Source organism: Ruditapes philippinarum, unplaced genomic scaffold, assembly GCF_026571515.1.
Source record: "Ruditapes philippinarum isolate M1 unplaced genomic scaffold, ASM2657151v2 ctg2595_1_1_1_1, whole genome shotgun sequence".
In the NCBI taxonomy this organism is placed as follows: Eukaryota; Metazoa; Mollusca; class Bivalvia; order Venerida; family Veneridae; genus Ruditapes; species Ruditapes philippinarum.
The window spans coordinates 1-59028 of record NW_026863909.1 but is presented as its reverse complement, the minus strand read 5'-3'; the positions used below and the strand labels follow the sequence as shown (position 1 = coordinate 59028).

Genomic DNA, 59028 nt, shown 5'->3' with positions numbered 1-59028 from the left:
CGCACATAACATGTAAATGATTAATTAAATATTCTATCTTTTTAACTTTCTTACATCTTAATACATTTTTTAAAGATTGATTTTTTAAAAATTTTGGCTCATCAGGAGGCGTGCAGCATTTAACCGTCTTATACTTATATAAGCAAAAAATTAAAACTAGTTATTGTAATAAATAATACTTTTAATATTCAGGGGCGGAAAAGGGCAAGGTCTACCATCCAAGTGTCTGTGGATGTGTGTCAAGCGTTAAAATAGTTATGAACGCTCTTTTTTTGACAGTGATGGCCCGTGTGGCGTGCCCGAGGGGTGTGCACTAAAATTTTAGGGTTTGGACCATGTTCTCACGATTATTAAACTATTTTACAAAAAACCCCAAGGCCCGAATAAAGAAAAAATGCTCCACCTGCGCCCCGGGGTCAATCTATTTAAGGAGCAGAGCACACCCGCTTGTAGTCCTGCAGCCGGCTTGTGACTCTTGGGTTAAATTATACATAAAAATAATCTTCCCTCGCAAAATCCCCGGGTTTCTAAACCTTAAAATCCCCGGTGAAGCGGTCTACCATATAAAAACAGCAAAACCAAAGAACATTTCAAAAATGCTTTTTCGGAATGGATTCTCAGGCTGGAAAAAGTGTGAAGAGGTTCATGGTGACAATGGAGTGTTTTCCTATATAAATCAATTCATCCCTGTGGCAAGGTCAATTTTTATCTCAGAAAGTCAAAACTGTTCTGCACATCATCCCATTAATTATAACTCAAGTAATATTTGTTTAAACGTCTTTCTGTTGCTTAAACAAGAGCCCGGTTTGAGCCAGGTTTTGGACACAGGAAAATACACCTCTTGTAGTTTTCTGAGTTATGTCCCTGGAAAAAGTTCAAAGTGCAATAATTCCAAAATTAGGAAAGGCAGAGTTGCTGTTCTTTGCACTGCACTTCTAATCACTGTTATCTATCAACTTACAAAGTTTCTTGTTGATATCTCTTATGGTTTCCGAGTTATGTTCCGGACAACTTCAAAAAGTAAAAATAAACAAATGGCAATAACTCCAGAATTAGGCAAGGCAGAGTTATGATTCTCATGCACTGCACATCTACCCATTGAGATACATCTACCTACAAAGTTTCATGTTGATATCTCTTATAGTTTTACAGCTATGTCCAGTACAAGATTTTTCTAAGAGGAGATAATTCAAAAATGAGGCTTAACAGAGTTATCCTTTTTTGCACTGCACTTTTACTCAATGAGATCTATATACCTACAATGTTTCATCTTGATATCTCTTATAATTTTAGAGTTATGTTCCGGACAAAGTTTAGTGTAAAAAATAACAAAGGGCAATAATCCAAAATTGGGACAAAGAGTTATTGTTCTTATGCACTGCACATCTACCCATTGAGATCTATTCACCTACAAAGTTTCATGTTGATATCTCTTATAGTTTTAGAGTTATGCCCCGGACAAGATTTTTCTATAAGGGGAGATAATTAAAAAATGAGGCTCAACAGAGTTATGGTTCTTTTGCACTGCACTTCTACTCAATGAGATCTATCTACCTACAATGTTTCATCTTGATATCTTTTATAGTTTTAGAGTTATGTTCCGGACAACTTCAAAAAGTGTTGAAATTAACAAAGGGCAATAACTCCAAAATTAGGACAAAAAGAGTTATTGTTCTTATGCACTGCACATCTACCCACTGAGATCTATTCACCTACAAAGTTTCATGTTGATATCTCTTATACAAAGTTATAGTTTTATGCCCCGGACAAGATTTTTCTATAAGGGGAGATAACTCAAAAATGAGGCTCAACAGAGTTATGGTTCTTTTGCACTGCACTTCTACTCAATGAGATCTATCTACCTACAATGTTTCATCTTGATATCTCTTATAGTTTTAGAGTTATGTTCCTGACAAAGTTCAAAGTGTTGAAATTAACAAAGGGCAATAACTCCAAAATTAGGACAAAAAGAGTTATTGTTCTTATGCACTGCACATCTACCCATTGAGATCTATTCACCTACAAAGTTTCATGTTGATATCTCTTATAGTTTTAGAGTTATGCCCCGGACAAGATTTTTCTATAAGGGGAGATAATTCAAAAACCGGGCAAAATAGAGTTATGGTTCTTTGACACTGCCCTCTACCACTGTATGAAGTTTAAACAAATTATCTCCAAGGGTTTTCAAGTTATGCTCCGGACAAGAAAACGGACGGGCAGATGGACAAGGCGCCGACTATATGCTCCCCCGAAATTTTTCGGGGAGCATAAAAAATAGAGGGAAAATGATACAAAATTACTGTGCATCGTCTCATTATGGTCAACATTTCTGCCAAGTACTTTCAATTTCTTTCCATCAGTTCAAAAGTTACAGACCAGACACGAAACTGCTAACAGAAAAGATAACCAGGTGCATGATATGTGTGATTTTCATGTCTAATTGAAGATATAGGCATCTCATTTGTCACCCAGAAAATCATGCCTTTTTCTGCAGCACAATTTTACAGAATGATTTGAACAATTCTCCAAAGAAGTCAGGTGTGGATACAACAGACTACAAAGTTTTTCAACAAGAGGCTAAGAATTCTGTCCATAAACAGATATCCAAGTGAATATCCTAGAATACTCGCCCAAATTTTTTTTTTATACGCCCGTTTGAAAAACAGGACGTATTATGGGAACGCCCCTGGCGGGCGGGCGGCGTCCAATTTTGTCCGGAGCATATCTCCTACATGTATGGAGGGATTTTAATGAAACTTCATAGAAATGTTCACCACTATGAGGAGCAGTGTCGCGCACATGAACCAGGTCTCTATGTCAAAGTCACACTTGGAGCTCATTGAAAAATGCTTGTCCGGAGCAAAACTTCCACGTGTATAGAGGGATTTCAATATTACTTGGCACAAATGTTCACCATTGTGAGGCGGAGTGTCAAGATTCAGGTCCTTGCGGCCAAGGTCAAGGTCACTCATAGAGGTCAAAGTTCAGATAAAAATATGAAGATGTGTATATGGACCGTTTAGTCATCATTTATTGAGGGATTGTAACACAAATGGTCATTATCAAGACTATGGCTGCGATACATATAATTTAGGTCAATATATACAAGGTCAAGGTCACTAAAGATGACGAAATATCCAGATTTTGTCCGGAGCATATCTCCTACACGCATGGAGGGATTTTAATGAAATTTCATAGAAATGTTCACCATTATGAATTTATGAGAAGCCATGTCACGCACATGAACTAGGTCTCTAGGTCAAAGTCACACTTAGAGCTCATTGAAAAATGCTTGTCCGGAGCAAAACTTCCACATGCATAGAGGGATTTCAATATAACTTGGCACAAATATTCACCATTGTGAGGCGGAGTGTCGCGCACAAAATTCAGGTCCCTGCAGTCAAGGTCACACATAGAGGTCAAAGTTTAGATAAAAATATGAAGATGTGTATAGGAACGATTTAATCATCATTTATTGAGGGATTGTAACACAAAAATGGTCATTATCATGACTATGGCTGTGACACATGTACTTTAGGTCAATATATGCAAGGTCAAGGTCACTAAAGATGGTGAAATATCCAGATTTTGTCTGGGAGCATATCTCCTACATGTATGGAAGAATTTTTATAATACTTTATGGAAATGTTCACCACCATGATAAGTATTGCTCCATGCATGATCCAGGTCTCCAGGTCAAAGTCACACTTAGAGCTCATTGAAAAACGCTTGTCCGGAGCAAAACTTTCTACATTCATAGGGGATTTCAATATAACTTGGCACAAATGTTCACCATTGTGAGGCCAAGTGTCGCACGCAAAATTCAGATCCCTGCGACCAAAGTCAAGGTACACATAGAGGTCAAAGTTCAGATAAAAATTTGAAGATGTGTATAGGGACCATTTAGTCATCATTTATTGATGGATTGTAGCACAAATGGTAACTATCATGACTACAGGTGTGACACATTTTAATTTAGGTTAATATTTGCAAGGTCAAGGTCACTGGAGATGATTAAATATCCAGATGTTGTCCGGAGCATATTTTCTACATGCATGGAGGAATTTTAATGTTACTTTATAGAATTGTTCACCACCATGAGACGTAGTGCCCTGCACATGAACCAAGTCTCTAGGTCAAAGGTGAAGGTCACAGTTAGAGCTCATAGAATAACGCTTGTCTGGAGCAAAATTTCTACATGCATAGAGGGATTTCAATATAATTTGGCACAAATGTTCATCATTGTGAGGCATAAAATTCAGGTCCCTGCGACCAAGGTCAAGGTCACACATCCTGTGCATATCTTCACTACTGATTTGTTTTAAGGTTCATTTAACAACACAGTGCCAAGAATAAAAACTTGCTTGCTAGATAACACTTATCATAATGCCTCCATCTCCATCTAAAGCTTTCGTAAACCGGCGTATTTTGTGACTATGGCACCCTTGTTTATTCTGGTAAGCAAAAAGTAAAACAACATATTTTTTCAAGAAACAAATTCAGTATTTATTATTGCACATATGTACAAATCACAAACTGAAAACAGCATGGCTGGGTTAAGCAACAAATACTGAATCTGCTCCCATCAGACCTCTGCTTCTCTGTTTAGTCAAGCTGAAATTAACAATTAATTCATTGTAGGTACATTTTGTAAGCAATTAAGTGTTTTATGCATGTTCTGTTCTTTTTAACTATTTATTAAAGATCCTGTAACACAATTTTGTTTGGGTTTATATCATAAATATGATGCTCAAATTAAGACTTATCAATTTTGTAAATTCCAAAAAGCATCATTTATAAAGATATTACTGAATTTAACATTCATGTAGATAAAGGGAGGTAATAAAAAATTTATTTTCTATAATGTCCAAGTCAAATTTTTCAATAAGAAATGAATGCATATATTTTAATGATTACATATGATATGTACAAATATTTGCAGTACATATTTTACATATTCTTGGATGATTGAAAATTGTTTATAAGCATGATTATATACATATATTAAGTTTCACTTAAATGTGGTATATAACCTCAATTACAACATACAGGATCTTTAAATCTTAACTTCTTGTATTGGATTTGGAATATTCACTGTAGTCTAATAATCCTAAAGTCTAAAACATTTCACAATCTAAGAAAAAAAGTTATTAATAACATGTCTACCAAGATTTATCTCTTTAAGAGTTTAAATGCTACCGCACACAAGTTTTTGAAGCTTATTTAGTCTATTTATAATCAAAAGTATTGAAATACTTTAGATGCAGGATTTTCACGCAAATTCATACAATTTTAAAGAAAATTAAAATTGTCATCAAAATATATTTTAAAATCTATAAAGCAAATGTTCAATATACCTTTTTGAAGCCAATATCATCAGCATATTCTCTGAAGCAACGTCTGCACATATTGAGACCATATTTTCTGATCAAACCATGTGTATTCTTACAAACCCGGCTGAAAATATTTGAAAGACATCTTAGAACTCTATAAGCAACAAGAAAATAGCAAAAAAGGAGTAATCATACAATAACATGAATGAGACTTCTTAGTGTTCTTCAGAGGATATTGAATGTTAATATTTCATTGAAAATGAATAAGATTCTTGAAATTAATGACACTGAGAAGTAGTGCAGATGGAATTGTTGTCAAAAGTGAAACTATTTATTTAGTTAATAGACATTAAACTTGAAGTCCAGGATGAGTATCTATGAATCCACCACAAGCTTTATAGATCTTTGTTAACCAGTGTCTATACTAGTACAGGCAATTGTGGATGCTAACAATTTGATGGCACCTTCAAATATCTAAGCACTATTACAGTGAAGAAGCCCTTATTTGCAAAGATTTTAGAATTTTTATTCAATATTTTTATTTCTATTTTTGAAATAGGAATTTTTTCCTGTGGACTGGGAAAATAATTTATATACAATTTTCAATAAAATCAATTGGGAATATGACCCAATAACGGCTATAAAATAAGCCAAAAAAATCCCTGGATATTAAGGGTGTAACGGTTTACCGGTATACTAATATATTGCAATATGAAAAAATAAATTTCGAACCGCGGTACGATTTTTGGAAAAACGGTATTTTATAAAAATCATCATTTTCAATTAATTGCCTTCTAATTTTGTACAAATTCACATAAAATCTTTAATTGGCAAATTTTGTTGGCGCCAACGTAAGATAAAAGTATCCGACAACTAGTACACTTGAAAGTCAATAAGCGGCCGCATAATTTACATAAGCGGCCCAGATGTGAAAGGTCACACGCGACTAGTTTTGTTGATCAAATTGTGTGACACTACTTTCTATTTATTCCTTACATTTTTATTAAGTTTCTACTAAAAATATATACATATAATAATAATATATAAATGTTACTCCATCTTTACATCAAAACATATACACGATAATACGTATTGCAATATATTGCAATACGCTTCAGCAAAATGGCAATATATTGCAATACAGTTTTTGCTGTATTGTTACACCCCTACTGGATATGTGCGTGAAAATTCTGCATCTAAATTTATAAATTTCTCAAAAAGCATAAAATGTCTTGTTGGCCTATTTCAGTTTTTTTTTCTCTACTTTGGGAATGGTGCCGGTACCAGACTGATTGGGAAAAATGTGTTATTTTGACTGAAATTAGGAACCTTTTTATGCATTTTTCAGCTACAAATAAGATTAGTCATCATGAATAAAGATAGCTAACAGCCTCCACTGTCCAGGTAGATCTATTGCGTGGTGATTTATATGAATATGTTGTATTTAAATGATTTCAGAGAAATCATTTGGTCTTGTGGAAATATTGAACAGCCATTTTGGGAATTTAAACATTGGAAATTGGGAATTTTAATGTCTATTTTCTATTGGGAACAGTACCGTTTTAGGGTAGTAGTTATATAAAGAAAAAAGACACTGTATTTGTTTTCATGAACACTGATAACCGAAGGGAGGTAATTGTGAATTATATAAATCAATATTTTCGTTGAAAAGTTAAGGGGGACAACTCTGGTTGTCATTAATAAATATTTTGGTTCAAAGAATATCATTGGTTAAATGTGATGATGGATAAAGTTGATGTCCGAGTGCAGACTGCAGAAAATTCATTTGTAAAAGAGTGATGTATTTCTTTCATAAACCCGGCATTTATAAAGCTTCATTCTTATCGAGTTGGCGGGTGCAGTCTGATAGCACTTATGTTTTATTCTCATTGATTTGTGTCTTCCCATTGATTCGTGACCTAAATAAATGTCTGGTAGAAACACTCCTGCAAGGACATACACCATCCGAAAACTACATAACTTTAACCGACACTAGATTTGACAATTCTAATTATCTACTCAAAATGTGTAATTGAACAGGTGTAAATGTGCTTACTGTTACCTACAGTCCATTTGATGACCTAATCAATATTACAATATAAACAATTAATTCCTGAATGTGAAAATGAAAGTTGCAATCAGCATCCATTGGCTATCATGTGACCAATTTGAAACGGATTATTTCATTGGTTGATTAAAATACAAAGCATTGCTGGGTCACAGAATCGTCCAATCAAACGATGTCTTACAACAGTTGCCGAGTATGTATCATGGCTTCAAAAAAATATTTTGACGGAAGAGAAATAAAAAGAAATGAATAGTTGATTGGTTTTGGAACAATTTCCAGCGGTAAGTTGTTTATTTTGTTTTGTTTTATCGATTTATTGCGGGCTGGTATAATGACATGGTCTGGAATTGCGTTTTTACACATAGAAAATCGAGTGTTGACAGGTTGCACGGTTGTGTCCTACCTAGCAAAAATATGATGTTTCATCCGAAATATCGGTTTGTTGTTCAAAAACGGTTTAAGTGGGGACAGTAATGTTATTATCAACGTCTAGTGATGTCATTTAACTGCAATTTAATATATAGCAGACTTCCCGAAAGTTGAAAAAAACTGTCAGACATTCGGTCTGACAAACCATGAAAATCTGTCGGACCGAAACAAAATCTGTCGGACCAAATAAAATTGATCAAAATCAATGAAAAACTTGTGTTTGTATTTCTAAGACACTTTATTTTTTTGCCGTAAAAATCGGCACAATCCGTACAGGGCATTTTCATCTCCTCCCTGTCATACACCAATGATTCATGGTTCTGCTTCCATTTTTCATTAAATTTTGTCTCAGGTCTATTCTTTTTATCCTTTTATTGCTGTTCTGCGCACTTTTCTGACGTAGATTTTCGTTTTTTCCCAGGTTTGGCACCTTTAGCGACGCCATTTTGTATACATGCGGCTTGGATAAAAGCCGGACAGTCGGATCGATCCGGAATAAAAAATTGTCGGACCTGATCAAAATTTATCGGACATGTCCGTCGGACCGACGTTTTTCGGGAAGTCTGATGTAGCTTTATATAATTTACGCAAGAATGACTTTGCAATTTTGACTTATACTGGACTAGGGGCATTCGGCCGATTTGGCGAGTTCAACCCCTTGTCTATATATTATATATACAATATATTTTTTTTTTAAAAATTACTTTTTTACACTATCCCAACACTGTGCTGGGTCCCTGTGCCTATTACAGGTCAAGTTGGTCTTTTCTAAAAAAAGACTGCCATTTTTTTTTAATGATTGTATATATTTATAGAGTAATGCTGTCCACTTATTCTAAGTTATAGTGTGTATGACTTAAAACATAACATATCTACTTTGTGTGGAGTCGGAACATATTTATTTTATATTTATAAAGAGACTGTTTATCAATTATAAATATTTTCTAATATCAAATTTGAGCATAGTATATCTTTGACAAATGCACCAATTGCATTGTATTTATGTCTGATATCTGTTGCGCATGTGAAATAAGTGTCGTGAATAGACGAGAAAGGCCCCAAAAAGCACCTGAAAATAAGGGTTGCTGGTCTGATTTTTCAAAATAAAAAACAATCTAGCTGAATCTTTTAAAAATTTTAAGAAAAGACAAGCACCGACAAGATATGAACAACATCATATTTTACACAATTCCACTTTATATTGGCATTATTGAGGTGGGAAATTCACACCTATTATTTAATTTCTAGAAGAGAAGCTGGTTCACTACAATCTTTGCAACTTAGCAGTCATCTCGTTTCACTAAAACATCACATTTCAATTAAACTAACGATATAAATTGATTACACTTAATAACACTACCGTTGCCTGTGGTAGCAGACACGCACGATGTGAACATCGCGAAATTCTATTACACTTCACTTAATTTCACTCATCACGCATGTAACACCAGGTCAATTACTTTCATATTAAAACATCAGAACGATGCACATCTGCAAAAGTTATATATTATATTTCTTACCAATATCTAGAGCCTGGGCCGTACTTTTTGGGATGCGAGTTCCAAATGTTGGCGAAACCCATCGTGAATTTTCGGAAAAGGAAGTGCGTGCAATCTTATTCTGTGATATCCGAAAAATACCCATAATGCAAGAAATCACGTTGAGCATCCAATACCAATTCGGTTTAGGTTTACTGAATATCGGTCCATATATAAATTATATATATGTTACAGTGAAAGTATAGAACCATGCATTTCACGGAACACCTGAAACTTGCATGAATTTCCCCAAGTGTGTCCAAATCAAATCAAATCAAATTAAAATTCATTTATTGTCGGTATACATATATAACATTTTACAAAACAGCTATATATGTACAGCTTTTGACCGACATACATGCATATAAACATAAAACTCATAAAAGAAGCACATTATGATAAGCTTTGAAAGACAAATGGTAAAAGACAAGTTGAATTACTATAATGTGGGATGTAGACACTAAATGTTATGATTTAAAGTAAAATAATAATTATTAATAAATAGTAATGATATGCTAAGGATATGCTTAAAAGATCTGTACCGTATCATAAGTGAATAAAATAATATATATCTAGATAAAAATGCGGAACATATTCGCACATACATAAAATAAGATTATATTAAAAGTGGGTGGATTCTGCTGATCTTGACCCAGGCCTAGCCTGGACTGCTATAAAAGAAAGTAAATAAGATATTGAAAATAAAAAGGATCACAAAAATGTGACCACTAATTAGGTTTTATAAATAAAAAATCCCCAATTCAAAATTTGCAAGAAGTGATCAGCAGCCTCCTCAATAAGCAAACTTCGCAATAAGCTGACAATAAGCAACAAAATTCAAGCACACTGGAAAAATAATACATGTACATAAACATTTATGTTGAGAATATTAACAAAATTTAAGCCAAATGTGAAATAAACAGATACATGTAAGTAAGCAGCAAAACAAAAGAAAGCAGGCAAGAAACAAAACTGAAGATGGAGCTAAACTATAATGCAGGTTTATTGACAGAAAGTACATGAGCAACTCTCTCCATTCCATGCACCAATTAAACTTTTAAATTGGTCATAATTCACTTCCATTCTGAGGTGTTGAGGAAGTGAATTCCATAGTTTAGGTGCATAGGAACGAAAAGAGTTGCTGCCATAACTGGTGGTTCTTACCTGAGGGATAATGGCTACTTTTTTATACCTAAAATTAAAAGAATGAGTTTTTATATTAACAAGATCATGTAAGTATGTTGGTCCTTGTTTATGAATAATTTTATGAATTTCGAGGGCTATAGTTCTGATTCGTCTTAATTTTAAATTTGGTAGTTTAGATTTTATTAAAAGTGAGTCATAGTCTGATTGATAGTCATCATAAATGAATCTTAATGCTCTTTCTTGAATTTTCTCTAGTTTTTTGTGTACTTTTCTCCACAGAAGTGCCAGGTGAGAGGGCAGTAATTAAAGTTTGATAGTATAAAAGAGTAATATATGTTTAATTCCCCCAATTTACATAAATTTTTACCTATTCTCTTTAGCACGTTTAGTTGTTTTGAGGCTTTTTTTACAAATGTCAGAAATATGATTATCCAATTTGAGTTTAAAATCAAAAGTTACCCCTAGAAGTTTAACAGATTCATCACATTGGATTGTACTATCATTTAAACTGAAACTTATATTTTGATCCCTAGTTTTTTTTTACCAATAGCAATAGCCTGGAATTTGTCGGGGTTTGCTTTCATATGATTGTCCGAAAACCAATGTATTAATGACGACTATCTGACTCTAAAGATTCAACAACATTGTCAATGTTTGTGTCACTGCATGATAAAGTGTTGTCATCTGCATAATTATAAAGATCACATTTGTGTACAAAATCAAAAATGTCATTTAAAAATATGTTAAATAATACAGGGCCTAGAATAGAACCTTGAGGAACCCCTTTATAAATATCTTTGAAAGAACTTAAATTAGATCCAAGTTTGACGCATTGTTTCCTATTTGTTAAATAATTAGTTAATAAATCTAGGGCATGGTCGGAGACCCCATAACATCTAAGTTTCATGAGAAGGAGGTCATGGGGTAGGCAGTCAAAGGCTTTTGACAAATCCATTAAAATAGCTGCTATGTATTTATTTTCATCCTGTTTTTTTTCAGTCTTCAGTAATTTTAAGTAGAGTGCTTTGACAGCCGTAACCTGGTCTAAAAGCAGATATGTAAGTATTAAAATGGTCATTGAAAAAGTCAGTTAGTTGGGTATTAATAGACCTTTCGAAGATTTTAGATAAAATTGGAAGGATACTAACAGGTCTGTAATTACCTTTATCTAGAGTACTATTTTTCTTATGGACCGGAATTACCTGAGCTATTTTAAGACTATCAGGAAAGATGGATGACTGGAAACTCAGATTAACCATATTAGTAATATGTTCCACACCTGAAGGTTTAGAAAATTTTAAAAGTTTAGCAGATATGCCATCTTGACCGGTTGCTTTTTTAGATGATAATTTATCAATCTGTTTACTAATGAAGGAGTTATTTACAGGTTGAAAATTGAGTTGTTTATCAGATTTAAGATTATTTCTTATAGAATTAAGGCCAGGGTGATTGTTGTTAATTGGTATTGAGTCCGCGCCAATGTCCTTAGCAACATGTACATAAAATTCATTAAAAATATCACACACCTGGGACTGATCACTTACTAGAATATCATTTTCACATAAAATCATGAATATCCTTTTTTACAATAGTACCTTTATTTGTTAAAAATGGTTTAACAGTAGGCCAAAATGATTTATTTTTACATCCACCTACACATCTCTCTAAAAAATATTTATTTATTGATTTTCTTTTAATGCTTGTGACAAGATTTCTTTGTTTACGGTATTTTTCCCAGTTCTTTGATGTTTTGTATTTATAATATGTATTTTGTAACATGCGTTTCTTATAAATAGCTTGTTTTAAGGTTTTATTCATATATGGTACTGTCTGGTCCATTGAACGTTTACGTTTTAAAGGGGCGTGTTTGTCTGTGACTTCCATAAAAGTTTTGCTAAAATTTGTGTATGCCTTGTTTACATTTACAGTGTTCTGGTTTAAGTATGATAAATTAGTCTGTAAATCCTCATTAAATTTTTCAATTTCAAAATTTTTAAAAGATCTATAATTAATCCAGTTTGGTTTTTTACTTTTAGATTCATCTTTTAGCTGAAATGCAATCAGATTGTGTACATCACTCAGTCCACAATTAAAATTACATATTTTCCCAAAAGAAGAATGGCTATTAGTTAAAATCACATCCAGCAGTGATGGTATACCATTTTTAGTAAAGCAGGTAGCCTTCTTAATTAGACTCGTTAAGTTAAAAACATCAATAATATCGTTTAAAGGAGCACATTTGGTTGGATCAAGTAAATCAAAATTTAAATCACCTAGTAAGACATATTCATCATACTTAGAACTACATTTATCTAGAGTTGTCATGCAGTTTTGTTCGAAAGTTTCATTTGACATAGATGGAGGTTTATATGCACCCATTAAAAGCCATTTCTTTTTATTTAAGATTACCTCTATGAATATAGATTCTATATCTGTAAATTCGAGATTTGATTTTCTATCTCCAGCTATATCTGACCTTAAGTACACTGCAATCCCACCACCTGGTGGAGGGTATATAAATGATGGGTAAATACATTTCATATGAAATCCCTGATTCCGAAACGAGCAACATGGTAAGCAACGAGGACCAATTTATCTTAAATTTATGAAATTGAAGGAACGATTGAAAGCATACGGCTGCAAAGAATAAGTATTACAAATATTTCCAGATCAGTCGCGAGAATGATCGCATCTACCTTAATGAAGGCTACTTTTGCGTTTAGCATTTAATGAATGCACCCCAAACAAAAACCAGCAACACAGAAGCACCAGAATGGAGCCGATAAGGGCACCAAACAAAAGTAGGAGAGGACATACACACGGGCAACACACTTGTCAACAGGGGGTTATTATAAATAATTTAACATTTTACCCCATGAGCGTATTGCGCAAAATGGCCGTTTTCATTGAAAAGCCTCCTGTAACAAGTTCAAACAGCTATAAAACTATGAAAATTGCTTCAATACTAATGAAACTTGGCAAAAATGTTGACTAGACCATAGCCTCTACAACAGCATGCTCAATCGTAAATTTCCTGTTACCATAACAACGGGGGAACGTCTCAAAATTGCCAAAAATCACTATCTGGCATTGTTTTTTTCCCCATCAAAACTGATTTCAAAGCGCTGCAACTTCTCAATGAATTGAGATAGAGTAAAAGGCTTTTCAGCGTCGGTTACTAGTTACCCTAAGATCGACCTGAGGCCATTTTTAGCCTGTCACATGTCCAAAATTTTCTTGGCGATGAGGGAGACTACCGCCCCCTTCAAACCCTTCAAATAGAAAGGGGCACATCCCCCTTCTGGCAACCCCCTGTTGTAACATTTGAACGGGGGCGGCGCCGAAAAAGTGGTCACTTTTTTAACAACATTTCAGTGTTTGGGGCCTAAAAAGGACATTTTTTCACTGTTTGAGGCCTCAAAAATGGGGGGGGGGGGGCAAAAAACGTCAAAACACGTATATATCAGGGAAAAGGTTAGTATAGGGCTCATAAAGACACCAAAGAAAACGACCAACCAAAAGGACAAGAAATGAACAAGGATGCATAGGTGCATAGGGATGGAACCAAAATAGTTGATGGTGGGGGGGGGGGGGCAAAATAACAACAAAAACATTAATAGTATTAAAAACAAACGACCAATTCAGCGGTTATTTACACTTGACACTTTACTTTTGAAGCCACTTCATGTGCGGACCAGTTGTGCAAATCCTTGTACTTGTCTTTGGTTTTTCATTTGGTAGACGTCCAAAAACCTCATGACTTGTGGTATCTCTAAAATGTTCTGATATCCGAAATAATATTTTGAAGATTTTGCATTTACTTCAGATCATACATTTGTAGGTGATAACAAGATATTGATACATATTTCACGTATCTATCACAATATTTTAATTATGTAGTTGTAAATTTATCATTATAAATTTCATAGGATTAAATACAATTCTTTAAGTCCCTTCGATTATTACTTTTTTATTTAAATATTTCCCTTACTATAAAAATGCAAGATTAGTTGAGACAACAGTAATTAACTTTAAATCTTTAAAAATAAGGAATTTAAAATAAGCAATGATATGTTTTCATAGAGAAATGTGTTCAATATCTACAACAACATTCAGTTGTTTTGCAGCTTTGTTACATAAACAATGTGTCTGTGACATGTTTGTCAAAACTAAGTTAGAAATCAGATAAACCCCTATTGAATCATACTATTCTCCTAATAAAATTTCTTGGTGATCAATTTGCAAAGTTTTGCTTCAGATAAAAAATCTTAAATTACGGCTACGTATTACGATTTAATAGTAAATCGATACTACATTTTTCAAGTGCCTCTGAGTTATGTGAAAAAAAACATCGACATCATATGATAATGTTACCGAGATTAGTTCACATAGATTTTGTCACTTACCTAGACAAATTATGTAATTATAATGTTGTTCAAAAATGTCTACGCATGGTGCTTCTATAAGAAAACAGAAAAATGCAAAAGGTTTGAAACTCCCGTTTTCAGTACGCGGAGCATTTTCCAAATTAGAGCTGCTTTGAAAGTTACCGTCCACGCCTGTGGCATCTCTACCCTTGTTTTGAGAATAAATAAAATCAAATATTTCAAGAAAGACCATCGTTGTAGGTGAAAATGCAACTGCAAGCTGTCATCACATTTGGAACACCTCGTCGATAATACGTCAATTCCCCAGGCATCACATAAGTTAACCACACTATTTAAATATGTAATGATGTTTAAGCAACGTTACATCCCGCAGATATGTTCATACCGCGGTCATCAGAGAACATTCAAGGTGACATTTCCATCCTATTCTATGAACAGCGACATATATGGTCACATAAGTAATGAATTTAAAGTTTTATACATTATTTTGAAAAATTTAGGCTGTCGGTGGATGTTAAAATATAAATACTTTTTAAATAACTGGTTATTTCAAAGACTTAGATCACAGTTACCGTATATATTAAATCAAATAAAGCTATATGGTGTTATTTTTATTATAAATATCGTGAATCAAAAACACGTTTAGTATAATTTATTCAATAATATGGATTAATTTTTGTTTGGTGTTACAATAGCCACTTCAGTCAGGGGCGGATACAGAACATGATTTCCTGGGGGGGGGGGGTGGCTGACATATGGGTGGAAGAATTTTACAAAAATAATGCAACAGGCGAAAATTGAATATTGGGCCAGCATCTTGTTCTTGTGACAAAAAATTAAGAAAAGTATATGTAATTGGGGTGGGCGTGGGAGGGGTGCCCCCTCCCATGGACTGAGAAAAATTTGAAATATGAGGTTGAAAATGGTGTTATATCCTTGACTTTCTAGTGCTGTTTATGGTACCTTTGGATGGTTTTACAAAACACTGTATTTTGTATAGGTTAGTGTTTGCTGGGTCTTTCAAAAAGAATTCCCCCGGTGTTTAGTAGTGAACATTTACAAAATACCAGCACACTTGCCGATGTATGCATAACTGTTGATAATAATAAATTCAACACTTGATCAGTTCGGAATAATAGACCATTTTCCAAAGTAAAGTGATACTAAAATACTGCTTTCCTAATGTACAAAAAAATAATTTCAAACACTAGTATTCAATAAGATTTTTTTCCATCAATGAATCCATTTTAGATACTAAAGAGGTTAGTACAACTTAAATTCTATTTAAAGAATATAACTGCCATAAAAAGTTATTAAAAGCAAATGACAAATCCTTTCATCTTAATAAAAAAAAATCTTAGTAAAACAAGTTATTCAAACGCGATTCCTATAATAATATGTTTATAAAATTCTCCATCTTTTTAAATTACAAATAATAATTTTTAATATCTTAATTATAGGGCTTACACAAAGGAAATGGAAAAACAAAGATAGTAAAATATGGTGTACAATGTAACTCATCTATTTGCCACTATCTGTGACTATTAATTTCATTAGACCTACAAATCAATTATGCGGTTTAAACATTGAAGTCAGTCAAGCATGTTGATAGATATATAAAGATCTCTGTCAAGCCCCCAGGCAGGAGATTAACAACTGGATGACAGCAATTAATGTTTTGATAAGAGAGTACAATAAAGTTTGAAACTGACAAAAATATATTCCAGCCGAGCTGGTAAATGAATCTTTGGGCCGAGCTGGGGGGAGGGGGGCTGCAGCCCTGAAGCCCGGGCCTGAAACCGCCACTGACTTCTCAGTCTTTTCCGAAAAGAGAAATATATAGTGGTGATTGACCTATAGTTTAGCATTCAATTACTCTACGTGATGTTCCTGATTCTTATAACTGAGGAAAAGGATATGCTTGATTAGTAAAAATGGGTTTCAGAATAAATTAAATTTTTTGAAATAAGAAATTCATGCATTTAGAATAAAAGTGCTAGTTTTATCATCCAACATATTTCAAAGATATTTTTAATAGACAACATCTTAGTTGGAGACGTTATATCATTCTTATGAATCTATATACAGATACACTTTATCTTATTCTATAAATGATATACTACAAAAATAATTTCTGTTAAAATCAAACACTTCCATTTACTTCCGGAGAAATTGTTTTCATCGACAACCATAATTTTACCAGAAAATGATTTCATAGAATCAGAAAGGCAGTATTCATCAAGATGTCGACAATAGATTTAGCTAAACAACAATCACAGGAAAATTTTAAAAGGTGAAACTCTTTGGCGTATTTTTATACCATCTCCTAAATAGTTTTCGTGAAAAAAGATGATCTGACAGCCGTAAATCAGGTGATAGTGCCCCTTACAAGTTACAGTTTATAGTGAGTTACAATGTATTCACAGGTGGCCATAATTTGTAACCCTAAGCAATTTAGAGTGCTAGTTTGATAAACTATATTTTCAAATAATAAAACTTTCTATTTTGAGTTGGCAGATGCATTCAATTTACTTTGATGTTTGGAAGTGGTTAGCCGTATGGGCCCGAACAGCTAGCCAAAATTTCTAGCCGTATGTGAGTCAGGTACGACTAGCCAGGACTCACTGTATTGTCTAGCCGTACGGCACTTTTCGAAATAATATGAAGTCGAACATGCATGTGTTATTTTGTGCCTCATGATTATTATTTGTTGTTTTATTTGTATGAAAGATGTTTTTTGTTAATTATGCGCATGGATCAAATAAATAATGATCGAAGTGGAATAAATAAAAAGAAGATTGAAAAAAAATGGTGAATGTATAATTTTCAAATACAGTACAGTAGATAAAAGCACAATCAATTAATTAGCCTTAATTAAAGCTTACCCAGGGACTGACAAAAGAATTTAGAATGCGTTTCACGGAACATGCAAACTTTCTTTAATGATGGACAAACTTCTATACCGTCGGTAATTGACGCAATTATCAGAGCCCAACAACAATTATTTTCGTTTTTTTTGTTTCATTTTAAAGGTGTCAAAAATTAAACTTAATAAAACAAAAAAGGATTATCATCAAAATTTTGTAAACTATTTCAATTGATGTGATTTAACTGCGACCAAACGCTATTTTTTCTCGACTCTTGAGATGACAAAGATCAATATTCTTACTTTTTACTGTAGCCAACAAGAAGATTAATCTCTAAATAGTAAACATACGAAGACAATTGCTGTTTCTTGGTTAAAATCCTCGCTTAAAGTCATAAAATAACATATGCATTTTCGACTTCCATATAATTTTGAAAATGCTGTACGGCTAGCCAATACAGTGTGTCCTTGCTAGTCGTACGTGACTCACGTACGGCTAGAACTTTTGGCTAGCCGTACGGGCCCACTTCCTTGATGTTTTAAAAATATCCAATTGTTTTCTTTCTTTACAATTCTTAACAAACATTTGTTGAGACTTTGTGTCATACATAGTAATAGTGCTGACTAGGATAATGACAAATTAAGGGTGTAATATTATGTGGTTTTGTATGTGAGTATATCACAAGTAGACAACGTATAACTCTAATGAGAAATAAGAGACACAAGTGTGTTCTATGACTACAAGTTTAATACTGGAGATAAACTCTTATCAAGAACTGCTGTACTACTTTCTAAGCATGCGCAGGTATACATTTATCTAAACAGTCTCATATTACAAAGGACGACCAATGAGACCTAAATTATCTGTTGAAATGGATAACTGTGCAGATCTTGTGAACTTAAGTTTACCAAAAGATTCTTGTATGGAAAAATCAAGTGTAGTGATGGGTCCTACCAAACAGTAGACACTGCTAAGGTTCAAAGCTTGCGCTCCAAATCCTGGCGCAAATTTTACCTTAGAAAAGGTACATCTGATGTTGTATGTAGAGGCGAGATATTGCCCAGTCACGAAAATAGCGCAATATCTTGTTGCGCAGTTCAATTAGTTGGACTAAGTGAAGGTTATGCTGATAAAACTATATATAATCTATTATATTTATGATAAGCCAAATATCAACATATAAAAACAAATTTCTGACATGAACTCCCTAGTAATAATTGATAGGTAAAAACTTTCAGATTTGAAATACAGTAATTGCTTTATTGAACAATTGCACATTTATTGATTGTGCAAAGAGAATTTGCAAATTAAAATAAGGTTAAACAAATGTGTGTAATTCTGGTAAGGTTTCATAAAGGGTCAAATCCAAAACCTTAATGCAGTAACATACATTAATGATCTTTTTACTTAGACACAGTGTGAACTAGTTGTTGCTTTTATTGTAATCAAGGCATTAATCAATCAATCATATTAGTGTTTTCTTGCTCAGCAATTGATTTTTCTCGTTTCAGTGATGCTAAAACATCTAAATGGCTTGATGCATACCATGATCCAGTTGCCTCCCTTTACACATTTACTCAGTGTATAACACTGGCAGATATCCAGGCAGATGGGGATTGGAAACTCATCATTGCAGATCTCGGCTCTGGCTCCTTTAACATGAAACTGAAGGTTTATAAAGGTATGAATAACCAGAGTTTCCTCTAGATCAAATCAAGGTTATGAAATATAAAAAGACTTAATTTTTTTTTTATTTATTTTTGCAGGACCATATTGTATATTTGAGTTTGTAGGTAATTTATTTCTTGCTATTTTATCTACATGTTGTATGCTTCTTAACTTTTTACCTACAAGGGTTACACAAACAATAAAAGAAAGTAATTTCACTAATCATAATACTTATGTTGGTTGTCAATTTTATTTCAGGGACAGATTTAATCAGTGAAAATACAATAATAGATCTGCCCACAGGTGTTGTAACATTCTATATGGACACACACGAACCAAGAACTCCGGGTATTTATACATTTGTTCTACCTTATTGGCAATCTACTATGAAATGACAATTGGCCAGCAATTACCCTGCTGAATTTCTAAAATAGACTTGTCCAGTTTTCAATTATGTAACTGTTCATTATCAATTTTGGTGATATGAAGATGAAAATTAAATGATAGCTAACAATGTCCTGCCTTGTCACAGTTTGCTTGAACACTTTCCGTTTCAATGAATATGTATAGTTACAGGAATAGGGGACCTATGAACAGAAGTTTGTAGGCTAATGTCAAAATACTAAAGTGCTATTTTTTGTGATGTTTATTTCATATTGTATGTTTGTTTCATTCATTTTACGCCTTTTCCCAACAGTATTTCAGTCATATAGGCGGGTAGTTTCCTAACCATCATTACTGGAGAGTTACACCAGTACTAGACTACCTTCCTCCGGGCTAAACTACCAAAGCATCTCCCAGGGATCGAACCCACGACAGAGAGGTAACAGGATTAGAAGTCATCGACTCTAACCCCTCGACCACGGAGGCGGTTGTTTATTTCATAGATGAAATCTTAAAATTTTCTACTTTGTACATAATCTTAACACAAACTTTGTTGCTTATGTCTAAAATAGGTTTATATGAGTAGGAAGCAGTCATAAAAATACTTAAATATGAATGATTTTTTGTTTTATTTCAGCTATAGCCGTAGCATCAGGACCATTTATATATATTTACAAGAATCTCCGTCCATATTTCAAGTTTACATTGCCACCTCTAGAAGTAAACTCTGTGGAAGAAGATTTGTGGAATCAAGTCAGAGATGTATGTTATTTTTAATTTTGTTAAAGGAGTCTAAAAAATAACAATTGAAAACTAGCAAAGATCGACTGGGGCATTTAAAAAGGACAAAATATATCAATGAAGATACCTAGATTGAGCAAATGAACGATTTTTTTTTTCAAAGAAGTTAAAAATTCTTAGTGGAGTCCCTTTAAAATTATTTGAGTTACGAAAATGATTTTTCTGCATATTTGTAGAATTCTTTAAGCATGTTTTATCTTTTTGAAACCATTATACATATGTATATTGCATTGTTAAATGTTTGAAAATTGAAGTTTAGTCTATGGCTAGTTAGAATAGTCTGCCATTTGTAACATTTGATTCTTTACAAGTTTAAGATAATGTAATCAGAGACTGAGCTACTGAATTTTCTTCCTTGTTTATTTGGCTCATGTTTCAAAATATTTAAATTAAAGGAAGATGGGGCAACCTATTGGTTAAGGTTTCTGTCTTTCAACCCAGGGATCATTGGTTTGAGCCCTACACAGTTTACAACCATGTTTTTTCATATGACACCAGTACTGGTTTGTTCAAGGATGGTTTAAATAAGCATACAACCTTTGTCATAATCAATATGTTTAGAGTAAAGCACCTAAATGATGTTTATAGGAAATAGTGATTCATATATTTTCAATAGTTTGATATATCTCTGAAAACTTTTTTTCCAGGGTCGCATAAATGTATACGTATTGAGGGAGATGTTGGAAGGAATGAGGTAATTGAATATATGTGCACTTTATGTTTTATTTTTGTTGATTTTACTATTCCGTTAACTTAATATAGCAAAGACAGTTTGAAGTTTCAGTTTTATAGTGGCAATTACAGGTTTTTCTTGTTTTAGGGTCTTTATTTATTTACTGAAAGATGCATGCATATAAATTATTATTTATACATTACAACTGAAAAAAATAGCATGTAATTATATAATAAAAATAGCATGTAAAAAAATTGGAATTTTGTACAGTTTTCTATAGAAGGAGCAACTTAACACCAGTGATATGAGTAAACTTAAGATACATGTCCACCAAATATATTATGACAAAAGGTTTACCATATATGGTTGAGAGGTTCTAGTAGATAAAAAATGCATCAATGCTAGTATAAATACAACCCAGAGGAAGATCCTATAATTTCAATTTGTTTTTAGAATGAGTAAAGTTGTCATACAATGATAAATCAAAATTGCCATTGTGATTCTGTAATATAAGTTGATTTTACTTATTTTCAGAGCTGACGGTTCAGCACTGACTGTTAGGTCACTGAGGTTCTTGCAGTTGACCGATGCTGGTGACATGGTTCAGTTTTGTGAAGTGTATAAAAACTCTCCTTTGAAAAGACAGACTGTGATAACATGCCTCGGTACCTTGAAGAAATCCATGTCAGAGGAAGATGCTATTAGCTGTTTGGTACTGGGAACTGAGGATAAATCTATATATGTCCTTGATCCAGAAGCTTTCACAGTTCTTGCAACTGTATGTATATGTAAACTTTTTAATTTTATATTAAAAGTAAAAATATTAATCTCATTAAGATTCATTGGTGACAAAGTTGAAAGAAAGTTATTAACATTTTTCCCACATTTTTTAAACTTTTTATGCCCCCACAAAGTGGGAGCATATAGCGTTGCACTTGTCCGTCCATCTGTTCGTCCATCTTTCCGTCCGTCCGTCCCAAAATCTTGTGAACGCAACTCCTCTTACACCGGATGGCAAATTTTGCTTAAACTTCCAGGGATGAACAACCTTAATGTGTAGATGGTAGTAAAGGAAGGCATTTTCGCTGCAACCAAATTTAACAGAATTATGGCCTTTTGTTGATTTTTCACTATATACTATATAGAAATTTTGTGAACGCAACTCCTCTTAAACCAGATGGCAGATTTTGCTTAAACTTCCAGGGATGAACAACCTTAATGTGTAGATGGCAGTTAAGGAAGGAATTTTTGCTGCAACCAAATTTAACAGAATTATGGCCCTTTGTTGATTTTTTCACTATATACCATATAGAAATTTTGTGAACACAACTCCTCTTAAACCGGATGGCAGACTTTGCTTTAACTTCCAGGGATGAACAACCTTAATATGTAGATGGAAGTAAAGAAAGTAAGTTTTGCTGCGACCAAATTTAACAGAATTATGGCCCTTTGTTGATTTTTTCACTATGTAATATATATATATGTTGTCGGTGGGTGCATCTGTGTCCTTTGGACACAGTTCTAGTTTATTGTTAGTGTAGTGGATATTGTTTTGTAAAAAAAACAACGCACAAAACAATAAAACTGAGTTGTCAATGTAGATTCTGGTCAGACCTTGCAGATGTGCAGGCCATTGCTCTCAGATGTGCCGGCCACTGCTCTCAGGGGCACCGGCCTCTGCTCTTAGAGGAATAATCCTCTGCTCTTAGAGGCATTGGCACTGTTAAATGGCCCAGCCTCTGCTCTCAGAGGCACCAATCTCTGCTCCCAGATGCGCCTGCCTCTGCTCTTAGTTATGCAAGTCATGCTTGCTTTATATTCTCACACATGACTGTCATCATTGTCAGACCTGATAGTGTAGGATTTAAATGCAAATTGAGTTTAAGCTGTCTAGCTTAGGATGTTTACTGTTCAACTTGAAACACCAACATGTTAACATGGTTAGTTGTTATTTCATTTCAACAATTTTGTCTTCTGGACATGAAATACAAGAAAGAATATCTTCTTTGTTGTACTATACATGTATGTTACACCACCATATTCTAATGTCTACCTCGACCTATTTGTATTTAAGGGTATTGTTCAATATGAAATAATATTTATGTATTTACACATACATGTTAGATACATCTTTTATTACCTTGAGTAGATACTGAACATTAAATGTTGTGATAATCTCTTCAAATCATTGATAAGCAGTTGAAATACACATGTATTTTCAGATGAATTTACCGAGTGTTCCAGTTTTCCTAAGTGTGACAGGAATGTATGATGTAGAATATAGAATTGTTGTAGCTTGTAGAAATGGATGTATCTATACCCTAAAAAGGTAAGTTATCTATTTAAGCAGTGAAAAGTAAGATGTCTTAGTCAACAGAGAAACAAGGCATCCATGGCCGAGTGGTTAAGGTCGTTGACTTCAAACCACTTGTCTTTTACAGCAGTGGGATGAAATCCTATTAAGGACATAAGATTCTTTCATGTGAGCAAGCTATCCAGCTAGCTTATGGAACTTTGTAGACTCTACTCAGGTGACTGAAATAACGCACAGAGACTGAGAGAGGCACTTGCGGTCTTCACCAGTAAAACTAGAAAGACATCAAATGACCTTTACAGTATTGTAGTGACTGTAAAACGCAACAAATAAAAAATAAATAAATAAATTCAGAAGAAACAAAATCAAAATTTGAAGGTAACATTACAGTCTTATACACACTTTGAAGGCCTTTTCCTGCAAATTGCAAATGTTATACATGTATATATCAGTGTTCCCACTTCTATTTTTCATTGGGGGTATTTTTACCCCTTACCTTTGAAAACTGGGGGTAAAATAAAAATTCAGGGGGTACATAAATTTGTACAATTCTGACTTTCTGTGCGTATTTTTACCCTCTTGCCTAAATTTCTGTATGTGAATTTTGGCATGTATGCGTAAAATACGCACATATGTATGTAAATGGGAACACTGATATATATCCTTTATATTTGGGACATTTGTCAAGGTCATGACAGAACTAACTGTTTCAATACTTGCCTGAGCTTACATGAAGCTTGAATTTGCAATAATTTGCAATAATTTGCAAGTTAGAGCCTCATGCTTGTTTGTTTAAATAATGATATACATCTGGATATTATTTTAATAATTGTTCAATTGCAGATTTATAGGTTGATCTCATTTTTGTCTTTTACACAATAATTATTGAACTTGTATACAATTTATTATAGAGGATTAGATGATCCAGCCAAAAGCTGTATAGAGCTTAGTTCACAGATAGTTGGTATGGAACGACTCAACAAAACAATCTATGTAGCCTGTATGGACCAGACACTCAAATGTTTTACTTCTAAGGTAGTGTAACTCATTTATAACCTGTTTTTTGTCATTAAATATAACACATGCATTTATTTCTCTTTAAAAAAATTAAAAATTGCAGACTTAAGATTAAGTGTAACATCTCTTACAGCCCCATTACCTGCTGAAGTGGTGTTTAATCTTCAACACTAAATGTGCTGGAATAAATTATCCTGAAAGACAGTAAACTATAGGAGTGAAGTATGAGGAAACCTTTTACAGCTGCAAAACATGCATTTTTCTCCTAATCTTTATACTTTAACTATCTGGTGTAGTTAACAGCAAAATTTGAATTGATTTTGCAGATAGATTGTGACAATTCAATTGTTGACAATAATATTCTTTCTTTGATGTATTCATTGTGAATGTATGACAGTAAAGTAGTATCCATCTGGTTAGAAATGTGGCTGAACAATTTTTACTACATGTATAAGTTTGGGAGTATGATGATTTCAGTTATATGTATTTTATATTACAGGGTAAGAAAATGTGGACAGTGAAGTTACCAAAGAGTATCACAACTATAGAAGTGGTTGATTATAAACCTAAAGCTTTTAAAGCAGTCCTAGTGGCTTTATCTAATAATGAAGTACATGTATATAAGGTAAGATTGTAAAATGTACCTATGTCTTATAGATATTTTAATTGCATATAATTATATATTTTCAATAATGGCACTAATAGTTTCACTCATATATTTTTAAAGCAATTTATGTGATATAATTCCACTAGAATGGTCCCAGCCTTATGTTTTATACTGGCACTACTTTGTCATTATATTTCTGGCTCATAATGAAATCAATAGTTATCTCAGTTGTCACTTTCAAATCACTTGTCACTCTCCTCTGTATGTTTTAAAGGGATACTCAGGCAAATTAATGGCAAAAATATTAAAATTATCTTGTGTACTCAAATCACACTAAAATGACATATTTTTAAAGTACCAGAATGAATTTCTGTATCATTTCTATATATATTTTGGGTTTTAAGCATAAATACATCTATATATGTTGAACAAAATTTTGACGCCAACAGAATCCGCGAGTAGTTTTAAAACAGGTCATGCGACTTGAATAAACCCTGAAAGTTACAATAACAGATATTGTGGATATTGTATGATCGAAGTAGGTCCAAGTCATTTATTTGACATGTTCTTTAACATTTCCAATGTTCACTGTGACAGCTATTGTGAAATCTTAATGCTCTAACCTGACCCACATGGGTCAAGTTAGGAAACCACTATTTTATTCTTTACAAGGAGAAAAGTTTTGTTCCTGTGACTGCCTAGTGTATTCATTTTGAGGACATTTACAAAATAATGAATGAAAAATTCAAAAAGAAGAAATGAAAATTTTGCCTGTGCCTCCCTTTAATCCCACCTGAAGTTTTGAAGCCATTTACCTAGCAAATAAACTTAAGGCAGTTGGTTCTGAAGGTTCTGTCAAGACACCTTAAATTTTCCTTTATAACATGTACCGGATTTGTGTTTCTGTGATATAGCAAACAAGGAAGAATATTATTTTGTTAGATATTAGAAAGTCATATGTAGCATAGTGTTTTTATACCATTCTTTTATGTGACAGGAGAAATACCTTGTTGATGTAATAAAAACAGATGATGTGATTACTGCCATGAGATTTGGGAGGTTTGGTCGAGAAGATGGGGCTTTGGTTATGTGTACAAGTAGTAAGTTGATATTTCTTTAAATCGTTAGTTGTATGCTTGACCTTGTTTTCTTCTTAACCATTAAAGTATGAAATATGTATAAAGGACAAACATTGCTTTGAGTTTTTGTAACTGTCCATTTTTAGCTCACCTGTCACAAAGTGACAGGGTGAGCTTTTGTGATTGCTTTTTGCGTCCGGCGTCCGTCTGTCCGTAAACTTTTGCTTTAAATGACATCTCCTCATAAACCACACAGAAACCGAAAGAAAAAACTTTAAATATCTTCTTTTAAAGAACCCAAAGAGCTAGAGCTTAGATATTTGGCATGAAACATCTTCTAGTGAGCGTCTACCAAGTTTGTTTAAATAAAAGCCCTGGGGTCAAAACTGGCCCCCCGCCAGGAGTGTCATTGTTTTTTAACTATATGTGTATAGTAAAAACTTTAAAAAATCTTCTTTTAAAAAACCCAATGAGCTAGAGCTTAGATGTTTAGCATGAAACATCTTCTTATGGGTGTCTATGTTTGTTCAAATAAAAGCCCTTTGGTTAAAATTAGCCCTGCCGGGGGGCGGGGCGAGGGGGAGAAGGTCATTGTTTTTCATTATATGTGTGTAGTAAAAACTTAACATCATGAAACATCTTCTAATGGGTGTCTTCCAAGTTTGTTCAAATAAAAGCCCTGGGGTTTAAACTGGCCCCGCTCCGGGGGCCTATATACAGGTGAGCGACCTCAGGGCCATCATGGCCCTCTTGTTTTGAAAAGGTCTTGATATTAAAAGTAAACACTGAGCTGCCAGCAAAGTGCAGACTAGCTTGACTCTATGATGGTGACATGGTTGCTGTTGTTGTAGCTATGGCAGTAATAGTTTCCTGCACCAGCTAATCAGCTTGAATTAATTTATTTTCTTACCATATTCATAAAACTTGTGAGATATGATACAATTATCTAGATATTCATTCATTTACTGTGTTATGCCATTCATTCTGTACAACTTCAAGAGACCATAACAAAAAAGGCATTGTCAAACCTTTGTAAATTTTTTTCTCACACTTTCCTTAAATGAAAATATTGACTAGTTATTAACTGCAATAAATATGTGTGTCATTAATTCATTCAGATGGTGGGTTGCTTATCAAGATACTGAAAAGGACAGCTGTGTTTGAAGAGAGGGATCTTTCAGGGGGACCCCCTGCTGCTCAAAATGTGAAATTAAACGTGCCCAAGAAAACCAAATTGTTTGTAGACCAAACAATGAGGGAAAGGGAAAGTGCAGTCAGTAAGTATTTTGACTTGAGAAAATTTTATTGAGGTTGTTGTTATGTTTATATTGGCCCTTGTTAAAGGTGCAATTTGAACCGAAAATAAAGCAACTGGGGCAACCTTTTCACAGAACCATGGAGATTCATTCAACCGTGGCATCCTTTGATGAGATCTTCAAGTCTTTTAATGTAATAAATTATCATAAATTTGTTTCTTTTGAAAGTTAGTTTAAGTGTATGTGCTTGGATAGTTTTGAAATTTCATCTTTTCTTATGTGCAACTAGTGTGTTAATGATATTTCTGTTTATTTAACGTGTGAAGATCTTAAAATATAATATCTCTTATCCTGCATATGGCAACAGATTATAACCATGCTACCAGTGCACACCAAGATCAGCTGGCACATCCATGCCATGTAATCATGGTTTGCACTAGTCATATTTTGTCAATACATATTTTGAAATTTTCCCTAAACATGATAAATGGTTTTGTCCAGATTGAAAGGTAGACAAGTTCACTTAAGTTTGGTTAATATTAAAAATAAGCTCTTGTATATTTGTAGCAATGCACAGGACATTCCAGAGGGACCTGTATTTGTTGAGATTGAATACAGCTAGGGAGTACGCCAAGGCCTTGAATAATGCAATGAATCCTATCTCTACAGATCCCATGGATCCCCTAAAACTATCTGCACAGGTTAGGGATTATTGTTTAATCTTTATATATACTTATTTTTAATGTATTTGAATCATAGTCATACTTCTTTAGAAATGATGTAAACTGATAAATAACATAAAGTATTAAAAGGTGAAAATGTCATTTAAAACAAGCAAAGAGGAAAGGACATAAAATGTTCATTTCTGAAAATTAAGCTTTCAAATTTTGTTGACATAACCCAGTTATCTAGATTCTCAATTTCAAGCAAATTTTGAAATTAACTGAAACTGAAGTCAAGATGAGTGTTTGGTATTTTAAGTGGCTAACTTTCAAATGACTCATCTTAGTTTGGACAGTTTTATTTATCCAAAATAAAGCTAAAACTTCTTACAGCATGGAGTTGATGATAAATATATCCTATGTGACTAATATATAATTCTGCATCCTATGTAAGTTTCATTAATGCTTTTTCTTTATTTTGTTATACAGGTTCAGGGAATAGGGCCCACATTTAAACTGACAGTCAACCTTCAAAACACATCATTAAGTCAAGCATCTACCAATCTCCACATTACATTTGACTATGATGATAAACTTTACAGTTTCCGCAGGACATATATACCTGTAAGTATTATTATACATACATGTTTTTATGGTAGGGTTTATATCACACCACCACTGTTAGGTCCAGCTTTACTGGTGTAAAAAGATCTCGGGTGCCCCTCATTGCATTATTTCAGTCACAAAAGGGTACCTGAGTAGAACCACGTGCATTCTGTAAGCTAGGTGAATAGCTTTCTCTCGTAAAAAAAGCCAAAGTCCCCGGTGAGCATTGAAGTTGGAAGTCAAGCAACCTTAACCACTAGGCCATGGATGATAGGCATACATACCTATAAGTATAGCAGGAGATACACAACTATTTAGGCAATGATTAAACTTGTATTAACAGAAGTTTGTTTGTATACTAGTATGTGTAATGTTGAGTCAGCAGTAACAATAATGGCCGAGTCCCAGATTTGTCGGTTTCTACTTGTATTTATTTTCATAACTACAATACCTGGTGAAATAAAATCATTTTTCTGAGAAACCTTGTATGATTAATTGTAGTCATTATATTATACATGATGTTGTAAGACTACTTACCTTAAACCGGAGGGGTCAATATCTTTGAAAATTTATTGGCTAAAGGGATGTGTTTGATAATTTGTCTTTTCTTCTGATAAACATTGAAAATTACTAGGTATCTAATATATTTCTGTTAACATTTTAGCCTGTTAACCAGTTAATGCATAATCTTTCATTTGCTATGGACAGAAATAAATTACTTGTTTTATAAATCAGTTTTATAGCCAGGTGAACAAAGACTGATGGCTTTTGATCAGAACAAACTAACAAGTATTCATTTAGTATTTTATGTTTGGCAATTTTATATTTCAGGTTCCAATGTTAGTTCCAGGACTCAATTATACCTTTGAGACTTACATAGAATGCCTGAATGATAAAGGTGTTTCAGACACTGTTAAGGTAAACACAGTTTTTTAGCTCACCTGTCACTTTGTGACAGGGTGAGCTTTTGTGATCGCTTTTCGTCCGGCGTCCGTCCGTCCGTAAACTTTTACTTTAAATGACATCTCCTCATAAACCACTAAGCCAATTTCATCCAAACTTCACAGGAATGTTCCTTAAGTGGTCACCTTTAAAATTGTTCAAAGAATTTAATTCCATGCAGAACTCTCGTTGCCATGGCAACCGACAGAAAAAACTTTAAATATCTTCTTTTAAAGAACCCAAATAGCTAGAGCTTAGATATTTGGCATGAAACATCTTCTAGTGAGTGTCTACCAAGTTTGTTCAAATAAAAGCCCTGGGGTCAAAATTGGCCCCGCCCCAGGGGGTCATTGATTTTCCCTATATGCATATAGTCAAAACTTAAAAAATCTTCTTTTAAAGAACCCAAAGAGCTAGAGCTAAGATATTTAGCATGAAACATCTTCTAATGAGTGTCTACCAAGTTTGTTCAAAGAAAAGCCCTTGGGTCAAAATTGGCCCCGCCCCAGGGGGTCATTGATTTTCCCTATATGCATATAGTAAAAACTTAAAAAATCTTCTTTTAAAGAACTCAAAGAGCTAGAGCTAAGATAATTAGCATGAAACATGTTCTAATGGGTGTTTACCAAGTTTGTTCAAATAAAAGCCCTGGGGTCAAAATTGGCCTCGCCCAGGGGGTCATTGATTTTCCTTAAATGTGTATAGCAAAAACTTAAAAATCTTCTTTGAAAAAGACCCAAATAGCTAGAGTTAAGATATTAAGCATGAAACATCTTCTAGTGAGTGTCTACAAAGTTTGTTCAAATAAAAGCCCTGGGGTCAAAATTGGCCCTGCCCCGGGGGTCATTGATTTTTCTTAAATGTGTATAGCAAAAACTTAAAAATCTTCTTTGAAAAAAACCCAAATAGCTGGAGTTTAGATATTAAGCATGAAACATCTTCAAGTAAGTGTCTACAAAGTTTGTTTTAATAAAAGCCCTGGGGTCAAAACTGGCCCCGCCCCAGGGGTGTCATTGATTTTAACAATATGTGTATAGTAAAAACTTTATAAATCTTCTTTGAAAAAACCCAATGAGCTAGAGCTTAGATGTTTAGCCTGAAACATTTTCTTATGGGTGTCTACCAAGTTTGTTCAAATAAAAGCCCATTGGGTTAAAATTGGCCCTGCCAGGGGGGGGGGGGGGGGGGAGGCCTATATACAGGTGAGCGACCTCAGGGCCATTATGGCCCTCTTGTTTGGATATGTCCTCTTTGTTTTTTGCTGCCTTGTAGTATACATAGTTAACTACTGATATTTGTTTTATTAAGTTTTTAACATATTGTAAATGTTTGAGTTAGATAGAGGTAAAAAAAACAACTAGTTTTAAGTAATTTAACTGTAGCTTTGTGACCCCTCTAAAAAAGGTGTGTCAGTTTGCTTTTAAGAATAGTTTAGCAATTCCTGGAGTATAAAGTCAAGACAGAACGCCTACACAGTGACTTTGTTAAACGATAGTCTGAATTGCTAATTAATTTTAGGCCGGATGCTAATAACGTGATCAAACTTTCTGGCATTTAGAAATTATGCAACTGCTGCATGTAAATTGCTCTCAATGTCTTTTGCTATTTATTTCAGGTGTATGTATTGAAGGAGAACAAAAGCGTTCCTATTATTACAGGAGTTATCAGTATGCCAGTCAGTGAGACACTGGTTGTGGTGTAACATCATTTTTACGTTTTAAACTTAGATTTGTGTCAACAGGCATCATATAATCATTGGATCATTATTCTTTGTGAATTGAGAACAATAATTATGTGAAACATAGGAAACACATTAAGTTAAAATGCACAAATAGTAACTATGCCTTTAGGGTATACAAACTAACGTTATCCATTCTCCAATCCACATTATTTATCTAAACTGTGTAAAATAGCTCTTTTTCTGTTGAATAGAAGAGTCAGACTTTTTTATGTGTCCTAATAATGTCATTAAGTTATCATTCAATTGTACTTTGCAATATTCATCATGCCAGATTTTTCTCTTAATTATCGATGAATAAAAAATTCATGAAGTGATTTCTTTAGATAACCATTGGGAACCTATGTGAAGTCTTTATTTTATAATGTGTTTGTTGTGAACATATTTCACCAATGTGATTTACCCTAAACATCACAGATATAACCATACATTATGTACAAGACTACTTGTGAAATGACTTTACTTTACATTATTTGACTTTACTTGTTATCATTTAGGAACTGTCTAGTTTTAGGTCAAGTTAGTTTTATTATCTAAATGCTATCTATATTGATATCTATTGTCTTGAGAAGTATTGGGCTCGAGTTTATCAAGCCTCATCTGAAGTCTTCAGATTGAACATGGTTGTAACATGAAACACATTTTATGAACTAGTATATGTTAATGATTTAATGTAGTTGTGAGATTTTCCGTCCGTCTTTATTTATTGAATGTGATTTATATTGAAGAATTAAAAAAATTAAATTGACATACTTATCTCTTGTTTTATTGTCCCATAGATATAAGCAGATTTTAGATTAATTATTATCTTACAAAATCAACCTTTGATGTCAGTTTAAGATCGTACCAAGGTCTGGAAATTGTCTTGTTTATTCAAGATTTTCTCATTATTTTCAAGATGAAATGACTTCAAATTATGTAATTGTATATCTGTTGATAAAATGTTATGGTTGATTATCATCTTCGCTAATGGTGAAAGATTTGTGATATCAGATAGATACAATGTGATATCAGTAAATTATATAAATAAGCACTATAGGACTGCGTAATGCGCATAATACGGACATAGTAATTAGGTATGTACAGGTATGTGCGTGCAACTAACATGCAAACAGTATATTACTTTCTTTAAATCAATCTAATTGAAGTAATTAATACAATATTCCATTGGACACATTCCACAAAAGGCACTTTTAAAAAGATCATCGGTATCTTTCGTGATGCATACAAAGTTTGCAAATAAAATGAATATATAGTACATAATTATTTCAGTCTGGTGCCACACAGTATTTACATGAGTGACGTAATTCTGCACTCTTACAATAATTGTTCGAATATATCGGAATTCATCAGTTCTTCTTCTATTACTACTACTAGAATATAAAACATATATATATAAGAACAGTTTGTCACATGTGCTCGCTCATATGGTACATATTTCGACGGCAATGGTGAGTGTAAATAAACCATACACACACATTAAATTCGTCACAGATCTATGAAGTTGCACATCTTCTGATAAAGTCTGATATAAATGTGTTTGTTATCTGGCAGTTTTCCTTAAATGCACCTGAAATTACAAATTCAACATGAATAGTCATGTGTACTGAAAGCAAAGTTTAAAGTTGATACAATGTATATACTTCCTTGTTACATTCTTAACAGCAGAGGTAAAGACTGTTTCTTGTCATGTGTTTTCTTACCAACTAAAGTTTCGTATTTTACGGCATGTAATAGTTTGAGGAGACAATTTAGTTTTATTATCAGGCATTTAAAGCTATTATCCTCATATTCTGGTTCATATGACCAACCAAAGCGTAATTTATGTTTGACCATTCATGTAGTGCATGTACTGTATTTCTACCGCACTGTCTAAACTCTTTAATATATTAATATGAAAGAAGTCATATCGCAATTCGCTTATGAAATTATATTACAAGCATAGATTTTTTTTCATATGAATTATCGTATTGCTTTAAAGTAACATTTACCCGGCAAACTCCAGTAACTGTGTGGTACACCTTTAATTAACTCTAACTGGACTGGCACACCGGCAGCTTCCAGTTTATCATGGTATTCTAAAAATAAGATTTTGAAAAGGGCATGAATGTGATGGCAACTGATCAATTAATAAGATCTAAAGATAGAAAATCGTTTTGTTATAGCTCGTTTTGTTAAGTTAATTGGTAACATGTCTGTCGAAAGTATATGGACATCAAGTATATGGACATCGCTAAAATTTGTGATATGAAAATAACTAGAAAAACGCGTTTCGTATATGCACTAAACCGGTGTGCGTGTGTGCGTGCGTATTTATTGTATTGTATGTATTTATGTTTGTATTTTAAGTCTAATGAGGTTTTATAAGTCAATTCTTGCACTGATATTTTGGACACGGGAATTTCACCATTCATGTCTTTAAACTTTTCAAAGTTTATAATTTTTATATTTTATATCAGTAATTCACTGAATATACATAACACATGCATGAAGCAGCTAGAAATGAGTTTGAACATAAATTATGTTACCATAGCAACCGTCACGCAACTGGTCATGTTCAGCAACAATGATCAGTGTTGGTGGAAGGTATGAGAAGTCCTTATTTAGTATCACTGAAGCTCTTGGTAAGCTCTTCTCTTCTTCACTAATGTACTGTTCTGCATACCTATCAAAAGTATTTACATGCAGTTTACATATAGCGAATATAGTAAGACAATTCCATTTGCAATAAATCTTACTATATGTAGCATCAATGTCATATGAACATGTTTGCGATTTTTTATATACAGTTGTAACAAAATTATTAATTAAAATTAAGATGGAACTTTATTTTAGTTTAAACTACATGCATAAATTTGCGCTACCTAAAAGCAGGCCATATATACCTGCGTTTCAAATCACGTACCAATCTGACCTCCTCTTGGGAAGTAATGGTCCAAATCTGAATTCTTCTGTCGATTTGTAGCCTTTTGTGAAATCGACTTTGGGATAAACCAAAATCTATAGTAAATAAGAAAGAAACACTTTTGACGTTCTTTTGAAGATCGATTGGAAAGATAATAAAGTGTGTCTTCCGGCTATAACTATTTAAAAATGTTCCTTTAGTAATGTTAGTAATATTATGATTATTATTATTATTATTATTATTATTATTATTATTATCGCCATTAACTGAATGTTAACACAAAATAAGACAAGAATAACTTGCTTCAAAGTCTATAAGTGAAAAAGCATCGTGGCAGACGACAGCTGCCAGACGACCACCAGCGCTATCTCCCACCACTCCAATCTTGCTGTCTGATTCACCACCTAAAAGAAACAACATTACAGAACATTAAGTATTCTAATGATGATGTTATTATTTAATTGGAAAATGTAAAAACACAAAAGCAGTATTCGAATGTAAGCAGACGAATTCGGGTGAAAGCGGTGATATTATTTAATGTTATGTACATTGTATGTATAAAAGTACACCCTCCCCCGAAATACAAACTTTCATTACAAAGAATTTCAACAGATGTCACAGGGCTTACCGACTTCCTTTTTATTCTCAGATACCCATTCCACAGCACGTTTAGCATCGTCATTATTAGCCGGAAACTTGTGCTCCGGTGCCAGTCTGTATTCCACATTGACGACTATACACGGTGTATCCCTAAAAAGAATTTTTAAGAACATGGTATCTTATCATATATATGGAATTGTCTATGATTTGATTGTTCGTGTAGTCTATAATCATTTCCGTGAATTCATGAATTAATTAAAATCGTGAATTCGTGAAGATGAAATAGTGAATTCTTAAGTTCAATATGTTGCAATCGTTTGCTTTTGTTTTTTATAAGTCGAAAGTGTGAATTAGGGAAGATTAGTTTAAACATATTTATGTTAATATTTCATCATATTATACATTTTATAAGAATGTAATTATTACATATTATTTAAATGGATTAGAACGAAAGAAAACTCATTTGGAGACCAAGTGAAGTTGATATCCCATTTGTCTTTCGTAGAATAACCAAATTGTTGTCCGATTTAAGCATTTTACTATTACATGTCATTTAAAACACAATGTTTTCATTTTGCATACTCAGCAGTGCACTGCATATGTGTATTTTTTAAACTACCTTTTTGAACGGACTTACGTACCTAGCTAGAAGTTTGCAAACATTTTCGTTGGTTTTTCTGCTTTTGATAACGTTACCACCACCGTGGAAGTAAACAACAATAGGTACTGTAGATTTGTCACAAACTTCGCTCTCTGGTTTGTAAATTGTAACAGGGATCGTATCTAAAATACATGTATAATTATGTCTAACATGTCATTCCATTGGTATTGATACATGTATTAAATTATCGATGTAATAGAAATACTGTAATAGAATAATAAGTTAGAAATTTAAAGCTTTAAAATGGTACAGACTTGCACGTGCTAAAAACATGAAATTGTGTTTGATATTTATCTATACACTATCTCAACCCTGTTAGATATATTAAGACCTTTCGCCCTTACTTGGTTAAATATGTACGAAGTGTAATAAAACTTTGTTGAAATGTAAATTATGTACATATACAGATGACTAAGTTAAATATTTACAATATTTCTCGACGGAACAAAACAAAAATCTAGCAAAAAGAAATAAAGCATTTTATACTAGTTGTAACAAAGTTTGCTTTACTCACACATATAATTTTGTATTTATTTTGTTGATGTTAATATCTTTTATTTAGGTGTATCATGTCGGTATGAGAACTACGTGTGTATTATATGTAATCATGCCATACACTACTTGACGATAATAATATCATAGTTTACCTGTGTTTGTCGTAGGTGGTATAAAATGTTCGTTTTCTGTCCCGTTAAACTTTACATGTCCTCCATATTGTTGAGCTGTCTTTCTTGCTGCTTCTCGTGTTGTTTCCACCGCATACCTTTCATCTGATTTTGCTTCAGATTTACCTTTGAGATAATCCACAGTTTCCCGGTGTGGATTGTAGGTTTCAATATAAGATTTTAAATCAAATGACATCTTTATTTCACTTAAATGTTTATCTGTTCGGGTATTTCTTTAAACTTATGTCAGATGGTACATGAATGTACTACAAATTTACTGACATAGAAATGTGATAAACAAATGTTATGCTAGTGATTAAACACCACTGACAAATCTGTAATACACTCGTGAGTACCAAACGTCTTAAGCCTTAATCAGGAGATGGCATCCCGAAAAAATGTATTACGTGTGCACGCTTAAAGCAGCACGCCCCTATATTCATGCTTATTTTCATGACCAGTTTTGAAATGTTTTTAAACATTACCCATTACCAATGGCACTTACAACCCGCGCGCATTAATTACCAAAAGGAGATTTTTAGAAATATGCAAAAAAGCCCTTACTGCGTAGTCACTTACTTACTTACTCGAAATTTCAACTTACTAACCCGAAATTTCGACTTATTAACTCGAAATTTCGACATACTAACTCGAAATTTCGTGTTACTTATCTCGAAATTTCGACTTAATAACTCGAAATTTCGACTTAGTAACTCGAAATTTCGAATTAGTAACTCGAAATTTCGACTTACATTGCACGACTTTCATTGGTTGCCGGTGAAAGCAAGGATTGAATTCAAGATACTTTCTTTAGTGTGTTGCTGTTGCACATTGATAGAGCACCTTTAACATTTATTTAACAGAGCAATTTAATAGGGTCAAATTGTCCATATGTTTCGCTTATTGTGGAGAGGGGGGGGGGGGGTGTAAAATCACTCTTTCCACATTTCCGTGTTAACCGGATGTTTCTTTTTCTTAAGCACACATACAACCATCATGTGGAGAAACAACAAGTTCAAAACCTATCCTATTGTAAACTGTGCAATATCATGTGTTAAATAAGTTTTAAATGGCGTGTATACGCCAGTTAGTCTGTCACGTTTCTTTATACTAATAATGTTTTTGTAACATTATTCATTATTTACCAATACTTTGATTCATATTGTGTTGATAAAAGTTGATAAAAGTGGAACTTGTTGTTATAAAAGCATCCGATTTTACAAGAAATGTAGTCAGTCCAACAATTTTGACAAAGGCCTCAGCACGCCCTATTTTGGCCACGCCGCGATACTTTCCTCAGATGTCCCACACGTGAAGTATATAGGATCGTTTTATTTACAGGGATGAAAAGAATATGATTAGCGAAAAGACATGTTCGAACAGATGGGATACAATACAACGTGTGAAGAACGCCTGAACGTACAAATTAATTAAAGGAAGCCTTGTGTTTTTTAGGTCGGGTGTGTACATGCCATTACTAAGTTTAAGTTTCATTTCAATAGTTTTTGTCCAGGCACCCGTTCCTCCATCTCCATCGTTCAACGGCACTCCCTACTATATCTTATATCATCTAACTAATAACTTTGGCCATTCTTGTAATGTTAATAAGTCGAAATTTCGAGTTACTAAGTCGACATTTCGAGTTATTAAGTCGAAATTTCGAGATTAGCAACTCGAAATTTCGAGTTAGTATGTCGAAATTTCGAGTTAATAAGTCGAAATTTCGGGTTAGTAAGTCGAAATTTCGAGTAACTAAGTCGAAATTTCGAGATAAGTAACTTGAAATTTCGAGTTAGTAAGTCGAAATTTCGAGTTAGTAACTCGAACTTTCGAGATAGTTAGTCGAAATTTCGAGATAAGTAAGTCGAAATTTCGAGTTACTAACTCGAAATGTTGAGTTAATAAAAACATACACCTGGCACTAATGCTCTTCCGTAGTAACACAATAAAATAACATATAAATTATAACTTGAATCTTAAATTTAAAATTTTAAAACATTTTTCTCAACTAAGTTTGATTTATTGGAATAGTTTGGCTCATCTTGGGGCATGCAGATTTAAATTGCTTCTAGAAATTCGAGTCACCATTATAATGAACATTTCGTTATGGCTCTAAATCCGGACAGTAAAAACTAGTTACTGGTTACAACTTAGAAAATTGGTTATTCGTTTTTTATATGTATAACTGTCTGTTCTTGAGTGCTCTTCAAAGATGAATAAAGTAATGTTGGAACTTTGTTATCAATAAAAGTTTGTTATTAAACCATTTTTATCGTACATGTAGTCTACAATAATATTATACTATAAAATTAATGTAATAAAAATATTGTCAACACAATTATTGTTTCTTGCATGCTATAATATAAAGAAATGGTTGAATATAATAGACACCTTTTGTGTCAATCATGTACAAACAAGTAGATAAAACATAAAAAAAATTATATAAATTCAATATATTTTCAAATTATACCTTATGTATCACTAATTTATCAGATATATGACACTTGCTTTGTGAAATATGTATATGTTTCCACCTTTTTTCTTTCTCTTCAACATTAGTACACGTATGATCTGCCTATTTTGTGATGCGATTATCTATTGATATCATTTTTGTGGACGAGGAACTATGCTCATGTCTAAGAAACAAATATTTTTTCTGTACTGTATACAAATACGTATATAAAACGAAAACAGTAACTGTATGATATTTTATTCCAATGTTACAAATCGAAGACAAACATTTTCTGTCAATTCTTTATCTAAAAGTTACCCAATTTGATTTAAATCATCACCTAAATAACGCTAAGACATGCAAATATAAGGGAAATCTGAGATTGATAGTTTATGTGTACTAAGACACACGATCCGGGGACCAACCAGTACTGAGCAATGAGCCAAATGCAACGACTTGTCCCCGATAGGGTTTGAATCCACGCAGCTAGATTATTTAGATTACTTCTCCGAAACGTTATAACCATTTGGCCATCCCGCCTGTATCTTGATACATGAATAACTTTTATGAACAATACTATAACTATTTACAATATTTACGGTTTTTATTGAAACATCACATATATGTCATTTTTTATCAAAATCATCTTTACAAAATCCTAAATATTTATGCTTAGAACATACTCTTGTTGAACGAAACGAAATTTGCCTTTTTTGTACATCTGTTCATACTTTAACCTAACAGTAATAATTAAGTCCGATAATGTATTCAGATATAGACCACTGAAGTGTGTTAGTTTAAGTTCCGGTGACTAACTGCCCATAATTTAAGTACCTTGTACATGTATTTAATTACTATGCAAAACATTTATCAAAATTAGGTTTTGGTGATTTCACTAGCAAGTCAGTAGTTGATGCTAGCATGTCATTGTCTAAATAGCATTTCTAATAAATCCGTACCAAAATTAGAAAAGGACGCATATAAATAGCGTATTTCTCTGTTTATATTATAAAGTATAAATGTGGACACTCAATAATTATATTCAGCATCACTTGGACAAACTATAGTATGTTTTAGTTATTATAACAGTGGTCTTGGATGAACTTCACAGCAGCAGCATGTGCTTCTCTACAATTCTCTTTGTATGCAGCTGTAAATAAATAAATAAATAAATGAATACTTTGTCTTTATAGAGATAGCAATGACTCTGTAATGAAGAGATAACGGTCGTTTTACTAAAACATACTAAATATGCATTTATTACAGTTGTGATTTTAGATTTGCTGCATTCAATAGCAATTTGACCAATATTCCCAGACCATGTCACAGCTCTAGCTATATAGGCATACACAAGGTTGTTTTTTTTTAAAGAAAAATCTTTAAAAAAATAAAATAACATGCATGGCATTAATACTGAGAAGGCATACACAAGGTTGTTTTTTTTTAAAGAAAAATCTTTAAAAAAATAAAATAACATGCATGGCATTAATACTGAGAAGTAATTTTAAAAAGCTGTTTATTGTTTTGCTATTTATAAGATTGTTAAATAACTCATTGTCTGAAAATAGTTACTATGTTTACCTGTAAGACTCCAAAATGCATGAGGCACACCTTTTATTGTTTTCAACTCTACTTTAACACCTGCTTGCTTTAATTTCTCATAATATGCTACATAAAAGAAAAAATAGATACTTGATAGGATGAAAATATAGAGAGGAAATGGAAATACAATGAACAAAAAAATCTAACAAAAATATGTTTTTTAATTCTTGAAATTTATATGATTTAACATACGTGAATGCCAGAGAAACATATGGTTGTTTTGTGAACTTATGTATGACAGCTTATTATTATATAGAGCTAGAATTCTAATTATCTCAATTCCGATCTTCTAATTAAAGGAGATTTTATTAAAAGCTCCAGAGAAAAAATGAAATCCTATAGTCACTTAATATCATTTATGAAACGAACCATAACATCCGTCTCTCAGAGGATCAAGATCAGCCACAATAATCTGTGTCGGTGGAAGGTATGAAAAGTCTTTGTTCAGTATTACCGAGGCCCTTGGTTTGTTTTTATCTTCATCTGTGATATATTGGTCTGTGAACCTGAAATCAAAGTTCTCCTATTTTAAAAACTAACAGTCTCATTATGAATATATCACCAGAATGTCTTTGCACAAGATTGGAAATTAACAAATGCTTTGTTAATAATTTACAGGCACAGACGTTATGAAATTAATCAAACAAATCGAAAAGATTACTATCATGTCTTTGATATAAAGAACAAGCATGTTATGTGCGAAATGTTATCTTGATAGAAAAGAAGATTCACCATACTATAAACATGCTCAATTAACAATGATAATCAATGTACTAATTAATATGGAGCTTTCTTAAAACAATTAACAAACAGATGGGAAAAGAAGGTGCTTTATATTAGGGTTAAAATAAATATGTAATTTTAATATCAAAGCGTCTATCAAGTAATAAACAGTACAACAGGGGATATGGGAAGTGGGTGAATGGTCATGTAATTGAACCCACCATTTCATTATAGGCGTTGAAAGTACTGGACCATCTTTAAATTCTTTATGTGAAGGATACACCGCTGCATAACTTACACTTGGATATACTAAAACCTAAAATAAATATTGCCATGACAACAGATCTTACCATTTAATTGTCGTTTGAGACAGACTCGGACCATCTCGGAACTCTTCATTTGAAGGGTGTTCAAAGTTCATACTGACACTTGGATAAATCAAAATCTGTCAAAGTTTATATGTCACAAAAATGATTATCAATAACAAAATAAGTGTTATATGTACTAAAGCTACCCAACAAAATGGTAACATTATATTTCTTCTCGAATTTGTTTCTGTCAAATTGAGAAAGTGATTTAAATGATGTTAAATTTTGATTTTAAATACCGGTAACAATGCAATTTTTCTATAATTCAAAGCAAGGTATTCAATGACTTTGTGTTTATAACTGTATAGTTGTCTACATACATTATATAATAACAACAGGTTAATCGTATAGCATACATACTGCAAAGTCTACCAAGTCTTTAGCTTCGTGACATACAATAGCCGCTAATTTTCCACCAGCGCTATCCCCAGACACACCAAGTTTACTATTTACATTACCACCTGAAATAGTATGAAATAATTACATTTACATAATCTCGTTAAACGAACTATTCACTGCCACTAATTACATTACCCCCATTTTCACGAACATTTATCATCTACAAAAAGTGGAAAACAAATATTTATTTTTATAAACTTTAAAAAGACCTTTACTTAAAACTAGAGAACGTACCTATGGTTGCCTTGTTTGCTGCCACCCACTGTAGCGCACAAGTAGAATCGTCTATATTTGCAGGATATTTGTGTTCTGGTGCTAAACGGTACTCAACATTCACAACTATACATGGTGAATCTCTTAAAAATAAGCATGCCGAATTATTTCCGGTCTATAGCTAGATATAGGGCCTGAGTATATTTTCAGATATGTTTCAGATAAGCAAATACGTATTAGTTACATAGTTTGTAAGGCTTAGTGTGAAACAGCTTCATAAATATATATAATATGTTTTGAGAATTAGCATGTATGACTGTTTAAGAGTTTTGTTCTATATAACTTTAATTGTTCTTTACACTACATGTAAGTGTATTTATCAAGAATCATTGACAAATATTTACCTTGCTAAAATTTTGCATACAGTTTCATGGGTTTTACGGCATCCAACAGTATTTCCACCACCATGATAATATACCAGTATACCAGGGGCAGGTAACGTATCACAGGATGACGGCTTGTACACAGTTACAGGTATACCATCTGAAATGTCCAACTTCAATATCAGACATGCGCGTTCAATTCAAAGTTGCAATTTTACGAGTTAAGTTATAATTAAGGCAGCAGACCACACTAAATGAAGCCGCAGCTTCGAATGGCCAGGGAGGATTTCATGGATATAGTGACTATTGTGGATTTAAATGACTGGTTGTCTTTAAAATGCATTTTCAGCATGAAATTTGTTTTTGTGACATGTAATATGATCATTGGCAAATTCGAAAACATGGTTAGAAATCACATGCTGATAATTATTGATGTCAAGGTCGCCATTGTTTGTAAACATTGCTTTTAAACAGCATGCTCGGTGAAAACAAGTAATTTTACAGGGGGGTACAAACTTTCAGCAATAGCAAAAAATCTACAAGGCCAAGCACCTATTTCTTTGTGATATTTTGCATGCATAGGGAGTTGCTAAAGTAGTGACAGAGTTTTTGTAGACCGTATATTTGCAGGTATTTTTTGCAGAAGGGACGAAAAATGTTATTTTGGGTCTCGGACCACTATAGATTTTTGGCTTTTACGGAATGAATTGGAATTTTTTTAACTGCCTGACTGTTGCATATGGGATGATTTCATTACAGATTTGCAATGGTATGACATATATGTTCTTAACAAAATGTGTTTTCTTTTTCCAGGTTGTGTAGTTTGGGATCAGATTTATCAGACATATTGCTTGTAGGACATTGACGGCAGAAACTTGAAATTTAGTGTGGAGTGCTACCTAAGTATGGCATCGTTAATGAAACACTTTACTTAAAATCTAATCATTTATCTTTCAAAGCGATTCGAGGTTGTCAACATAATGCTTACTTAGCATCTAGCGTGACTATTGGTTAGATTGTAAGATAAAAATACTGAAATTTCTATCAGGAAAAACTTGCCTTTGCAGTGTGGAGATGGAATGATAAACTCCGTTTCTTTTCCGTCAAGGTTAACTGTACCACCATATTTTATTGCTGCGGCAACACTCTGTTTCCTCGCCTCTTCTACTCCAACTTCATAATATGGTTGAACATTATCCGCAAGCCTCGCTTTGAAAAATTCTATTGTTTCAGGATGGACGTAATATTTCTTTACGAACTCCTCAAAATTAAATGACATGATTGTATTGTCAGTTTACAACTAAAGATAACTTCATGGATTAAACTGAAGGGAATGCATATAGATTAACAAATTGTGTAAAGTTTTATCAGAGGACGAGGCCAACTTTACTATCATAATCTCATGTAGACGCACGCTCTTAATTTTAACTGATATTAGATAAGAGGTTGTGAAATGTCAACCTTGATTGTGTTGTATCTGTAGTATTACAGGACATAATGAAGTCATACAAACACAGCATGCACTAGATGTATCGCATACCGCAAATATATCAGTAAACAAACAATAACGTATATTTTCTTCACCATCTATCAATTAATCTATGTAGTATTTACTAAAACTTGACAACAGTAATTAATATATAAGGCCTATCTATAATCCCCCAAAAATATGGAAGTTGCATTAATAACTACGCCAATGTTATAGCTAGACGTCAGTGAAGAATAATAATTAGAACACTGCATTAGCCTTGATATCGTAGAAGCTGCGAGAATCACATATGGAACTCGTTGGGGTCATAACTTTCGCAGAAGCGGTGTATCCATCGCAGTAGCGGTGGAGTACGTATTCGTCGCAGAAGCGGTGGATAAGAAAAAACCGTTTGCTGTTGTCGAGTTTATGAATTTTGTTTTATGTTATAATGTTTATCTGGAAACACCTAGTGAGACTGGAGGCTACATATGTATTTTTCAAACTCTGCCATTTATGCAAACACTCTTGTACGGTTTGACGGGGGGGGACGCCAAAACACGTACAAATGTGTGCAAAACGACCCCTAAATACTACGGCATAGTATAGTTCGTATGATACTTGTAAAAAATCAACCATAATTTGGAACTTTAAAAATGTCAGCAGACATGTATAAAAAAACTTTATATACATGTAATACTGCTGTAATGTCACTTTTCATTTGATAATAGTGGTGTTTATATAGTTTTACATACATGTATGTACACAGCTTATGTCGATTTATGAAGAAAGTTCACTTTTTTCTCAAATAAAGAAATTTGCTGTATTAAGATTCGTTATAAATTCCTGACAGGTTATATGACCGTATATAAATGGTTGTTTGCAATATAACCATCGTCTACTGGCTCGGGTAATATTTCCAAACAACCGTTTATACAAGGGAATATAACCTGTTAAAACTCTTTATAACTAATAAAAAAACGTCAAAATTATCCAAGAAAATCGACCTTACAAACGTGCAGTATTATTATATGTTTAATAAACTTTTCTGAGAATATGTAGCAGGTACTAGCTTGTACTGCATTACATTTTGAATCTTAAATGTGAATTAATTAGTCTTTATTCTACAGAGGAAGTCTTCGTATTGTCTGACCATCCACTGTATTTGATATAAAAAATGTAAATTAAATATTCTTGCATCTAATATAGTTTCATATATATGTTTCCATATAATTTTATAGCACCATTTGATTCCTGATTTTTATTTTTTATTCAACTTATTAGTAAGTACTAATTAAGTCAATTAATTTATAACAGGTAGGTATATTCACGTTAATATACGTACCTGTTTATAAGTATAAAACCATGTTTTTTTCTAATTTAACAGAATAATTTGTTATCTTTTTCATAAAACATACTTTTAAATGTAAGTTGTATGTTAAATAAGAAGAAATATAAACATACATGTAATTATATTTTTTGTGTGTGACAAAAAACACTTATGAAAATTACCTCATGCATAGATTTACTGTAAGAAAAGGGATGCATGTGTCTGTTAATTCGGTGGGTCCAATGACAGACTTGCTAAAACATCAGCTAGTAACTTGGCATCAAATCCTTCTGTTACCATTTATATAATAAATCTTGTGATACTACAGTGTGACTGTGGGTTGGGGCGAAGTTTATCATTGGCAGCTCTGTGCTAAACATTTCAATATTTTTTATATTTGACTGTGTATGGGGAATCACATACTCCGGCTGTCGTATGGCAAGGATTTATAGGCAAACTCGTGTTTTGCTGTTGTGTTGGGGTCATTGCGTTATATACAGTTTATAAAACTGTTTTCGAGAATATACGTGTTTATTAGTTGTCGAGAATATGCGTTTGTTCCAGTTAGGTTCAGAAGTGATATTTACACCCAGCTATTTTGCATCACATACAATTATACTGAATTGTATTGCTGTTCGTGTTTGATCACGTTGTGTGAAGGTTTTTAATGGGGATGTCTAAATTTCGATCTGGTGCTGTTAAGCATAGGCGCTTGGTTTCGGGATAAAAAAACCATTTGAGAGGTTTGTAGAACTCAAATTTAATTGAATGTAACGATTTTTTAACATAGATACCTATATGTCTCTCATTTTCCCGATGTTACTAAAAAGGATGTTGGATTTGTACAAGGGGCTAATGTGTCTCCCGCTGTTGTAACCTATTGATACAGACAATGTTATTAATGTAATTAAAGCCCCGGGATGAGGGGAAATAATAATAGCGACCGGGTCAACTCGTACCGGGGTTAATATTCCGGGGACGTGAAAGACAGGAAATAGCATTTACCAGATCCAAAGGGGAGTAACTCGAAAAAAAATGTGCATAACCAATTAATTTATTTATAAAAAAAATAGACCATTATTAACATTATGACGACGATACGGCAGTTTACTTGCGATGACTTATTTAAGTTTAATAATGTGTGAGTATAATTGTATTAAATACCGTCGCACGGGTGTTTATATTACAGATTAGCTATTTCAGTATTTGACTAGTATTCGGATATGCACCTATTTACGGGTGGTCATGATTATGATACGTTGGCCTACGCATTTTCACAGTGCTTGTTTTTTGTACGTGCCCGATAGTAACATAATATTTTTTTGGAAATTGTATTCGCCACTCTTTGAAAAAAACGAACAAAAAAAACACTGAAGCCTTGGACAAAATAAATTGTCCTACCGCCTATCCTGACATGAAATATTTATTTTCAGACCTGCCAATGAAAATAAAATCTATTATTAATAGAAAGAACTTGAATATCTGCTTTTTATTTTTACTTAATGATAAAATATGATCAAACTATCTATCTATCAACATTTTCTTGTATTTCTCGCAAAATCTTAGTGCACTTAAACAGGTCTGCTTCATAAGGCAAATACCTGACATCAGGTAATTTCCTTGTTATACCACAATTCCTAATTTGATATGCTTCCTTTGCCTTATTGACATAACAATGTATTAACGCTCAAGATTTTTGTTCATTCACCTGGGAGTAGCACAATAATCAAAGGGTCCCGGCACAGTGTTGGGATAGTGTAAAAAAGTAATTCTTAAAAAAAAATATATACTGTATATATAATATATAGACAAGGGGTTGAACTCGCCAAATCAGCCGAATGCCCCTAGTCCAGTATAAGTCTATATATTATATATATACGAGGGGTGATCCAAAAATTCGTGGACACGCTGCATAAAACAAAAAGTAATAAAGCAAATCACATGAAATTCTAGTATCTTATGAAGTGAGCATATGTCGACAAATTCTCAAAATATTGTAAAGATTGTACAAGAATTAACGATTCTGCACCAGTTTATATACATAGACATGACAAAACGCGGCGCAGCTCACGACGTCACAAACGACGTTATGCTATCATATATATAGGAAGTAATCTATTGTTACCGTTTTGCCTTATAACTTTTCAAAGTATTCCCCTTTAACCCGCACACATTTTTCATGGCGGCGGACTCAGTCTCTAAATGTACTCGCATACCATTCCTGGCTGAATGATGACAGTATGCATTGGATGGCTCCTCTCAACTCGTCCAGATTGTCAAAACGTTTCCCTCACAACTCTTTCTTTAACCTGGGAAACAAGGCGAGGTCACACGGGGAAAGATCAGGCGAATATGGTGAATGACTGAGTACTTCTGCTCCAAGCTGAGAACTAGAGAACGACACATTGACGGTTTATTTGTCACACTTTCGATCATTGTTTTTGTCTCGCCAGGCGTCTTTCCAAGATTTATACAGAACTGTATAACTGTCCGAAGGTTCGCTGGATCCGTGACGTCCATTTTTGATAAAGCTGTTTTTAGCACTTGCTCTTTAAAGCACGAGCGTAAAATAACCGCAACTTCAAAATGTCTTCTAATACTGACACTGAGAATGACGTCATACACATCAAAACAACATTATTAAAACGTTTCTCACAATTTTCTTTGTTTGCACAGGTTTTACATGTGTTTAAATGAGATGAAAACGTTTACATCACAGAGAAAAAGTAAGCTGCGCCGCGATTTTGATACTTAATGTTTTTATATTGTCATATATAGATAAAAAATGCAATTGGTGTTTTAAAATTTGGTCAATTTATTAAAAAGCATTGATTAATAATATCCAAAGAGTTCATTTCGATAGGACGTCACGTTATGGAGATACACACATTGTCCACGAATTTTTGGATCACCCCTCGTACAGTATATATTTTTTTTTTAGAATTACTTTTTTACACTATCCCAACACTGTGCTGGGTCCCTGTGACAATAATAAGTACATATTTTTACCACTTTGACTTTTGGACATGTTTTGCACATAAAAAACCATCAAAATCATAAAAAAACATCAACATTTATTTGCATTTGTCACAAATCTTTTTCAAAGTAAGATGCTATATAGCTGCCAGGGCCAAAAAACCCTTCTTTGTGGAGGCCAAAATAGGCTGCTTCCCCAACCAAACTAGCCTCTGAGGCCCCTTCTCCAAAAATGGTGTTTTGGCCCTGGCTGCATAGATTCATGTGCCTATTTAAAAAAAAATAGTAGTTCAGCAAAAAGCACTGACAAAGATTTCATACAATGAATTAAGAAATAAATTTTACCATAAATTCTCTTTCCTGATAGTTTGGATTCACCAGTTTGTCCATTTTTCTTTGTACATAATTTGGTCAAGAAAGATAGTTTAAGTTTTAAAATTAGACTGGCTTTAAGCCTCTTTGCAGTACTTTCCATCTTCCCTTGAAATTAAGAGTAATACTCGTAGCTTAAAGCATGTGATCGGGAAACAACAATAAAAATGTGACTTATTTGAATAACAGTAGATTTCCAGGATTTATCAGCAATTCTGTTCTGAGAGATCGTCAGAACACACTGTACTAGATTTGTAAATATTTGTAAACACACACAAATTGCAACTTCTGCCTTTATATAGGAATCTTTAGACGCAAAAAGTTAACATATTTTCATGTAATTTTTTACTGAGAATCGCTTGCGAAAATAAGTTTTTTGCGAGATTATCATGAATGAAATACAAAAATCATGTATATATTGTTATTTACATTTACATTTTAAGGAATTTGTGGTATAATAAGACAAACACCTGCTGTCATGTATTTGCCTTATGAAACAGACTTGTTAAAGATTATAGAGAACCATCATATATCAATCAATATATATGCATGTCAGTTTGGGTGACAGACTAACAGGAATATTAATGTCTGTCCAGTGCTTGCATTTCCATTAACACCTGTGTCATATTGAGTATTGCTAGAATATATTCTTTTAGCATATTTGGGTAATAATATGGTAATTTTGGGTAAATAGAGGTGTCCCTAGAATTACAATGTACAGTATATATATATTCATGTTGTCAAACATTATTGCATATATTTATATTTTGATATTAAATTAATTATTGCATTTTTTTGTTTTCTTTTTTTTCAGGAATTTAGATCCTTTGACTGAAACAGTATCCTTTAAATAATCTTGAATAAACGGTCTGAACATGGTAACTCCACTGGTCATCATTGTTTTTCTTTTGGGATTATAGTCATTATGGTTGGCTTTTGAAAGTTTTGATATAAACATACATGTACATTCAAATTTTACAAGCATTTTGAATTTTTGTCCAATTTGATCTTTTTACGGCCAAATGGTTATGTACAGTTACCTGTTAAATCATAAAACTTTGTAGTTGTGGGTACCCCTGAAATGTTGAATTTTATCATGTTACTTGATTTGTCCAGTTGTCAACTAATGTAATGTTGGAAATTCAATAAAATGATGCTAGTTTAACTAACAGTTTAAACAAATAAGCTACAAAAAACAACAATTTATTAACTTTAGGGGTCAAAATTATTTTACAATTTATTAGAGCGTAACATGCAACTTCAAGAATCTTATTTGATAGGGATTTAGATCAAATTGAATCAGTTTTATCCACTGTATAGCAAATTAACTATTTAATATATCTGTTAGTACAAGTTTTTACAATAACCTTCCAGAATTAACATTATAGTTAGGTGGATATTCTGGTATTTTACATACATGTATAAAATGTACTGCATGTGCTTTTCAGGTCATTCCATATTAGTGTATTTTGATGATTCCTTAAAGACAATTGGTCCCAAATAACTAGTAAATTTTGATATAAAATATAAACAACCCGATTTGCATATTCCCTGTAGAAAGTACTGTTTGTAAAATTTCCTTGACAAATTACCAGTATGGCTTACCATTTTATATGCAGTATATGGCTCATTGGCCAGAGTACTTCCAAGTGGCAGAGTCACCTTCCGGGGAAATTATGGGATATAGTGAGTATACATGTATACTTATTTACATTATAATTATTGTATAACAGTGATGGTTATTATCAGTGAGGCTCAGACTTCAATCATAACAGCAAAATGAAGGTATAATGAAAATGTTGAAAAGATGAATTAGAAGATAAAAATATTACCTCAAAATGAATGAAATAAATTTAATGTTATTCTTAAAAGGAAGTTATTTCAGTAGCAACCAGTTTCCAGTTCCCAGATATCTACATGTGCTTATTGTAATGGGGGTTTAGGGCTCCTTGACTTGTAATTACATTGTATGATAAATTTACAATTTATTACTATTTGATATCATTTGAGAGTGTCCTAACTTAAACTAGGTCATCTTTCAACAAGAAAACTTTTCTGTTTTAACAAATGCTTTTTTTGCAGTTATAGAGTGTTTAAATATGAAATTTATTTTCAGTAATGGGTAAAGCAGAGGGTAATGGCGACCAGTGGCATGGTCATGTTACTGCTTTAACAGTAGCCCCAGAATATAGACGTCTTGGCCTTGCTGCGAAACTGATGAGCAATTTGGAAGAAATCTCTGAAAAGTTAGTGTCACAATTGTATTAACAATATTCTATTGATAAATGTTTCATATACTTGATAGATTTCAAATAATTGACAGTATACATACAGTCATGTAGTTGTTAATACAGTATTTATAAATATTTCATATACATGATCGCAAATCATTGATTATACAAATTGAATAGAAAAATTTCAAAAGCTTTTTAAAGAACCACTCTGTTTGCTGTTGTAGTGAATTAGCCGCATGAAGACTACGTCACATGTTCAATGCAACAGTATAGTAACTTGATAGAGTAAACCTTTAACCTGCTGAAAAGGCAATATTGGACTTGCTCAACTTTGAATTTAGAACAGTCCATTTAAAATTTAAGGGATTTCAGAGTCAAATACAAACATTGAGGTACCAACGGTTTAGAGCCTAATTTGACGGCATCTGTCCAGGCAGACCTGGCTTTATACTGGTGGCGAATGCTAATCCTTTGCAAATCCAGCAAAATTAGGGTTAAAGAACAAGTTGCCACAATGTTAAAATATCCCATACAATATTTACTATGTTTAAGTATTTAGTGTGATAAGCAAAGAGATAAGCTTATTTTGGTAAAGTTTTTATGATTTTACACTGAATATGCAAATATTCAAAAAAATATGTGAAGTTTTTCCTGAATACTTTCGTTAGTTTTGTCTTTACATAGAAATATCCTAATACTTTTCTAAATTATCTTTAGAAAGGTCCTCTATGAAGGAATGATAACTTAAAGAGGCCAACTTAAAATAATGCCCCTTTTCTTTCTTAGTGTAGAATGTATGCTTGCATAAAATTTTAGGATATTGCAACATTTTTAGTGACAGATTATCCAGCCAGTGTATATAAAGGTGATTACCCTACTCATTTGTTTTGAATAATACATTGAAGGGTGTTTTAGCCGGCTCTTTTATGTCCAGAAAATAGATAAAACAACAAAAGACAAACAGACAAAACAATCACAACATAATACTATATAGTGGTCCCATAAATATTTTATGCACCTACTATTTATGGGGTGTGGCATATAGATTTTCCCTTGTCCATCTCCTTGTTAAGGTATCACACTGTCTGTCTGTAAGACTGATAAATCTGTGAAGTTTAGGGACAACTTTTTATTTAACTCTGCATTAAAAAATTGTAAATGTAGTACTTGTTATTTCCCTTTGATATGAAAGCTTAGGGGCCAGTTACACAGACAGTCGGTCCCCAATCGGTCATTTAATTTTAAATTTACTCCTGTTATGATCGGTTGTCATGTGTGATTTTATTTCTGGTTTTCTGTGTAAACGGCCATCGGTGACAGAAAGCAAACTCAAACGGGGTGGATCGGTGATAAAAATACTGAAATACTGTCGGTTTTTATTGTTTGTAAATCGGAGCTAAATCGGGCGTAATGCTGATTAATCGGTGTTTGACAGCTAGTCATCAGTGGTTTAACACTTTCCGTCAGATATGGCCAATGATTCATATTTGGTTATCTTTGTCTGATCGGCGATATTGGGTGATTAAGAGCTTGCATATCTCGTGATAAAGGTTGCTGTCGGTAATTTGTAAAATATTTTCACCGATCGAGAATTTTAAACATGTTTAAAAATCCCAATCGGTAATTTTTCACCGATGAAACTTATCTTTCCCCAATAGCAGTTGATAGGTGGAAAACAGGTGACCAATTGGTGATATCGGTGTTAAATACGTTGACATCGGTTCACTCCATAATTTGGCTAATAAAACTACCGATCAATCACCGATGGCTCTGTGTAACTGGGGTGTTACATCACAATATTTGTAAATGTTTGTGACATTGTATGTGTAAATATCAATCAGTGAAATTTGTTATCAATTTATATTTTTCACAAAAGTCCAACCCCTTATCTCAATAGGGAGAGCTTCGGAGTGTAATCTAGGGATTGCTGGCTTGATTCTTAGGGAGATGTTATTTCTATGTTAACAATTGATCTCTGACATTTGTCTAATGGTTATTTGTCAGTCACATCAGATTGAAAAAAAATTAAGTGAGATTTGTAGTTGGTCACTTGTGGAGAAGTTGTTAGCTAGCTGCATTACATAACTTCACATAGATGTTTCAGAGCTCAGTGTATGAAATATTTAATTGTTAACAATAATATATTTTTAGATAGTAGAAACAAAACATTTAATATGACAAAAGCAGCAAAGGGATACAAGTTTGGCAGAGAAAATTGAATAAAAAATAAAGATAAATAAAGTGGTCCTTTCTAGTAACTTCTATTTGGTTAAGGTCGGGTTGCAGTTTGTATTGTTGAAAGTTACAAGTTGAAAATAGTGCTTCAAAATACTCAGTGAATGTTCAGTTTGACTTCTGTTTAATATATACGAGGGGTTATCCAAAAATGGACTTTCTTTGTTGCGTAAAATATATTTGAGATATTAATTTGAAATTCTTACACTGCTTAGAAGAATTAATTACAAATAAACACAGAAAAATTCATGTGAGTAGCTTTTTACATTCCAACAATATTTAATTTTAGATAAACACATGTCGGCGACAGTGGCGCACTCAAAAAATAATTGACGTCAACGTCATAATATTAACGTATAACTTGTGCTTTAACATTACGCAGTCAATGACGGTTACTGCTTCTCAAAGTAATGTCCATCACTAAATTTCTTATGCCACTTTACCACTAATGATCGTGAAATTTTCTTTCCTCTGTTTGTCTGCTGATTTTTATCAAATGTTTTTGTAGGTGTCATCCCCAAATTACAACAAAAATTTATGATCGTTATATGATTGCGCGATTTTCTAATTACCGCGTGTCAGTCATTTTCCCGTTGTAAACAAAAAGGCGTCTGGCTTGACGTCCATTATTTAAAAGAATTACTTAAATGACATCATAGAAGAAACATGCGATGCTCAGCGGGTTTTCTACGTTATTTTTTAGTTTTTATATCAAGAAATATACTAAGACTTACTGCATTTTTTCTACCGTGCGCCGGGTGCCGTGTATATGCTTATTTAAAAGCAATATAAAATCATTATTTGTAGACACAATTGACAGTTCCTTCAAATTGTGTTGATAATATTCTACAATGTATGCTGATAAAATTTCATTACAATACACGTTGACGTTCAAGAGATATTTAGAAAGTCCACGAATTTTTGGATAACCCCTCGTATGTACAATACATAATTTGTATTTCTTTTACAATTATTTATATCTGACAAAAATTTCTTATGAAACAGTCAGTGTATGTACATTTTTTTCTTCTTCAGGAAGCGTTGTTTTTTTGTTGATCTGTTTGTTCGTGTATCAAACAAAGTAGCAGTGGATATGTACAATAAGCTTGGATATAGTGTATACAGAAGGGTTATAGAATATTACTCGGGAGAAGTGGATGAAGATGCTTTCGGTATGATAACATTTCATTATTTTGTGTGCCTCATGTCTATAGTTTCTGTTTAAAGCAGCATGCCTACTGATTCATTCTAATTTTCATGAAAATTTTGAAAATGTATTAAAAAGTAAAATATGGCAAAGTAATCATAGAAAGTAATTTACACGTTGCATTTGGCACTGACAGTCCATGCAAATTACCAAAAAAGAGGTCAAAATATGCACAAAAAAAAGGCCTTACGCAGTAGAAATATTGTGATAGATACTGCCAAATCAGTCCTTAATAGCACATAAGATATAATTTATTACTTGAATTTTGAATTATTAAACTTTTCTTAGAATATTTGTACATTTTCCCAAAGTTTGACCTTGTTGATATATTTTTGGCTCATCTGGAGGCATGTAGGTCAATATATAGTATAGATCTTAAAAAGCTTATTTTGAATTCATTGAGTCTATTAAGTTTATTTAGCATTCTATTTGTATGTGTTCTAGAATCTGTAAAGTTTATGTAGAATTCTGTGTATGCATTAAGTTTATCTAGAATCCTGTACAATGTATGTCTACATTCTAGAATATCATTATGGTCTATGTAATGTTTATAGAATTCTGAATATCTATGTGTATGAAGTTTATCTAGAAGTCTCCATGTCTGAAAAGCTCTGATGGCTAGGTTCAGCTAGAATTTTGAATGCCTTTATTCTAGTTTGTAAGTTTAGAATTCTTTGTATGCATGAGTTCTTTTATAATCTGTAAAGCTTCTCTAGGATTGTTTACTTGTATGTGTTTGAATTCATTGTTAATTGTTCCGTGAAAAGAAACATATCGTGAATGTATATGTTTAGTTAGAGCTTTACATTTTGATATTTGACACTTTATGTTGATTTCTTTGTGCCTCTTTGATCTATAGTATGATTATGTAAAACTTCTTTTAATCATTTGAATGTGTGAATTTTAAGTGATTCCAATATTGAAATTTTTGGGCTCTATTAAAAACATTAGATCAATAAGTTTCATTAATTACTAATTCAAATAAATTGATTTATAATGTACATTTATATTGTAAATGTTCAAGCAACATAACTTGATTTTTTCTTCAACAACTTATGAATGTTAAGATATGTTCATTTTACACAGTAATAGCAAGGTTGAAGGCAGAGACCAGTAAATAATATGGCTATTGAATTGCTAGGCCGACTTAGCTGCCTACAACAAACCTGAGTCTTGTTGCATATATATCTTTCATTTGAATGCCATGATGCAAAGAAATCAGACAGACAAAAACAAAAATGTTATTAATTAAATGAATAACAGTGATATATTAATGTTGCTTAATACCCACCAAACAAAGAATAATTACAGAAATTGTTTGAAATTGAACATATAAAAACACTTGAAATGCATATCTTTGTGATGATTTCCTATGGGAATTGCCAAGATTGGGTGGCAAGTAAATTAAATATGAATCTTTTTTTCTATAGGGCCATCCTTAAAAAAATGTTTGTTTGCAGTAACGCGACCGACTCACAAAATTTGCAGTTAAATAAAAAAAAAAAAAAAAAAAATCGACCTACCTACCCACCTTTAAAATTCTGGGTCGGGTTTCTGCAAACAAACATTTTTTTAAGGATGGCCTAGTCAATAGCTAACCATACCAATCCTCCTTAAATCACCTTAATGCTTCATTATACTCCAATTCAATCACAAAATCATTTTCTCATCAAAGTGTTTTATCACAACTAAACAAAAACTAATCTTTTAATTGATCTTAATTATTATTTTTTTTAAAAATTGATCTTAAGTTATAAGCCTGAGTCAGTCCGAAATTGATGCTGAATCCTAGTCACCTATAAATATTATATATATATATATATACATTAAAAGGTTTATACCCTTCCTAAGGGTTCCAATTTTAATTCTTTAAATTTTAACATACAAGGGTAGTTGCATTTTCATCCTTCTGTTTCCCCATACTTCTGTGGCATTTTTAGCTGCACTTCCATACATTTCTCTTAGTAACTTTATTTATAGACAGATATTCTCTGTATTTGGTAGGAAACTTTGATGGTTCTATAACTGTAGTTGGAGTTAAGGGTCACTGGGGTCAATGACAAGGGTGATGAAAATATATTTTTACACTTACGATCATATAGTCTTCTTTAATTGACTGATGTTTTTCATATTTGATTTGTGCAAACTTTGTGGTGGTCCAACTTTGGGTAGGTTTTGAGGGTCACTTAGGTCAAGGTCACTGGTGCTTAAAATACTAGACTTTAAGCAACACTTTTGCTCATACAGCCATTATAAATTGGCCTACATTATGTATTGAATATACTTTTGGTGGTCTTCTTACATTAGTTTGAAATATATATATTTTTTTCTTCATGCTTTATATTCTAGTATATTATAGTTTTGAAGAGCATTAAATGCACTAAGGGATGTCTTGTTTTTTTTGCAATAAACATTATCAAGATGGTTTATAAAGCTATGTTTTTTCTTTTGATTGTAATTAGAACATATATTTATATTTTATTGGAAGTTGACTCATGTTTGTCAGTTAAATCAGGAACATATATTCACATAGAATACTTATGATTACTTTTAAATGATAATAATAAACATCAGTAAGAAGAAAGAAATACAACAGAAGGCTATTAATTGTATCTAGGGTTAATGATTTTCTTTCATGTTTTAATCTTTATGTATGCATTAAGTGGTCGTATTTTTATAAACTGCATAATAAAGATTGGTTCCAGCTGCTAAAAATACTTTGTTACATATTTCTGGCTCTATATACAGTCTAAGTTCACTGAAACATCCTGTTTTTGTATAAAGCACTAAAAATTAAACAGACATGCTATGAATAAAAAAAATAAATTCAGCTGGCACACTTTAGACCCATTTTAGAAAAAGTTGTTTAGAACAATTCATCTGCTAGACTAAATATCTTTCTGCCACATTTTTGTAAGTGAAATTTAAATTATGTTGCACTGCAAATGGGCACCACCAGGTGTGATAAGTGGTTGCAAATTATTCAACAATTACATACAGATGTATACTACAGGTGTTTTTAGGCAACACGCAATTGTATTGAAGAGGCATGTGTATTAGCCAGGTGTCATTCACTAATTGAATTTGAAGAAATTATAGGGTCTGTGCCATGCATGGAAAAATATGTACAAGGCAGATCAATGCACTTTCCCACCATATAAATGCTCCCTAAAGCTGTTATTTTGTTTAACATTGTGTTAAAAAAGAACGTTTTGCATAATTTAAATGCATTAGAGCTGAGATAGAAATTTTAAAAGATGATCGTTTAATAATCAACAGTGGAGGTTAAAGTGTAATACTGTTAGATTGCCACATGGGTTATATAATGTTGTTAGGGTTTTCATGGCTAACTACAGATTACTTGCCCCTCAATGTTTAATGGTTTTATTTATTCCAAAAACTTCTCAAAATTTCCAAGTAGAAAGATACAAGTATTTAGCTAGCTTAAGGAAAGTGACTGGTTCTACTCCGTTGTCTGCTGGTGCCTGGAATGATTATATAAAGTGCTGTACACCTGAGCTATATCTTTTTAATTAATAAGTTATAATTGATGCATAATACTTCAAATACACATAGTTATCATATAAGTTTCCTAAGCAATACTGTGTTCTATAATGTAACTCCTATTACTTGTATAATTTTTGATTATCAGGGTTTTCTGATAAAAGATATTAAGTATTTATATGTAAAGAATGGGAAAAAAATGATAAGCTAAAATTACTGATGTTTGGTAAAATTTAAATTGCACACAAATGTTGAAGATAATAATGTAGGTATTGTGTCAAAAACAAAATAAGCTCTCAAAATTATATATATCAAAAATGAAACTCCAATGAATATGGTACAACTATCAACATTAACAATATATAATGATACATTTATGTAAGTCCTTAACTGCTTATACCCATGCGGCTAGTGCAGACCAGGATAAACAGCCATGTCAGTGCTATCTGGTCACGGTCTGCAGTGTTCGCATAATGTATTTCTAAATTGTCCCGAAAATGAGAGAAAGTTTTGTACAGATTGAAAGATGGAAAAGTTAATTTAAGGTATTAAGCTGCTGAAAGGTTTGATAGAAATGTAAGATTTCCACTGCATACACATGTCTGCACTGCTTTGCACTTTAGTTTGATTAGAAAGTAATTAAAGAAAGGAATGTTTCTGAGATTGAATTCTTTTACATTTTAAAGCTTTAATAATTGTAAATAGCTCTATGTTGCCAATTGAATTAGAAGGTAATGGGGCAATTTATCTCGAGCCTCGTGAATGAGTACTTAGTTTATATTCATTGTTGTTTATTGTCTAGATTTAGATCTAAGAATGACCTTCAAACATTTTTTTCCAGATATGCGGAAGGCACTATCAAGGGATGTAGAACAGAAGTCAATTATACACTAAAGTCACACCTGTTAGACCTGAAGATCTAGATTAACCAATGCCCTGTATTCTCATGAAACAATAATTAAATGAAGAGACACTGTACTTCTGGCTGTCTTACAGAACTTGTATAATAATGCTATCCTTAGAGAATCCTAGTAAAAAAGAGGTAGTATAAACATACTCATTTACATTTACACTTCATTCTGTGCTATTAGAAAATAATTTTATTATCAAAATCCTGAAAGAAGCTTAACATAAATCTTCACATTAAGTAAATGATGGTTTAGAATCTGGTTAGAAAGGTAAAGTTTGATCCCCACCAAAGTTTTTTGTTTTTTT

At 32.8% G+C, this 59028-nt stretch overlaps 4 protein-coding genes across 5 annotated transcripts; 2 read left to right on the top strand and 2 right to left on the bottom strand.

Moving 5' to 3' along the window:
* The first annotated feature begins 17038 nt into the window (after positions 1 to 17038).
* LOC132723792 (Bardet-Biedl syndrome 1 protein homolog) lies at positions 17039 to 32264 on the top strand. Its single transcript, XM_060708577.1, has 15 exons — positions 17039 to 17195; positions 19281 to 19450; positions 19696 to 19785; positions 20459 to 20583; positions 21270 to 21316; positions 21830 to 22073; positions 23518 to 23624; positions 24521 to 24644; positions 25126 to 25251; positions 26231 to 26333; positions 27431 to 27589; positions 28136 to 28269; positions 28720 to 28854; positions 29668 to 29754; positions 31394 to 32264. Exons 1-15 carry the CDS (start codon positions 17146 to 17148, stop codon positions 31478 to 31480), a joined length of 1788 nt encoding a protein of 595 aa, XP_060564560.1. The 5' UTR covers positions 17039 to 17145; the 3' UTR covers positions 31481 to 32264.
* Positions 32265 to 32396: 132 nt separating this feature from the next.
* LOC132723787 (carboxylic ester hydrolase LipN-like) lies at positions 32397 to 36609 on the bottom strand. The gene is made up of 8 exons (XM_060708573.1): positions 36330 to 36609; positions 35663 to 35804; positions 35050 to 35171; positions 34725 to 34825; positions 34422 to 34516; positions 34045 to 34181; positions 33508 to 33594; positions 32397 to 33086 (listed from the first exon to the last, which is right to left on the bottom strand). Exons 1-8 carry the CDS (start codon positions 36541 to 36543, stop codon positions 33013 to 33015), a joined length of 972 nt encoding a protein of 323 aa, XP_060564556.1. The 5' UTR covers positions 36544 to 36609; the 3' UTR covers positions 32397 to 33012.
* Positions 36610 to 39041: 2432 nt separating this feature from the next.
* Positions 39042 to 43859, bottom strand: LOC132723789 (ethyl acetate hydrolase-like). Of its 2 annotated transcripts, none has more exons than XM_060708576.1 (8): positions 43547 to 43859; positions 42509 to 42647; positions 42126 to 42247; positions 41853 to 41953; positions 41475 to 41569; positions 40771 to 40907; positions 40381 to 40467; positions 39042 to 39949 (listed from the first exon to the last, which is right to left on the bottom strand). In XM_060708576.1, exons 1-8 carry the CDS (start codon positions 43764 to 43766, stop codon positions 39873 to 39875), a joined length of 978 nt encoding a protein of 325 aa, XP_060564559.1. In that variant the 5' UTR covers positions 43767 to 43859; the 3' UTR covers positions 39042 to 39872. The 2 variants fall into 2 exon arrangements, with proteins under 2 accessions (XP_060564559.1, XP_060564558.1); XM_060708575.1 differs by lacking the exon at positions 41475 to 41569 and adding an exon at positions 41346 to 41440 and having other exon boundaries at positions 43547 to 43855.
* A 2405-nt stretch (positions 43860 to 46264) lies between these two features.
* Positions 46265 to 58781, top strand: LOC132723788 (N-alpha-acetyltransferase 20-like). Its single transcript, XM_060708574.1, has 6 exons — positions 46265 to 46426; positions 49448 to 49472; positions 50229 to 50319; positions 50750 to 50879; positions 54138 to 54274; positions 58655 to 58781. Exons 1-6 carry the CDS (start codon positions 46374 to 46376, stop codon positions 58705 to 58707), a joined length of 489 nt encoding a protein of 162 aa, XP_060564557.1. The 5' UTR covers positions 46265 to 46373; the 3' UTR covers positions 58708 to 58781.
* The last annotated feature ends 247 nt before the right edge of the window (positions 58782 to 59028 follow it).

Excerpts from the sequence above, each read along its gene's own strand:
- LOC132723792 (XM_060708577.1), top strand. The coding sequence starts at position 17,146 with ATGTCGACAATAGATTTAGCTAAACAACAATCACAGGAAAATTTTAAA. Across the intron at positions 19,451-19,695 it reads GAAACTGAAGGTTTATAAAG|GGACAGATTTAATCAGTGAA; the intron begins GTATGAATAACC and ends ATTTTATTTCAG. Across the intron at positions 28,270-28,719 it reads CCCTAAAACTATCTGCACAG|GTTCAGGGAATAGGGCCCAC; the intron begins GTTAGGGATTAT and ends TTTGTTATACAG.
- LOC132723787 (XM_060708573.1), bottom strand. The coding sequence starts at position 36,543 with ATGTCATTTGATTTAAAATCTTATATTGAAACCTACAATCCACACCGG. Across the intron at positions 34,517-34,724 it reads TTTCACTTATAGACTTTGAA|ATTTTGGTTTATCCCAAAGT; the intron begins GCAAGTTATTCT and ends TATTTACTATAG. Across the intron at positions 33,595-34,044 it reads GTTGCGTGACGGTTGCTATG|AATACCATGATAAACTGGAA; the intron begins GTAACATAATTT and ends TCTTATTTTTAG.
- LOC132723789 (XM_060708576.1), bottom strand. The coding sequence starts at position 43,766 with ATGTCATTTAATTTTGAGGAGTTCGTAAAGAAATATTACGTCCATCCT. Across the intron at positions 42,248-42,508 it reads GTATGCAAAATTTTAGCAAG|AGATTCACCATGTATAGTTG; the intron begins GTAAATATTTGT and ends CTTATTTTTAAG. Across the intron at positions 41,570-41,852 it reads AAGACTTGGTAGACTTTGCA|ATTTTGATTTATCCAAGTGT; the intron begins GTATGTATGCTA and ends AAACTTTGACAG.
- LOC132723788 (XM_060708574.1), top strand. The coding sequence starts at position 46,374 with ATGACGACGATACGGCAGTTTACTTGCGATGACTTATTTAAGTTTAAT. Across the intron at positions 50,320-50,749 it reads CGGGGAAATTATGGGATATA|TAATGGGTAAAGCAGAGGGT; the intron begins GTGAGTATACAT and ends ATTTATTTTCAG. Across the intron at positions 50,880-54,137 it reads TTGGAAGAAATCTCTGAAAA|GAAGCGTTGTTTTTTTGTTG; the intron begins GTTAGTGTCACA and ends TTTCTTCTTCAG.